Consider the following 72,089-nt stretch of genomic DNA (forward strand, 5'->3'; position numbering starts at 1 on the left):
ACAAAAGAATGTGAACTGAAAGTTCAAAAGATAGTCAATTTACAAAGTTTAGCTAATCAATTACCAGATGTATTTATTGACCCGAAGAGAGAAACAAAATCACATGTTCCAGCGGTTAATGCTCCTATTAAAATTGATGTCCCTGATGGATAACCAATTGTGAATGATTCTAAAGTACATAGGAAGCGTGGCAGGCCCATCGGTTCCAAAGATAAAAATATTCGAAAGAAAAAAGGAGCTAAAAGTATAGATGGCCTAGTTGAGAATAATTTAGAAAAGTTAACAACTCCAAAAGAGTCATTAGACAACGCTAACGTCCAAATTCCTAGTAAAAGTCAGGTACCTAAAATATGTGAAAATGATGAAATCTCAATTAATTATGTTATGAATGGGATACGATTGGACCAAACTGAAGTTGACGTTGATGATATTTTCTTTTATAATATGTAGCGCTTAATGTGATGAATAATAATGAGGATCATGAACCAAAGTCAATTAGTGAATGTAAACAAAGAAAGGATTGGCCAAAATGGAAAGATGCAATTGAGGCAAAATTAAAATCGCTAGAAGAGCAAAACATTTTTGGACTAGTAATCCTCACACCTGAAGATGTAAAACCAGTTGAGTATAAATGGGTTTTTATGTGAAGGAGAAATGAAAAGGATGAAATCATAAGATACAAGGCATGATTTGTTGCCAAGGGTTTACACAAAGACCTAGTATCGATTTTGAAGAAACTTATTCACCTGTAGTGGATGTAACTACTTTTTGATACTTGATTAGCCTCGCAGTAAATAAAAGGCTCAATTTACATCTATGTTGTTACAACCTATCTGTATGGCTTACTTGACAATGACATTTATATGAGACCCCCTGAAGGGCTGAAATTGGCAGAAGCATACAATTCAAACTCTCAAGAACGATAGTCAATTAAGTTAAACAAATCCCTATATGGATTAAAGCAATCAGGGCGAATGTGGTATAACAGACTTAGTAAGTATCTATTGAGGGAAGGATATAAAAATGATGCAATATGCCCATGCATTTTTATGAAAAGATCAGGAAATGAGTTTATTATAATCGCTGTGTATGTTGATGATATAAATATCATTGGAACTCCTGAAGAGCTTGAAAAGATAGTGACTTGCCTAAAGAAAGAATTTGAAATGAAGGATCTAGGAAGAAATTTTTTTACCTTGGATTACAAATTGAGTATTTGAATAATGAAATTTTTGTATATCAAGAAACTTATACAAAAAAAATCCTAGAACGTTTTTATATGGATAAATTACAGCCATTATATACTCTAATGGTTGTAAAATCTTTGGAGGTGGATAAGGACCTTTTTAGACCTCGAGAAATTGGGAAAAAAGGTGATGAAGAGCTACTTGGTCCAGAAGTACCATATCTTAGTGCAATTAGAGCACTAATGTATCTTGCTAATCATACGTGACTTGATATATCATTTGCAGTCAACTTACTAGCAAGATATAATTCTTCACCAACATGAAGGCATTGGAATAGAGTTAAACACATCCTTCGTTATCCTAAGAGTACAATGGACATGGGATTATTTTATTCGAATGCATCCAAGACCGATCTTGTTGGCTATGCAGATGCTGGATTTCAGTCTGACCCATATGTTAGTAAATCACAGACTGGCTATCTATTTACATGTGGTGGTACAGCCATTTCATGGAGATTTATGAAACAAACTATATCAGCCACATCATCTAACCATGCAGAGATTCTAGCAATGCATGAAGCAAGTTGGGAATGTGTATGGCTAAGGTCCTTAATACATCACATACGAACTGCTTGTGGCTTGTCTTCTGGTAAAATGATCCCAACAATACTATATAAAGATAATACTACATGTATTACCCAACTAAAAGAAGGGTACATCAAAGGAGATAGAACAAAGCATATCTCCCTCAAATTCTTCTTCACTCATAACCGTCAAAAGGATGGTGAAATCAATATCCAACAAATTCGTTCCAGTGAAAATTTAGCAGACTTATTCACCAAATCACTTCTAGCCACCACATTTAAGAAACTTATTCATGACATTGGACTTCACAGACTCAAAGATATCAATTGACATTGTCAAGAGGGGGAGTAAATGCATGATGTACTCTTTTTTCCTTGTCTATGGTTTTTCCCATTAGGTTTTCCTGGCAAGGTTTTTAACGAGGCAGCACTATGAAATATATATCAATAAATGTTGCGCTCTTTTTCTTCTACTAGGTTTTGTCCCACAAGGTTTTCTTAGTAGAAGTTTTTTAATGAAGCATATATTTAGTTATGGACATTTAAAGGGGAGTGTTATGAATATAATATCTTGATGGATATCTATATATCTATTATTATCTCCCTTATCTCCCAGTATCTTCAATATCTCCCATTATCCCCATTATCTGCAATTATCTTTTATATCTGTAGATTCTATCAAAGATGTAAAGCTATGCCTATAAATAGAGGCCATGTATAATGTATTCAGTACCCTTGAATGGAATGAGAAATACTCTCTCTTATTGATATTATTTTCTTTTCTATTCTTTTTCTTTATTTATAACAACCGTAGTACTTTTTACATTATTCCTCCAACAAACACTTGTCGAGATCCCATTGTAAAAGTGCTATTTTATACTTTTTATTTTTTTTAATATTATTAAAAGTTTATGAGTTGGATCTCGGAACTTGCCAGAATTAAGGCACGTTTCTACTTTTTAAGCTCAAAGAGCATATAGAGAGGTATTTACAGATTGTTTATTAACAAATTTCTTTTGTTAGTAACAAAAATTTTCTTGATCATGTGTTAGTAACAAAATTTGAACTTATAACTTTATAAATTATGAGTTAACTCTTTATCAAATAAATTAACCTTTATATGCAAATAAGTGCTAGTTTGTATTGTGAGCACATGTATCAAGAATGAAGCCATATATCATTCTCTAACTACTTTTCTAATGAACTTGCGATTACATTAATCATTAATGTGATAGCCACATATCACTCTCTAACTACTTTTCTAATGAATTTGGGATTACAGTAAATTAATATGATAGCTAGGGGTGTTCAATTTGTCCCGTCCCGGTCGTCCCGTCCTGGTTCCGGTGAGTTCGGGACGGGACGGGACGGGACAAAAAAAATTTCGGGACGGGACAAGTATGGGACGGGACGGGACAGTGACCGGGACGGGACGGGACGCGGGACGGGGTTGTCCTGTCCCGGGATATTTTTTTTAAAAAAATTATTTATTAATAATTATTATTATATTATTCAATTTATTTATTAATAATAATAATTATTTTTATAGTGATTTTTAACTCTTAAGTTGTAATATTATCTGAACAATATCTCCTTCCTCAATAAAATAATTCATAAAGCCATTATATAGTGTTTCTTTTATCTGTTTTTTTTTGTTACAGTATTGTTTTTACACCTTTTTTTATACTATATAATTAAGCTTTCTACATAATATTTTTTATAATGTTTTTATCTTTAAAAGCCTAACAAAAAATAAGCATTTTAACATAAAAAAATTTCATATAAAAAATTATAGTTTTTTTTTAAAAAAAAAAGGGAGGGGAACGGGACGGGACGGGACACGGGACTAAAACCCTGTCCCGTCCCTGTTCACCGGGACGGGACCGGGACGGGCCCGTCCCAGTCCCGTCCCGTGAACACCCCTAATGATAGCCATATACTCTTCTGGTCCTTAATTTATAGGACCTAATTATTTAATTAATTTTGATCATAAATATAAGACATATTTTTCATATTTATCAATTTTTCCTAGCTAAATTATTCCTATGGATACTCCCTCAACTATAATCAAGTAAGTGACGGAGAAATGATATTAAGAAAGTGAGTATGATGTTTTAGAAAAAACATATCATATTTCTTATAATTAACTAACTTATCTAACTTTTTAAATCTAATCAAATTAGTTAAAAATGTATTATATTAAGGACCGGAGGAGTATCATTCTCTAACTACTTTTCTAATGAACTTGAGATTACGGTAAATTAATGTGATATTGTGATTGAAATTAAATTCAAATGAGCGTGGAATTTATGCGACTAATGAATTAATTTAAGCTAGAACATGTACGATTAGATGAGGGGGAAATAAAAATATGATAGATAAGCATGAAAAGCAGTTTGGAAAAAAAACGTAAGAGACTATGATTGGACACTAATTAAGCACAAAAGTTATACTGTCTATTGAGTAATTAAATCATCGATTAATTTATTTCTACACTAATCAATTATTATTCCAATCCCTTCAATCAAGCAAACTATATCTTTTTTAATTTCAAAGCTCTGTTTTCTATTACGATTCCCCCTTTGCTTCATTTCATTCTTTTTCTCTCCACTCACAATCACAATCACAATCACAATCACATGATCATGTGATGACCCAAAAACGTTAATTTCATTACGGTCCACTTCTTTATTTTATTTACCTCTATGGGTCGTTACTTACTCATAAATGGTTTTTAAAGTTTTAGGTTATTTTGATTTGCTTAATTACCCATTTTATTACTGTTTTAATTTTTAAAGAAATAAAAGTTCAAATATTTAGCAAGTTTATGTAAAATTAACTTATATTACCCACAAGGATTGGGTCTAGTGGAAAGAGCAAATCCTCCACAAAGTGGTAAACCAACCTTTCACTTTCCTCTGGGAGAAGTGCCTACATTTAGTGCTGGCCGCTGCTTTAAATAGGATTGTCTTTAATAGGAAGATATATGTTCTTACCAAAAAAAAACTTATACTCCTTTCAGTTCCTGTTATGAGGATCTCTAATATGTTATATAATATAATAATATGTTTTGTCTAAAATATTAATTTTTTTCATTTAGCTCATATCTCTAACTAATTATAGTATTTCCTATCTAATTAAAATTTCTCTAACTAATAATTTTTATTGAGGATAGTTTTAATATTTTAGAAGAAATAACTAATTTTATTAATTTGTGTAAAAATTGTTATTTGGCGCCTATAGTGACGACAAAATAGAGTACCACAAATTGTAATGTTGAATTTCCTCAACTTGAATACATTATTTGATGGGTAAAAATCATCGTTAATTTTCATTTTGTTTTCGAATTCTACACATTCTTCTTAATAACTTGAAATGGCTCTAGGCGGCTTTTGTAAGTTTGATTTGGAAAATTCCAGAATCAATTAAAAAAAAACTCTTATGATTTACAAGACAAAACACTTCTTATATATTTATATTATACAATGTGATATCACTCAGAAAAAGCTAATTTAAACATCCTATATAAAATATGTAAAAAGAAAGACTATAAAAAATTTTATATTAAAAATTTTATTAGTGAAAATCATCTAATAAATTTTTATACGTTGAAGTAATGCTACTTTACAAAGTTTACGAAGAAAATTTTTAATAGAGACTTCTCTCCAATTTTTCTCAAGTAGAGTACGATAGTTTTAAAATGTTAGGCTATAAGATTGAATATTCCTATATTTTTATTTGCATAATTATTTATTATTTATATGTATAATCAACAAGCAAACTCATTGAAGATAAATAGAAGTATAAATAATGACAGGACTTTCTTTCTTGTGCGGTTATGCCCATGCCCCCATCCTATCTTAAAAATACTACCTCTATTTTTAATTATAAAATCTTATTTATAAATTATAGACAATGCTTTATGATTAGGACCGAAAATACTAATATATATATATATATATATGTGTGTGTGTGTGTGTGCATGCAAAGGTTTATAATATTCTTTGTTTTTGGGCGGCATGGCGTGGACTCTGATGAGTGAGAAAGGGAGTACAATCTTCCCATGCAGGCAGGGGCAGGGGTCACGAGAAGAGCGAGCCAGGCAGGAAAGGAGGGGGTGGGTCCCACACCGAAATTATTATAAATAATTGAGGTGGGCCCCTCACCTTTTGTCAAACTCCAACATAACGTGGATGTTGGGCCTTGAGAGGACGTGAACACCGTACCATGAGTGTCTGCAAACCAAGAACTCATGGCATCTTCATTTCATAATTCTTAATTACAAATTTGAAAATCTTTATTTAAGACTATTGAATATCTGAAATTTTTCTTTAAGTTTAATGTTACTTAAAAATTTTAAAATTGTAGTAATTTCTCCCTAATCATTGAGAAAACTAATGCTAACTACTAAAATATTGATATTCACTGTCAATATTTTTAACAGTAGGACAAAATTATTACAATTTTAAACTTTGACATTAATTGATCCCAAAAAAACTTCAACTGCTAAATGAAAATTTTTGTGATAAATTTGTATCTTAACCTTCAAACAAATTAGTTTTAAAATGATTAATATAAAAATAAAATAAATTAAAAATATTGTATTTAAAACTAAATTTAAGTTTTAGTATGTAATTTACCTTTTTTTTTTTAATTTTGCCGGTTCATGTATGACTTTATTAGATGTATACACATATCAAATTAAACATAATTTTCTTGGGCCAGAATTCCACAACCCCAAAAGTCAAAGTTTCAGGCGATGAAAGAACAAGAAGCTATCAAATGGACATTCTGGGCCTTTTGGGCAACAGCAAATCCGAGAAATCAAATCATCATTAAGAATGAATCAGCTCATAACCTATAAAAGCATAAGTTTAAATCTTACTATTAATATGAGAATTTTATTGATAGATGATTTGTAAGTATCTTTACAAGTATTCTATGAGTTAGAAGACATGTTTTGATTTTAGTGAGCCGATGACCCAACTCACCTAAACCTTTTCTTATAAAAAAAAAAAAAGACGAAAACATGTGGTAATGAGTGACTGATGACCCCATTCTAGATTTAACTCATTATTTGTTACAGCGATTAGTTCTCAATGTTGGCCATCCAAAGTTTAATGAAGAACCATAAAGTACTTGCTTCCGCTTTGTAGTTAGATGGAAAGGGAAAAGTGGTTCATGAGCTAAATGTAATGTAGTGACCTATGCAAGGCAAGTCTCAATAATAATGGGGTTCATATTTTCATCATGAAGAACACACTAAGGGGGTGTTTGGCAATTTGGAGAAAAGTGATTATGGGCCTCAAACCATGGTTTGAGTCAGCTGACATCCAAACACCCACATTTTTCTTAAAACCTTGGTTTGGGTCAAAACCAAGGTTTTGCTTGCTGAAACCTTGGTTTGCAAAGAAGCCAGAATTTTTTGCTTTTGAGAGTAAGAAATTAACCGTTGGAGTGATATTTGACCAAAACACCCATGAGAATTGTCACAAGCTTCGCCTGTTCTCCCATTCCTTCACCGTCCTCCATCGTCCCCAACCTCAATCGCAGCTCCCTTCCTTCATGACTGTCACCATTTTACTGTTTCTCCTCCATCAAGCTTCATTGCAGCACACAACACCATCAAATCTGAACCTCGTTTCCTCCATGATTGTCCTGTTCTGCTTCTTCTCCTCCATCAAGCTTTGCTGCAGCACACAAAACATCTAAATCCGAGCCTCGTCTCATCTATAGCCATTACCATTTGAACCTCGTCTCCCACATCGTCATTGATTGAATTGGGGTTTTGTGGTGTGCGATTTTCAGATATGAAATTAGATCAGTAACTGCTTCACAGTCGAAGAGAAAGGAGGAGGACACGATGGAAGAGGCATTTGGGTTAGAGAAAATGGCGAAAGGCCAAGCCGAAGAAACGAGCTTCGCTGGCGTACTGGTTGAAGAGGAATGAGGGGTCACGATGGAAGAGGCATTTGGGTTAGAGAAAATGGCGAAAGGCCAAGCCGAAGAAACGAGCTTCGCTGGCGTACTGGTTGAAGAGGAATGAGGGGTCACGATGGAGAAGAGGAAATGGGAATTATTGATGAGTTTTTTTTTTTGTTGGAGAACAAAATAATCATTCTTTTATAAACATATTAAATTTTATATTTTATAAATATATCTATACATATTAATTATTTATTAATTACTTTTTGTCATATATTATTTATTATGTTAGAAAAAAATATTATTAACAAATTTATTATTCAAATTAAAATATATTATAAAATCTATTCTTTATGTAATTATCATATTAACTTATATCCTTTTTGGTAATTTGTACATATAAAAAGTGCTTCTGATAACAATTATCCAAACACTCTCATTTTATCATAATCACTTTTTCAGAAAATCTATTCTTTCAAAATCTATTTTCTTCAGAATCTATTCTCCAGAAGCTATTCTCCAAACCATGGTTTGGCCTTATCCAAACACCCCCTAAATCTGCTTTCCTGTCTACATAGGAGGCAGTCTAATATTATGTGCATCTATAACTATGTTATTCCCTCATATCCTTAGTATAGGAGCTAGTTAAGGGATTGGATTTAATCATAAGTATAAGATATCAATTCACTTTATTTCTTATATTTATCTTTTTTACTCAAACTAGTTTATTTAACTTAAAAACTGATATATAATCTAATGTTACATTATGTTATTTTAAAAAAAAAAATCAGGTTACATTTGTTATAGCTAACTAATTTATTTAGCTTTTGTAATTTAATCAAATTAGTTGAATAGTTCTTATGTTAAGGATGTATTATGTTTTGACAAGATAGAAAGACACCCTTCTAAATCATCAACATTTATATGTCTATTGAATTTAGCCTTTAATTTGTTCAGAACCAAAACAATATCAGTCACACCCATCAAACCAAATCAACTGCTTTTTGCTTTTAACTGAAATCAAATGGTGAGTTGCTTATTTAGTGCCCACAGAAGGATTGGATTCTTATAATAGTGAGTTGCTTGATGAGATTTGAACATTATGCATAAATGTTTAGCAGAGCAATTTGAAGATTTGTCAAATGACAAAACGAGAAAGAAGGGTAGGTAGGAAAAATGATTGTCTAACTACAGAGTATGAACAGAGCATGGTGTAGGTTGGTGAAAGACACAAGATACATACCTAAACATAACAAGCAACATAATCCTGTCATTGAGGATGAGATTTATTCAGAATTATGAAAGTTTCTTACATTTCTTGTTGCAATATAACGATTGTAAATCTCCATTTGGTCATTTTGTTGTCTCCAATCTATCTTAATTAATTTAAGGTGCTAAACTTGAGCAATGTTATATTTTATTTGTAACCAAAACCTTAGTAGAAATTTTGTTGATAGATAAAGCTGCAGTTGTGTAAAGTTAATTCTAATACTGGGAAGTAAAACGGCAATATAGTTGCTGTAGCAGTGACTTCCCTTTAAAGAAATCATCTTTTTCTCTAGCTTTTGGATATGAAATTGGATGAAACCAATGTTGCTTAACAAATTGAGTTATGTAATAAATCCACTCTGGTTTTCAAACAGAGACTTCATTCAATCATCACTGCACTAGGATGAACACATTCTTCTGCTCTACGATACAAGAAATGGACTCGAAGATGGTCTCCCCAGTATTTGTGGGGAAGTGCAAGGACTCAGGAACAAGCATCATCAGTAGATCATCTCTTTTACTGGTCAAATCTGTGGGGCCGCATTGTGTGGGGCCACTCAATATCAGATGATCTTGTGAACTGGACCCCGCTGGATTCTGCGATCTTCCCATCTGAGCCGTCCGATGCTAATGGCTACTGGTCAGGATCAAGCACGGTGCTTTCTGTTTCTAGGGGCGAACCAGTTATTCTGTACACAGGAATCGACTCATCCTCTCGTCAAAGTTCAAAACTTTACCCACCCCACCAACTTGTCCGATCCATTTCTCAGGGAATGGATTCAGCTTCAAATGATTTGGCAATCAATGATAAACCAAACCTCTTTGCTTTTAATAATAGATCTGTGGATGTGAACATAACGAAGTTGAGTGCTCGGAGTATGAAGAAAGCACATGTTAATAGAAACTAACAAGAATAGTATGCGGAAGTTTTTTTTGGTATAACTCATAGTATCCTTAAGCCACTCTAGCCTTAAGACTAATTTCTGTCGAATTGAGAGTGTTAAAATTAAAACCCTTTCAATAGGTGTGCTTCCTGAAATTTGAATTTATTTTCTGTTCTCTACGGAGGAGGTAAGACCATTTACCATTTCAATGAATGATACAAAGAATTCGATCGCGTGCAACGTAAGAGAAAATGTTACTGACAAATCAATGATTCTATGTAAATTTTTGTTTGATGGATAGACAGACTCTCGAGCTCTATCCTATGATGAGTGCTACAAAGGAGTGGGTGAATCTTGCAATGAAATCTTTTTGATTCATCTTTACTCATTTATTACTATTTATAAGTCATTTTTAACATATTTCACACAGATTAATAGAAACTTTAAACTTCATTAACTATCATTTAAAATTCAATAAGTTTCTAACTTAATCCCTATTTAATGTACATTATATTTTATGTAAACAAAGTCAACACAATAATAAATACTCCCCTGCTCCTTAATATAAAATCCATTTAACTAATTTGATTAGATTAAGAAAGTTAGGTAAGTTAGTTAATTATAAGACGTGACATGTTTTTTCTAAAATACCACAATCATCTTTTTTAATATCTCCTCTTCTTCTCCTACTTGATTATAGTTGAGGGAGTATCCATAGGAGTAATTTAGAGAAAATTGATAAATATGAAAAATGGGTCTTATATTTAGGATCAAAACCAACTTAACAATTGGATCTCATATTAAAGATTGGAGGAGTATAAGGTAAAATTATATATCCATACAAAAAATTTCTTTCACTACCCTATAAATAGGATTAAAAAATATCTTCTCTCTATCCTATAAATTGGACTAGAGGAGTATCTTGTTAGGAGTCTTCTTTTTTTTTTTTTTGGAGTCAATATTGAATACCATTAGCTCTCCATGAAAGTAGCAAAATATAATTAGTTCCCTTAAATTAGAAAAATAAGAGGGTTACTGACTTACTTCACAGAATAATAAAATACTATTATGTTATCTATAAAAAATTTTGTTGTCTATTTTAGAAAATCATGTTCAAAGAACTATCTATCGCTTTGCCATATTAGAAAATACAACTGTGTAATACTGATAATATCAACTGAGAGCAAAGTTGTAACCCGGTCAAACAAACGTAAAAGAAAAGATTATAGTACCCAAAAAATATATATAGAAAAGCTAATAGTTCTACCTTCAATTTTTTTTTTTTTTTCAATTCCCTCTCTACCTCATGACATGCAAATTTCATATCCTTTATTGAAGATTGTTAATCACAATAAAACGAGAAGTTTAAGTACACATAATAATTTTATAGAAGTAGTGTCTTCTATGTCATCACATGAAAAATACAAAAATAGAATAATTATGATTAAATTAATAATGTCACAAAAATATTCAATATATTTTGAGGTTAAAGAAATTTTTGTAGTGAAATGCCTCTCATAATTTACTTCGCTTCAAACAAAACGCATTTTACCACCCCGAAAATTTGATGAAAGAAACATCATTGCAAGTAAATTTATCCACAAAAGAAACAAATACTCTCTTCCTCGTACTTATAAGGTCCTACAAAATATGAAATATTTATAGCTAATATTTAAAAAATGGCCAAGTCTCTTTTTAATAGCTTTTTCATCACATGTCAGTATATCCCCTGTAAAATATACTAATCAAAGGGTAATTTTGAAAAGTTCTAAAATTTCTTTTAACATTTAGCTAATTTCCTCAATTTCAGGAAAGTAAATAATAGGGCCGTGTGTCATGTGGCTGCTATTTCACCTGTTGCCTGATTCCTCATTCAAGTACCCTGATCCAAGGGTATGACTTTTATTGTTCTTTCTTATACAGACAAGTTGACAGAATTTGAACTTTTGTAGAATAAGCAGAGTAAAGTAAGAATATCTGTACAATGTCGTATAATACACAACGCATATGGACAAAGCACACATTAATAGTTCTAACTTCAAAGAAGATGGAAATAAAATCCACATCACAACGAAACCGAAGGGAACCAAGAAAACCTCATCACGTGCCCAAGAAATCAACTTAAAAAAGACCACACAATAAAAATTTCGATTGTAGCTTGTAAGTTCTGACCGAAGTAAACTAGAACTTTCCACAGTATATATTTACTCCATTGACAGTGGACCTATCTATGTCTGCAACAGCAACCCCGACCCTATTGCTGCTTGCATTCAGGAGGCTGTTCACCTCGCTGACCTTTTCCAGGCCTAGCCCGGCCACTTTTCTGCGGTAAAAAGCACGAAACATTGATCATAACTTAATCAAACATAAATGATTTTGATGAGGACTTGATAGTCTAAGATGCCAAATCCCATGTAGAGTAGAATGGGATGTTCAATGAGGTATTTAAATGGATTGGTTCTCCCATCTCAACAACTAGCTTTTTGGGTAGGATTATCCATCCCATTTAGGTACTCATTATATTGAAACATAAGAAGCATTTAGTGCCCTATTGTCTTGACATTGATATCTTAACTATTAATATGGTTAAGGACAAAAAAAGAACATCTTGAAAGGCAGTGTCCAAGATGTTTAGGTTCCGTAAATGAGATTCAAAATGATGTATGTCATCCTAGATACTAAAGGGTCGTACGAGGACACTATTTTCAGTGGTATCCCATACCAATAAAAAACTATGAGATCACACATCATACCAGTTTTTACCTTTTTAACCTTTATAAGACACCAGTTATATCCCTTCCATTCAAACTTTCTAACGTCGTATCAAACATGAGCTTAAGTATCAAGTAACACCTTGGTTATCCCACACCACGGCATTCAAGATGTCAAATAATGTGAGATAACAACATACCAAACGCTTCCATGGACAAATAAGTAACAAGCAGTACCTTCTTCCGGTTTTTGCCTTCCTGTTCCTGGTCTTCATCTTCTTCCTCTTCCTCCTCTTCATCATCATCATCTTCATCTTCTTCATAATCATCTTCATCAGCTTCTATATCCTCATATTCATCATGTACGGCCTCCCCAGTAAACCATGACACAGCATGGGGAATAATTTTATCCCGAATTGTAGAACTGCATATTACGCCAAGGTAATCAAAACTCAAGACAAGAAAATAATACAACACCATGAAGATTCTTTTGGATACATCTATTATCACGAGATTCTGTAAAGCCAACAATGCCTTCCACTGGTCAAATCATGATTTATACATTCTAATATTTTTAACTCCCTTATCAGATCAACAAAATGAAGCAGAGGCTTTTATTTTCCAGTGTCGTGAATTTGAAAAGCGATGCAGTAAACACATTCTGCTCCCATGACACCCAGCAAATACAATTGGAATGAAACAATTTACAAATGATGCAAAAGCATGTAAGACGTAACTATGATCATTACATCAGTAAATTCTGATGCCAACGAGACCAATAGATAAGTCAAAAGGCTGCACATTCATATCAGAGGAATAGGGCATCTCTCATGCAGGTACTAGTCACTTACCCAATGTCATAATCATGTTCCATCAACTTCTGAAGCTCTTCAACCTATCATTGCACACATAAAAGGCAATTATTATTAAAAATAATTCTGCAACATCCAATAAAATAAACACAGCAACTTACATCATCATCATCAATATCCTCCTCCTCAGGGATCTGGGGTGGGTGGAAAAAGTTGAAAAAACTTTCACATTTTTCTGTTTTCGTGATAGGTTTAGCATTTTTTGACCCTTTCTTTGGCTTCTTCTTTAAAATCTTTTGTGTCAAGTTCTTTCCAGGATACCATTCAATATCGGTTCTGCAAAGTAAAACAACATAAGACATGAATAGAATGTCAACGTAAAAAAAATGAGAATATTAAGTGATATTACTTACCCTATTGCTTTTTCTAATATAGGATCATCATCATCATCGATCATGTGATATGTTTTTGTCAGAACCGGATTATTAAAATACGGATTTGTAGAAAAAAAGAACTCCAGCTTGAAACCCTTGGGATCGTCAAGTTTACTCCACTTGATATCCTTAAGATACTTGAGAGCTCCTTCATCACGTTCAGTGATCTACTCCAGAAAAGAAATCAATCAATTATAATTCGATGATGCTTCAGTTGATGAAAACCATACCAACAAAAAAACAAAAACAACAAATTCCACTACCTCATCGGTAAATGTCTCATTGGTCTTCATTGCAGTTAGCCAGAAGCCTGGAACTCCTTTCTCTGATTACACAGAAAATCCAGAATAGTATTAAACATCAATGCCAGTGACCGAATGAGTAAAACAAAAGCATAAGAGTTACCTTCCGTAACTTTCTCTTCATCTGTCCCTGCTTCATCCGTAATTCCCTCAACCTCGACTATGCCATTGACAATTTCATACCTCTATATCAACAGTCAAAAAATTCAAAGAGAACAAAAATTATTTTCTATAACTGTAATTCAAGAGCATACATAATTCTGCCGATAAATAGATTGTAGAACGTAAGCCAGGAATTACAAAATCCAGAAAGCCATCAGACAGATAAACAAGACCACAAACTCATTAACAATTAATAGTGCACACGCACCTTTGTATAAAGTGGTTCATAAAGCTTCTGGTATTTAGCTTCCAATGTAGCTCGCTCCTCCAAAAACTTTGCTTCCAGCTCATCATGTTGGCTCTGCGAAGTAAAAAAGGAACAAACTTTCGTTCGAGCACTTAACTAATGGAAAAATGACACTTCTTTAAAAGAAGCCAGAGGAAATAGACTCTATTCAGGAGCATAAACAAAAATAGCCCCCATTACAACAAAACCAGATGCTACATGCTGATTCACTGCAATTGCCACTGAGGCAATAAACCCACAAGGATAGAGACAAGACAAGAGACTGAAATAATTTAAAAGCAGGGCATGTCAAATGTTACTGAGGCTTAACGCATCTGTTTAAGAGTAAAGAACGCTGGATTCCATTATCACCATCTTCATAAGACACTAAAAACAGAAAGCACTTCCTTCACTAAAGAATGCAAACTTCATAGTCATATAGACACACACTTGAAGCTACAAATACCACAGCAATTAGAAAGACTTAAACAAGGTTTAAGAATTAGCTTCAGCCAAAGTTATGTAAAGGTTATTAGATACAGCGAACACTATAAAGAAAAGCAAGAGTTCGCAGAATTGAGATTTGATACCCTCTAAAGTATTTCATCTTGGTGCATGGACATAGATAGTAAGAATAGCGGGTCCCACCTCTACACATGGACTCAGCGTAGTGGGACCCACCACCTTCTTCCTATTTCTCCACTTCACCCGGGATCTTTTCTTTTTTTTTTTTTGGGGGGGGGGGGGGGGAGACACCATACCTGCAGGCCTCTGAGAAACTCCACGCGTTCCCTGACTTTGGGTGACAGTGTGTCAAGGATATCCACATGCTGCCCAGCCAAGAGCTGAAGTTTATCCTGCAAAAACAGTACATATAGCACAAATTAGTGAAAAATGCACTATAAAAACTCCTGATAAGTATATCTTGATACAAAACTTTGGTTTTGAAAATATCATTATGAGAAAGTTAGCTTGCGTAGATATTTATTTTCATTCCAAAAATCTACAGACTCCACTTTTCTTTCTTCCCAATAACGAGGACAGGGAAAAGAGTACCGAATAAAACATTCGAGATAAAATTTGCCAACAGTATCAGCATCCCACAACCAGAAAGTAAAAGTTACAGTGTATTAGTTCTACCAACCAAGAAAGCGGCCCTCAGTAAAACTTCATCTTTTTTAATAGAAAAGGACTGGGATATCGATATAAACTTACCTTGAGCGCATTAACCAGATCGGCACGATCCTCGGGACTCAGAGCTACAGACAAAAAACAAACGTTTTTGAATTTACGGCATATTCTTCTATCAGTAGCAGTACTGATGACGTTATATTCTCGGTTTTTAATAGAACGCAGACTATACGGAAGGTGATAAGTAAACGAACAGCAGGGAAAAAGAAGAAGAAGAAGAAATTAACTTCCAGCAGGCAGAAGATGAAGAATTCATCCTAATATCATATGAAAGATTCATATAACAACAAATTACGAACACGAAAGATACGAGTAGTGATAAAAACATGACGGCACAAAGAATTAAGGGTTCCGATTGAAATTACCGGCTGCGGCAGCGGGAAGATCGGCCTCAGCTTCGGGGACGCCTACAGTATCGTTTTTGGAAGCCTCATCACTCATTGTTAATGAGATTGTTTGGAAGATGAAAAAAATCAGATGGAGGAGGAAAAGCGAAAAGAGAGAGGAAAAGGAAAAAGCTAGAGAAAAAGTAAGAGAGGAGGGAAATCTGATTCAAGAGAGAATATATAAGCGAGAAAGTGACGACACGAGGAGGGTGTAACTTGTGCGGCAGTGTGGCAGGCTGTGCGTCTGTGTTTAATCTGCTGCACGTGCGAATAAAGCGCGTGTGAACACGGACCAATAGAACACCGAGGAAGTGGTTGTGTCAGTTGTACTAAGTAACGGTGATGTGGCCACCTTGGAAAGTTGATTGATTCTAACTATTTTTCTTGTTTCAGAAAAGCACGTTTAATTAACCTAATTCTGGCCGAAATTAAAAAACCTAATTTCTCTGTAATTTGGTGAATATCCGTATGATTACATTTTTTCAATTAAAACTAGAAATTTCTCCGTGATGCACGGACTAAAATATTTAATTTAATTTTAAATTTTAATAAATTGTATTATTTAAAATAGTTTAAGATTTTTTTTTTATAGAAGTGTGTTTTTTTTATTCCTTCAAATTGTATTTGAATTAAAAATGTGGAATTTAGGGGAAACATATGAAAATTTAAAATTAATTATTTATATCTCCATTTAAACCCCAATTGACATATTATTTATGATACTTCTTATTTAATTTAATATATTCAAATCCCAATTAAGATATTATTAAAATTCAAAATTAATTATTAATTTCTTCATTTGAACCTCCATTAAAATCCCATTTAATAATGATACTCTTCATTTAATTCAATATACCCAAATCTCAATTAAAATATTATTCAAATCTTATTATTAATTGAATATATTCAGATCTTATAATATCATACCCGACCCGTTTTAAGCGAATCGGGTATTACAAGTTTTCAAGAATATAATTGATGATTGATTGATTAAAATACCCCATTATGGTAAGTTTGTGTGCAATGAGTCAAATGGTAAAGTACAAGTGAGAATAAAAACAATACTAACTCTAGTCCTAATTATAATATCCCATTTGTAACGGGATCTTATAGTTAGGACTAAAGATAATATTATTTACTATATGAAAAATTAATCTGTAATTTTGACTAATGTAGCTTAATTTTTGTAGTTTTGATTAAGTTAAAACTTCATTTTTGAATTTTGATTCACCACAACTTAATCTTTATAATTTTTATATTGTTATCCGTATTCATGATATTTCAAACTGGAAAAATATATAATTTTTAGTTTTAACTTGGATGTCAAATTCATTTTAGTCTTTTAATTTTATTTTGTTTCATGTTCATTATTTTAACTTCTAAAATCTTGTAGTAAACTTCATTAAACCATTAGGTCCCGTTTGATACGAAATATTGAGAATAAAGGATAGAAAGTGTAATTAGGATTAAGAAAATCTATTATAAAAGTATTTAGTAGGAGACATTACTTATTACATATGATTAGACAAACCCATAAAAGTAGAATTAAGGAATATAATCTCCTCCCATGATATTGCCCAATTCTACATATATAGGTTTGTCCAATCCCATATAACAAACAATTATTTATACTAAATACTTTTTTCATGATTTTTCTCAATAATAATCTCAGTTCCTGTCCCTCATTTGTAATGTTTCGCACCAAATGATACCTTAAGTTAATTAAAAATGGCACAAACTTACAGTCAGAAAAACCATTAATTAATCAGGGCTCTTTTTATTGATATTTGATACGAAGTACATTAAATATAAATATAAATTTGCATGAATGTGTGAAATAAACAATGTAGTTCTTTAGTTTGGACGTCGTTTCAATTTAGTCCCTCCAGTTTAAAATTTTCAAGAGAGTCCTTTGTTGTTTCACATGTTATTTAAGTTAGCCTGATTCATAATCAAATCCCTTCAATGAAAAATGGCAATTCGAGTAGATTTTCTACTATATAAGAGAAGGTTAAGATCTGAGAAGAAGAAGAAGAAGAATAGAGGGGATTCATCATTTATGCTCATCAACTCTACAATGAAACAGAAAACTTCATGGCACCAACGTCATCCTCAGTCTCAGTGTAGATTAGCTGTAACAAGAAGAAAGGTCGGCCTCAGAAAAGCCACAAGGAAATTTCAAAGCTCAAATATCAATTCAGCCATTTTTTTCTGAAACAGAAAGGAGCGGAAAACAGAGAAGGTTCATTGTTGGAGCTGCATTACTAGTAAACCTGTGTCATTAAAAGAAGCAGTGATCACTCATTGGATGAATTCTGCAGTTTGGCTTTTAATGCTTCAATGACTGCAGAGAAGTCCTGATCCCCAAGGCCATGGGATTTTGCCACTTTATATAACTCATTAGCAGCCGCAGCAATTGGAGTAGATTGTGACACAGATTCTGCTAAACCTAGGGCAAGCCTGATATCCTGCCACCATTAATTTAGTTTTAGAGAATAACTCCAGTAGTTCTCAGCAAGTTGGCAAAACTAGGAGTTTCTATTAGTTTTTCAAAAATCAAACTAGGAAAATGAAGACTAGGGGTTCTTTGGATTTGTGGTACATAGTCCAGATTGCAATATTTTAATCTTTGATTATCTTTCTTTTAATTTATTTTGAACTCTTATTGGTTAACCTTGAAGACCGAGCCTGTAAGCTTGCTGGTTTTTATCAGTTAAATTGACTGGTCCAGTGTAATTTCAAAATTACAGCTTGTGGATACCTTCTGCTGATGCTTTAGGGGGAAAGCAGTTGGATAAAGTGACTGAATCATGGATGGGCCCTTGGTTGAGTACATTGGTGCACTAATGGCACCCTGTGAAACAACCTGCAATATCACCATTCGTAAAGCTGCTACAGAATGTTTACCTTTTAGTGCGAACAAAATACGTACTTTTTTTATCAATGACAAACAGAGAAGAATCATGAGATTAGAAAAGAAGGAAGAAAGAAAGACAGGTCAAGCTATGGGCAAGCAGTCCTTCTAGAACATGAATACAGAGAGTAAAAAACATACCATGTGCAAAGAACATAAAGGTTTTATAGAATTGTTACTATCTAACATGGTTCCTCTAACCAATCACAGAGAATATGAAGAAGCACACCAAAGTTACCGAATATCTCTAACAATATTATCAAGGCACGCCCTAACAGATGCAATACGACTTCACCCCACAATAGAACAGCAAAATAATCGCAGAAAAGGAGAGGGAAGCCACAGACAGAGAGAAAACTCAAGAGTTATCAGAAGGAAAAGGTTCTCAATATTCTTCACACACTCCGGGAAGCTCTTTTCTCCATCTATATACCCTCCTTTCCCTTGCCTTCGGAGATGGCTATCTTAGCCACCCACTTCTCCTAAGCCCGTTTGATAAAAGAGCTGGCCCACTTACCTCAGAGTCCGTTTACATTAAGATTAGGCCCATTCATTAAATTATCCCACGGAAAATATAAAGGACAAGAATAAATGTAATCAATTTGGAATTCGTCAAAGCTTTTCATAGACTACGGTTTTGAAATTTCATGTAGTAAATACCTCCACTAGTATTTTAGGATCCAGCCCAACTTTCTCTGAGAGAAGTAATCCTTCAGAAAAGGATGCCATCATACTGTGATCAGTGGAAAAACATAGATAGAAATATCATTTCCTCAGTCATTTATGTAAGGATAAATCACATCAGATAGTAAGCAACCAACTGTTACAAGACCTGCCCATAATCATATTGACAACAAGTTTCATTGCAGCTCCATTTCCAACATCTCCTAGGTAAAATCTTGACTGCGTAGAGGCATAAAACATAATTAGATAGGAATCAATGAACCATCTTACTCAGCATGAAGCGAGGAAAAATGAAAAGTAAAAGGACTACATACTTTCCCCATTATGTCCAAGAAAGAAGAAACTGTTTCATAAAGATCTTTATCACCTGAAACATCATATATATTGTGGAGCTGGTTAGGTCACATTGGCTAGTTAACAAAACACAATCTGAATGCCGTCAGGATGTTATGTTTTCTCTTAATTGCACCAATAAGGATGGTGATATGAAAAGAAAATTCAGCCAGTGGATGATATTATAACTTGCTAAAGGAAATTTCAAGCATCTGCAGTTGCCAGTTATTGATTTAATTTTGTATTGCACATCCCAGTGAACTTCCTTTCTGGTAAAAGTTGAAAAACTTCTGGAAAATTTTCTCCCATGAAAATTTATTTAACTGATTGATGAAGATACAGAACTTTACCTGCTGTCAGAAATATCAATTGTCCATCTTCCGCAGGCTTCTTGGAACCTGAAACTGGAGCCTGCAGATACCAGGAAATGACTTAGTAGGTAACGTCATTTGCCTTACAAAATTGCGAAATGATGCATATCCTAATCCCACCAATTAAGTATCATGGAGTATTTGTAGGGAAATTATAACGCACTGCACCTCCAAAAATAATGCTCCAGTAGACTTGACATTCCCGCTAATCAATTTAGACGTTGTCCCATCAACTGTTGAAACATCTACATATCTGAAATATAAACACATGGTACCAAGCAGTTTGTCAGACTACAGAAGAAAAATGCAGCAAACCCCATTAGTTGGTACATAATGCATCTTCAACACTTTTTTGAAAAATAAATAAGCAGTTAAGCATATGGATTGCATATGTAGCATGCCATCTCCAAACAAGAAAAGAATTGCTCTGTTTGATATGCAAAAGGGTCAATAATCTTTTCAAATGATACTATGTGTCAAATTGTAGAAAAATACTGAAAAAAGTTTGAATTTGCACATTGCACCCTTTTCCTGGACCCAATCCATTGGCAGCCCCGTGTTTTCCACAAGCAACATCCACCTGGAATGGGGTAAAGATAAGAGTTGAGAGCTGACATACAAATGGATATCAAGTAAGCAAAGCTGGAATATACGTACAGCACTCTGAGGATCAGCAAGCATAGCAAACGTGACATCACAAGATGCAGCTACTTCCTCAGGAGATGATTTATATCTGCAGAAAAACCTCATGTGAAACATAGTTGAGATATCCAGTTGAGTCATATTTATTCTCAAGTAAAAGAATCATGAGCATTAAAGACACATCCTTCCTGCCAGATAAGTTCAGAAAGCTGAACAAGTTTATCTACTACTACCCCTAACAGTATGTCAGTTAAACGAGGATACTTTCAGAACTTCTGGTGACAGAAAGTGAAAACGGATGAATACTTTCTGTTCTCTATGTCAACAGCAGAGATACAGTTATTGTCATGCACAAACAAGCGTGTATGCGCACTATATAAGCCATGTCTATGTTCCAAACTAATACCAGAGCCTTAGAAAAAGAACCTCAATGCCTCATCCAATCCATGATACGCATAGAAAAAGAACCTCAATGCCTCATCCAATCCATGATACGCATTTGCTAATTGTAATGGTTTGGAAATTTTATCATAATGTCATATGGAAAAGAAGCATTTATATGGGAACCTATGTATCAAAAACTTACTTTGCTCCCAAGCTAATTAACGGATCACATTTACTCTTGGTCCTATTCCAAACAGTCAGGTCACATCTGCAGCGCAAAATCAAGTGAATCAATAAAACACTGAGGAAATGCACGACTGCTTAAGCTTGTGATTGACTTGTCACTGTCACCTCTATTCAATCTAAATAGTTTTAAGAGAAATTAATGTCAACACAAACGATTAGCCAGAACAGTGACATATACCAAACAAGAATTTGGATAAGTACCCCACTATTAATTCAACAACGTAAACACACACTTCTACAGCAACCCGGAAAAAGTTGCATGATGCAGACTAACTTTACTCTTTCAGTAATATTTCAACTTTATCTTTTGTTGCATGATAACTATTCCTGCAGACACAATCAAGAAGTTATGTTGATCCATACCCAGCTTTTATCAGATTTTGTGCCATTGGAGAGCCCATAATTCCGATGCCTAAAAAGCCAACACGTGGTGCCTCATTTACTGAAAGCAGAAAATAATAGTTTGGTTGAGTGGATAGGAAAGCATATCGGCAGAGTGCGTACTGGTATTTTAGCTGTATATATCTGCTTCAGTATTGCTAGAATACGATGTGGATCTGATACACCATTTTCAGTTCCTCATGTCACAATTAGGAAATTCGTGCATATAGAATGAACACAAATCTTTAAACGGTTTCTTTTTGCCAACAAGTTGAGGAGTTGCTCTTCCTTGAAAGGGAGAGATGGTCCTGAGAAGTCAAAATTTCTGCTTCGAAGTTCATAAATTACATGATGACTTTAAGTCAGAGTCGAAGTTAACTTGAAAATGCCACTACATGAAGTAAAAATAAGCCAGCAGCCATAGCACATTCAGTTCTATAGCTTCAGAGTTCAGACAATTACTGCAATTTTTGATCTTGTCATAACTGTTATCTAAACCCTGTTATTTACAAAACTGAAAATAAGGTTTACAAGTTCAGCACATTATCAATGTGGGTTAATTTTATCATTTTAAACTTTAAAAAAGAAAGCAGAAGGCATGGCCATCATGAAATTGCAGGGGCAGCATGAATTGAGTACCTTGTGCTGAAGCATTGGATATCTGAGAAGAAAAAGCTCTGAAAGATACAGAATTTGGTGATGAAATGGAGAAGGGACAGATGACTCTTCCCCTGAAGTAGTGTGAAATTTGAGGACAGAAGCTCGAGCACATTGCCATGGTGTTTGAGATGCAGGGAAAGTAATTTGAGTTGACCAATGGATTATTCCCTCTTGGGCTTGTTGGCCTTGAGTTCAACGAAATCAGCAGGATCGCATTTCTAGGCAACCTGCGTCTCAGTGTGGATAAAATGTTAAAGATAAACGGGGCAAAAAAATCAGGGTCATCATTATCTATGTCGGTGTATAAAGCAGGGCTCTGTATATTTATTTCTTCCATGTATAATATAAATATTTTAATTTAATAAAAGAATTAAGAATAATCCATAACCAGGAGTAATATAATTCATTTTCCATTCTAGTGCTACATATGTACTAAACAAAACTCGTGCTAAGTTAAGTCTAGAGGTAATAATTTTAAGAACTTTAAAAGTAAAAATTTTTAAATGTTAAATTATTTATTAAACTTTAATATATATAATATGAAATTTTAGAAGAATTTGGCCATTTTTAAAAAGTATGGTAAAATTACTTCAAAAATATTTTTAAATTGATTATATATATTCAAGATTTCAAAATAACTATATTTTCAAATTAAAATTTTAACCACTTTTTTTTTATGAGGAAATTTTAACAACTTGAGGTATGGAATAACTTCTTTGGGAGAAAAAGATTATTGCGCCTTTGCGTCCCGCACAGTACTGACAAGACAACTAAATTATAATAATTCAGTAGACTTTACTTTTTACTACTTTGCTCCTAATAATAAAAATTAGTTGACTAATTTGAAGAGATAAAAAAAATAAATTAAATTAGTTATTTATAATAAATATATGTTATGTTTCTTAAAATATTTTTGTTAATCAAGTGTATTGATAATATCTACCATTATTAGAAGGACTATCTTGAAAAAAATTACATAAATATGAGAGACAAAGTGGATTAGGGTCTTATATTTAGGACCAAAATAAAAGTCAAACAAAGTCTTATATTAAAGACCAGAGGTAGTAGTTTTTATTTCAATCTATATATTCATTTTCTACCATTTTAATTTCAAGATATAAAAAGATTTTGAACTTCATTTTGAATTTTTTTAATTTTTTTATTAAAAATATATTAATAACATAAATCTTTAAAAGGTTGACTCCTTTTTTCTTAATCATCATATTTTTTTTTCTTAAAACCTTATAGTAATTTTTTCATATTTATTTATAGCACACCATTCAGCCTAAAAAACAACCCAATCTATAAAGTATTCAAAACAACCTAAATATACCTCTAAACTCAGCAGCATATAATAATAAGTTCTATTTTTAATGTGAAAAATATCAAGTTCATACTTTCTACTTATTCTTAGACTTTTTTAGTAATTATATTTTGTTCTTGAGACTTCGTAATAATAAGTCTTCCAATCAGCATTGGTTCAAGTTATTTTTCAATCTTTCTTTGACTCTTTTGGATTTTGCCACCCCTTTTATTCAAATTAACAAAAAAATAAAAGGAAAAAAAAAACCAAAGATAAGTGAAAATGAAGCAATATGCAGTCCACAATATTTAGACTCGTCCCATTGTCATGTTCACCCCTTCATTTTCTATATTAAGATTTTATATAACCATATACGCTGATGTAAGAGCTACCAACTTAAGGCCTCATTTGGCAGAGCAATAAAAATCCCCTATAAACTAGTTTCACGTAAACCGAGACAAAATTTCTCTCACATGCTTACTTCGTATTCTGTAAATCATTATTGAAAAACAGTTTATAAGCTACTTATAAACTATTCTAAATGGACTCTTAAACGAGAACCAAGATTGAAACATACCTGTATTAATTATTCCTATCCTTTACAGATTGTACCTTCCAGAAGCAGTCCTAATACGTTACTGTCAAAACATTCTTTTCCGTAAAATTCTATACAAAATCTTAGATTCTTTACAAAGTAAACTATTATCATCTTCTGGTAAAAAAAAAACTATTATCATCATTCGGCTAACGAGGAAGGCAGTTCTCATGCAAGTGAGTTGAAGCTGCGTTGTGATACTGTGTTGATGCAGTATGGAACAGAGGCACCATACTGTGAAACTGCATAGGCATGACATTATGCTGCCTCATATCTGTCAATTCCTGTTACAACACATACGTACAGTCATTCCAAATTCATGCTTCATCGTATCCAACGAAATGTCAAGATAATAAATTAACGTAATCATGAATAGAGATACGTTGAATGTAGTCAGAAGATGAATAGAGAATGGAGATTGCATATAAGATGATAATCACAACTGCACAATTACCTAGTAACAACATATCACGATCAAAAGCTCTAAAATATCAACCTTAGCAAGATAATATGCTAATACTGACTTGCCAGCCGCTCAATATCACAAATCACACGCACAAACACACATCTCGTGAAATTTGACGCACATATTTTTGCACCATACACCATCGAAGCCAAAAGTAAAGGCAAGGGCACATTTCTTTGTTTGTATTTTTTTTTTTTTTGGGGGAAAAAAATAAAAGGACGTAAGGAAATGGCATACCATTTGGTGAAAACCACCTTGGCTGCCCACTGCTTCTAGTTGAGATACCTATTAGATAAAGAAGGATAACTCATAAATAATTTAAAATAAAAAAAAGAACAAAGATCAATCACGTATCCATAAACTCACTGACCTTCCCTTTATTTCCTTCGGTATTTTCTGTACTTCCTACTTCCCTAGCAGCCCCACCAGTCCTTGCAGCCTTATTACCAGTAGCCATCCCAGGAACTTTCTTGTTATAAGCATTACCAGATTGATGCTCCTCTTCAATATTGCAAACTTGAGTAACTAGGGCATCAAGCCTCGCATCATTCTCAACAGAGTTCATGTTTGTGCATTGCTTTAAGGCTTCCTTTATGGCACCTAAAGCAATGTAGTAACTTTCTTGGGACAAAGAACCTTCTTCACCAAATATTATGGCTCGCCTGCATAAATCATTGAGCCGTCGGACCTTAGATTGCACCTCCTCTAATCTTTCACTGATAGGATGCTTGCTCTTAGCAGCATTTGTCAATCGTTGCAACACATACTTGGGTGGTATACTGAAAACCCCTGACATTTGTAGAACGACAATAGCATGTCTACAAACGTAACCTTTATATTCAAATGAGCGGCATGAGCAACATATATCTGAATTAGATTTGTTCCACTCTACCACATAACTTTGATCATCTTCAAAGTCCTTCACAGTATATGTTGCAGTGACACCATCATTTTCCATTTTAAGATGGCAAGCAGCTGCGCCCAGAACTTCAACTTGGAACTTCTTAAAAATCTCGTGCGTGTAAACAAATAACATTTGTTTCTCGAAAGGAGAAGGAGACTTTAATTCAGGTGTCTCATGCCAGGCATCAAAATTTGCTTTGGCTTCTTCTTCATACCTTTCTTCAAGAACCATTCTGTACCGCTCTATAAATTCTCCCAATGAAGTATCACACTGGACATAGTTGTCAAACAAAGCACTCAAACTTTCTGCACGAGAACTAGCGGACAGTCCAACAAAAGAGATCTCTTTCATAAAAGTTGGCACCCAACGCGTCCGATCATTGTACAAGGATTGGACCCATTCAACATCTCTCAAATTAAACTTATCAACCAACTTCCACCATCTCCTTTCAAATTGTTCCTCTGTCCATGATTTATATATACATTTGTTTAATTTTTCCATAAAATTATGATGCCATGCACCTAAAAATTCAAGCTGCCTCGGTATCTTTTCCAAAATATGCCACAAACAAAAACAATGACGTGTACCTGGAAGAACTGCAGCAACAGCTGTTTTCATGGCCTCATTTTGATCAGTAAGAATCACTTGTGGAGCTCGTCCCCCCATTGCAATTAACCATGTTTGCAATAACCAAGCAAAAGTGTAATTGGTTTCATCAGCAATCAATGCACAACCAAGCAATGTGGGTTGAATATGATGGTTTACTCCAATAAAAAGCACCAACGGTATTTTATACTTGCTGGTGAAATATGTTGTGTCAAAAGAAACCACATCACCAAAGTAAGTATAATCTTCCACACCTTTGGCATCAACCCAGAACACATTTCTCAGTCTATGCTCTTCATTCAAATCAACGGCGTAGAAGAATTTTGGATTTTCTTCCTGCATGTGCATAAAGAGTTCAAGAAGCAATTGGGCTTGCCCAGTTTCTAGAACCAAACTCCGTCCCTTATCCTGTAGAGTTCTCAAAAAGTGCTCTAAACAATCGACACTTTGATATGCATTAAATAATTTGGAAACTGCAGTTAAATTCTTCCGCCTTCGCATCCGGACATCATTACCAAGCGGATCACTACTCCTATGACTCCTGAAAAAATGAGCCTGAGCAGGTAAAAGCTCATGATTATGCTCTTTCACAAAGCTATAGACATACCACTTGCCATCTTGTTTTCTTTTCACATGCATACTTGCTTTACAACCAATTTTTGGAGATGGGCGTGGATTGATAGCATCATCAGATTGCTGTTTATTTCCATATCTTATACATGAAAACTTGGCATCAATAAATTCTTTTGATGCTCTAGACCGACGACTGCTCAACTTGGCAGTGCCAAACCCCACAGACTTAGCATATTCCTTATAAAATGCATAGGCAGCTTCATGTGATTCAAATTCCATATCATCACGAGGCTCTGGAATTGTACTACCCATGAGAAAGGAAGAGTCCATAATTATAGTGGCAAAAGTCAGATCCTCTTCACTCACAAAACTCCCGTGTCACACGTCCACATGTGCTGCGCCAGCCACAAAAGAGGCATAAAGTTTGTTCGCAATAATCTCACTACCACAGTACCTGAGTGGACATAGAAAACTTCACTAAGATATACAAAATACAAATGGCAACAGCAATGAAATTTTCAATCTCTCAGATATATATCTAGTTCTGTCACACCCCAAAATTTTAGGAGTGACTGGCACAGAATATGAGAGAACTCATATTCCTAAAGCCTTAAAACATATGAATAAACACTTGCCATAATAATTACAATACCATTCATATAGAATAGATCTCTTGTAATCAAAATATAAGGCCATTAGTAGAACTTTGCAAATAACTTGCAGGCACAACCCAAAATAAGGAGCCCCCCTCAACAACAATACGATCATATATTCATATATTTATAATAATAAATACAATCAAAAGTTTGCCTATCGATTATGTGAAGGATCTAAAACCCATAAATAAATAATTACATAAATGAAACTTAGTTTTACATCAATTAGCAGTTGTTTTAAGCTTTGATCAGTAATGAGAGTTTTTTTTTTTTTTTTTCCTTCCCTATTCAGTTGAAGGTGTAAGGTTAGCGGTGCTATCTAAGAATGAAATAAATTTTACTAGTGAAACACATCCCATTAATAAGAATAAGATAAAACGAAGCCACGAATAACAAGCGTAGCCGAAGCCATGAATAACAAGCGAGCTCGATATTACCATGGCATGCCAAGGGCTAATAGTACTACTGCTAACAACCAGCGTTCTGTATTCAGTCCTCACAAAAATCATTTTCAAGCATGCATGGAGCCAATTTATCATCAGTAAACAGGAATCTTTTCTATCATTGAACACGTGTAAAAAGGATATTTCATAACAAAAGACCCTAGCATGAAAGTTCATAAAATCACAAATATTTTCCTCAAATTCCATCAACAAACAAAAATCTTTTTTTTTTTTTGGAGGAATAATAACTCAAGCAAGAGCATTTCAAGATGAAAAGAAAAGAAATTTACAATATCGAACAAATAAAAACGAATAATGGTACAAATGAAATGAAGTTGCTTTGATGAACCAATACTTGGAAAATAAGGGGGTAACTAGATAACAATAAAACAATTAAGAAAATATCATTTATAAAAACCTATTTATGGGATGCTATTCACACTTTCATTATACTTCAAGATAATCCTCATTCTTTACTCTTACAATCGTGAACAATAACAAGCCGCATAAGCCATTTAACACAATGATTTTGGCAGCCAAGATACACCATCTTAATCCTCAATTTGCAACAATTTAATATAGTAAGAGAACTTGAATCTTAACCCCCCACCTTTTTTTTCTACAAATACTAAAGTTACAAATTCGAATAACGATTGATTTTCATCACTCTTAAATATTAGCTAGGTAACCGAATGCCATGAGTTTGAAATATAACATCTTCTACTTTCCCTTTTTGGCGAAGCATTTTGTCAGCCATGAGTGTCCCATCATCCCTTTCATGAACTCAAACTTTAATCAAACTTTAAACCGATTCAATTCATACATTCCTTTATCAACCAAAGCGCTTTATTATTATAGAGAATACTTGCCTCTGGTTCAATTTAGTACACACTCTTCACCGTTATACCTCACAATAAATCATTTCTATCCATCATACAATTCGTCAAACACCTTGGGTGCATGCATTCAGTACAAAATTAAATAAAAATCATGGCAGTCCATAGACCACCAATCGCACAAATCTCCACTAACCCATCAACCCCACAAAATTTTCTGCCTCAATTCGTTAACCAGACCCAACTTGCAACGGAGAGAAATCATAATTTGAAAAGAAACCAAAACATGCAAAGAATATTTACCTACTCCAATCGGACACCCCCACCACCAACTTCCATTAAACCGTATTCCCAATTTCTTGCTTAAACCACGGGATAGCATGCACCACCATGATATACAAAACAGAAAATGAAGGAGACGAGTTGATGATGCAGAAAGGAGGAAGAGGCAGCAATCAAGGGAGATGAGGGATGAGTGAAAGAAGGGCGAGGAGGGCAGAGCAACGGATGGCCCCCTTGTATATCGCCGGTGAATTTTTATATCCCGCAAGCCCCCCTTGTTCCAGAAATTTCTTTTCCCTTTCTCTCTTTCTTCTCTTAATTTTTTTTTCCTAATCCTCTGCTAGCTAAAAGCCTAAAACCAAAGCCCAGTAAGAATAATAATAATAACATCCTCCCAAGCTGGTCACAAAAGTGGCGCCACTTTCCTTCAAATTGGGCCCAAAATGGGCTCCTATCACTCTTTTATCTGAGACAATATTTTGGTGTTCTCCTTGACCAAATTAGAAAGAAATTCGATAATTAATTGATTGGGAAATTCCTAATCAAGAAAATTGTCATATTTCTTTTTTTTAACAAAAAACTCCCTTTCATATTATAATTCTTCTTACATTTATTGGATTCAATATGGCCCCGTATAATTTCACTTTGTTTTTTTGGGAAAATAATAATAATAATCTTTTCTAAGCCCAAAAATTAATTTGAACTTAGAACTTCCATTTCTCAAAAGTAACTATTCCCGTTAATTCACTCCAATCCTCAAATAATTATTCTCCACATTTTTTTAAGGCCTTTAAATAATTTAAATTATGAAATTTTGGTTAAAAAAAGCTCAAATATAGGCTCCTCCTATTGTTGGGCTACAATAATTCAAAAATTACTAACCAACCTTTCATACGTATACATCAGGGCTATGACAAGTTCGGTGCATAAAAACCACCAGCTAAAGAGTCAAAGGCACATCAATAAAGAAAGCATATTCATAACACCAAATTATATCTGTGATTGTCTTCATCATTCTACTTTAATGGAACCTTAATTAAGATGTATAAAAGTCCACTAGACCAGAATAACAACGAAAGCATTTTTCTTTTAAATTTTTTATTTGGTTTTTCTCTCCTTATCCTTTATTTCTTAACAGTTCTCTCTTTTACTTTTCACACTGCAACAGTTACATTTTTTTATTATTGATTTTGTTTTCTCCTCTAACATTTTTCAATCTTTTTCTTTCAAATAAGTCATATTCCCACAAATTATTATCTATCCTGCACATCACACAGAGGAAAAAAATCCAGTTTATATTTGTAAATCATTCGAATCACTTGCCCCTCTTGCAACACCAATGCAATAGAACAGACAAGATTTTAAGTGCCTATGCTGATAGCTAAGTTAAGCTCAATTTTTCTTTTCTATTTAAGCTTTTGAGCTTATTTCAGCTGTGAAATTACAAATGTATTTCAGCGCAGATTTCATGATTGTTCGTCAAAACATCTAAGAGCATCCTAGAAGCTATTCATATGCATCTCAATAACTCATAAAGTAAAATTCATCCCTAATCAAAATAATGCTTTGAATAGTACCTCTGCTTTTGTCAAAAGCTATCTTGGCTGGCTTCCCCCTTTCCAAGACTCTAAAGTAGAACAGAAAATACTAAATTCAATTTTAAATCAGATCCACTAATCTAAAGCACCCGAAATTCAAACAATTTCCAAGTGCAAAATTATCACTCTTAATAGTTCAATTCAAATCCAAAAATCTACAGAGCGAATATGAAGTTTAGAAAGCCTCCAATGTGAACTAATCATTACCGGATTGAACATTCAGAGTAGTGCCACTTTAAGCAGAGGTATCAGTCAGCTCCCCAGTCTTATAACTGGAGGGTAAATAACCAACTTCAAATGTCGTCTCCACATAATGCTTTAAAACAGAATAGTGTATTGGATCACCAATCAATCTAGGGCTCGTTGGAGCAAGACCGTAAACAGTAACAGCAGAGAAAGATAAAATCAAATTATTAGAACCCTAGCATTTCAGGGGAAGAAAAACCAAATATTTGAGAAGACTGGAGAGATTGGCATTAGAAGGAGAGGGAAATTGAAAATCAGGGAGTGTTAAGACGAAGAAAAGACAGATTAAAACGATTGAGCGCGCTAGAGAGGGCTAGAGAGAAATTACGTTGTACAATCGGCCTTAAGTGGGTAGAATACGGAAAAACAGGCGTCTGGCTTGTTTCATGCTGAGAAATGATGCCATACAACATTTGTCGTAGATCTGAGCCCTTTGTTTATTATACGGTCAAGATTAGTTTAGCAAAACTGAAATTTCAGGTTCATCCTACCGCAACCAGAGCCACAGTTGCACCACACAGTCAGCTTTTTGGTTGGACTCAGGACCCAATATGGTATCAGAGCCTTGGTTGCAAGGGAGGGTGAAGAGCGGTGGGATGAAGAGTCCCACATCACCTGAAGTCCTGACGCTTTGTGAGTCCTGTAAAACACCACCAACACCATATCTGCCGCTTGTTCCTGCCTTTATTTTTGTTCTGTTCCAGGTGATGCTGGCATCAATGTTCATTTTGAACAAACCGGCCGGAGGGGCTACCCAAATAACATTTGTGGTTAATTTTTTTAACAAAACTCACATAACAGCAACTCAATTGATTCTTTTTCTCCTGTGGAGCCTGCCTTCACCCTCGCTTCTTGAGCTTGGAAAAAGTGTCTTTGAGAAATGTAAGCTCTTCGCTTGTTGCATATCCTCTAAATTTAAAAAGCTCGAGCACACAGTCGTATTGTTTTTTTCCTGAGCAAGCTTTGGCCAATTCATAGATCGTTTTGGCCACGGATGGCATTTTTAACTAGGAGAAGAAAACAAAGCAGGATAAAAAAACAAAAGGTAAGGAACGACATGACAAATAACATGACTTTTCCCTGCGATAGGTGAAGGTTGAACTTTTAAAACTAAGGTCCTTACAATTTAGACCAATGTAAATTACTTTCATATATCTTTAGATCTGAGCCGTTTGTTTATTATACGGTCAAGATTAGTTCAGTAAACTGAAATTTCAGGTTCATCCTACCGCAACCAGAGCCACAGTTGCACCACACAGTCAGCTTTTGGGTTGGACTCAGGACCTAATATGGTATCAGAGCCTTGGTTGCAGGGGAGGGTGAAGAGCGGTGGGATGAAGAGTCCCACATCACCTGAAGTCCTGACGCCTTGTGAGTCCTGTAAAACACCACCAACACCATATCTGCCGCTTGTTCCTGCCTTTATTTTTGTTCTGTTCCAGGTGATGCTGGCATCGGTGTTCATTTTGAACAAACCGGCCGGATGGGCTACCCAAATAACATTTGTGGTTAATTTTTTTAACAAAACTCACATAATAGCAATTTAATTGATTCTTTTTCTCCTGTGAAGCCTGCCTTCACCTTCGCTTCTTGAGCTTGGAAAAAGTGTCTTTGAGAAATGTAAGCTCTTCGCTTTTTGTTTATGTCCAGCAAAGGCTGCTTTTGCTGCTACTTCCCAAATTGGACAAGAAAAATATGATGTTTTTATTAGTTTTAGAGGTTCAGACATTAGACATGGATTTCTTAGCCATTTGACAGGGCAATTGTGACAAAAGGGGATAGGTGTGTGTGTTGATGAAAGGTTGATGAAATATCATCCGCACTATTGGAAGCAATAGAAAGATAAAGAATTGTGCCAATGATATTCTCAAAAGACTATGCTTCTTCAAAGTGGTGCTTAGAAGAGCTAGTGAAAATCATAGAATGCAAGCGAGTCAACAATCAGATTGTAATTCTAGCTTTTTATAACATAGATCCATCACATGTTAGGCATCAAAAAGGATCATATGCAGATGCATTTGCTCAACATGAGCAAAAGTTCAATGATGACTTGTTGCAAGTTTGGAGATGTGTTTTGAAGGATACTGCAAACTTTTCTGGCTGTCATCATTCCTCAAATTTTCAGTAACTAAATATTGTCTATACATGTATTGTATCCATTGAGCTCCGTGATGTAGTTAAAATTCGTGATGTTTTGAATTGAATGTGATGCAACTAGCATCTATCATCTTTCACAGCCTTCATTACTATCTTTTAAAGGAATAGAATGGTTACATTTTGATATATGTGATTTTATTCTCTCCTTTTCCTTTTTTAAAATAGATTCTGATTGTCTTTTAGTTTGTTGTTATATAAAGATTTCTTTTCAAAGGACTTAGTCGATAGTATAATTCTGGATGTAAATGTACAATTAATTTTATAACAGTAAGTATTTTGGTTTTCTTCATAGCTAGTCAATTTCTATGTGTTTCATGTGAATTTTTCCTCTGCTCCTTGGCAGTGTTAAAGAATTCAAATAAATCTGGGTTGTATTCAAATAAATCTGGGTTGTATTCATGCACATTTTGGAATTATAGGCAAACCTTGTACAGAATAAAATTTAGAACGTAAAGAAATATACTACCTCCGGTCCTAATTATAAGACCCAGTTGACTAATTTGAGGAGACTAAAGAAGTAAGTTAAGTTAGTTATTTGTAACAAATAAGTGTTGTCATTCCTAAAATATCCTTGCTAATTAAGTGTGTTGGTTAGAACTATTATTATTAGAAGGACTATCTTGGGAAAAAATGCATAAATATGAGAGACAAAATGGATTGGGGTCTTATAATTAAGACCAAACTAAAAGTCAAACGGGGTCTTATATTAAGGACCGGAGGTAGTATATAGGTGCCATCTATTTCACCTGTTTAACTTACATATTACATGATATTGGCTAATTAGGTAGGCCAATCCAATTATGAACACAAGCACGTCAAGATATGGAGGCTTCGATGTGTCACCCTAAACTCAAACTTCAGCAAAAGCACTTGCCATCAATGTCCGAGATGAAGATAATACTCAACTATTCTAGTCCTTGTCATTCACGGCTACTCAAATTTTAATTTCAAATTGATGGTAAATGTAGTGCTGCACTTTCTTTTCCCCCTCCATGTTCCATTTATTCCGCTTTAGCCCCTTATTCTATTTTTAACCTCTGAAAATTGTGAAAACTGTGAGTATAGACAATATTTCCCCCTGCATGATGATGATGATGATGATAAAAGCAATCTTGCGTGTTCCTCCTACTCTTCACTAATCACTACTGATTACATGTATGTAGGGAGAGAAAGATGCGTGAACACGTGAGATAAAACATGGATTGTGTTTTTGTATCCACTGAAAAAATGCACACTTAATGCTCATAACAACAAAATGATATGCATTAAATGGCAAAAAGAAGCTTCAGCTCAAAAAAAAAAACATGACAAAAAGAAACTCGCAATGACTATGAGTTGAGAACTTAGGCCCGGGTGAGGGGTTACGGCCGTGGCTGGAATGTGGGCTTCGGGCCCAAGAGTGATGGAGGCACTATTGTTTGTTCAATTTCTTGGTTCTGCAACCAACGTGATTGAATCACCAATGAGATTGGATCTTGCAAAAGGGTTACTTCAATTTGAATCCTCTATGGAAGAGGTGTCCACATTTAATACCCAACAGTACCTCGAATAAGATTTATGCTTTAGCAAAAAAAAAAAAACCATGAGATTGAACACAATAGCAAATCAAGGTTTGAATTTTTATCAGGAGAGGTGTTCGTATTTAATACCTAGCAATATTTTAAATGGAATTGCTTCCACTAGGAAGATATCTGTAGAGAAAAAAAAATTCTTGATACTGCGCTGGTAATTTTCATTGTCCGAATCCTCACTTACCAAACCTTTACTTGTAAAATTCCAAAGTTTCATACTACCTCCGATCCTTAATATAAGACCATGTTTGATTTTTATTTTGATCCTAAATATAAAACCTCAATCCACTTTGTCTCTCATATTTATACTTTTTTTCTAAAGTAACCCTTCTAATAATAAGAGTTCTAGTTAATACACTTGATTAGTAAGGATATTTTAGGAAAAACAACACCTATTTAGGACAAATAACTAACTCAACTTACCTTCTTAATCTCCTTAAATTAGTCAACTGACTCTTATAATTAAAACCGGAGGTAGTATAATGTTTGACAGCGGCATGAATTTGAGTTGTGAAACTTGCCCCGAGAACATGATAAGTAGCAAAAATTCAAGAAAAGAATTCAGATTTTGAATGCAGTTAATTTTACCGTCAGGTAATTTGAATGTGAATCAGAAGAAAGCACGAGTTAATGATTCACTGTAATGAACTTGAAGACCCGATTTAAAATCACACCTGTAAGTGTTAATTTGGAGAGCCGATCTTCACGCTCAGAACTCTACATGCATCATAAAGTCATATCAGGGACGCGCGTACGATCATGATCCCCATCACTCGCTGCCACCTAGTTCTACATTGTAGGCTCCATCCATCTTAACTCTCATCCATTCTTCACCCAGGATGTTCGTGATATATCAACCATTTCTCTGGAAACCCTAGTTCTTGGAGAAAACAGAGACTAAAACCATAATGATTTGGGAAAACACTGTGATGGGTGTGAAAGCATCTTTGATGTGCCCAAATCGTCAAAAGCAACATCCTCCTCCAACACAAATATCATAAATTTGAACTATTTAATTTTAATTATATTTTAATAGCAAGTGTGAAACGGGCAAAGCATTTTCATGTACTCAAATTGTCAAAAGAAGCAGGCCATCCTCTCAAAAGTTATTTTTTTAATTAATATTACCTCTGGTTCTTAATACAAGATGTGGTTGAGCAAATTAAAAAATTAGATAAATTAGTTATTTATAATAAATAAATATTATTTTTTTAAAATATTCTTACCAATAAAGTATATTAGTTAGAATTATTATTATTATAATAATACCAGTGTCATACCCGTCAATCTTAACATTCCATTCAGCCACGTGTTGTGGAGACTTGAAAAGCTAGCATTAAGAAAGTTAATTAATATGTCTCATTTTATCACTGAAATGCCCCTAACCTCGTTATTTATTTTTGTTTAGCATTAAAGAGGATATGGAGGAATTGATTGTATGAGAGAACATTTTATGTGGTGATTTTTTTGGGTCTAAGTTAAAGCATTAATAAGTTCGAGGCATTTATTATAGTACTCTCATATTATCTTTAATTTAAAGTTAGACTTTGATTTTTTCCAAAAATATATAAATTTTAAGCCTTTTCTTAATTTCAATATTGACAACGAAAATGGCTCTAAAAAATAAAGAACAATTATCAGAAAGAATTTGACAAAATAAAGTTTAAAATTACTAAATCTCAAATCATATTTAATTCAATTAATTCATACTTCATAATTGATTTGACCCCAAAATATACTGGAGCTAGGTGAAGTGGTTAAGAAAATTAAATAAATTAATTTAAAATATTATAATTTTTGTTTTTTAAAAATTAATTTGTCTAACTTATAAATTGATATATAATCTAATGATACATATAAATATTTTTAAAAATTATGTAACATACTCCTCTGGTCCTATTTATAGGACAGAGAAAGAAGGTATTTTTTGGTTCTATTGAGAAATTTTTTGTATGGATATACAAATTTACCCCTCATTTATTATTGTCTTGACTTTATTTATATGAAGTATAATGTATATTAAATAAGGATAAAGTTAAAAAATTATTAAAATTTAAATAAGAGTTAATAAAATTTAATGTTTTTTTTCTTCTGTTTGAAAGCTAACGAACGGCATTAGCTGGTGAAGGCTGCAGAGAAGTAACAGAGGATTGAATTTTTCAAATCTTCCATTGACATAGGCCGCATGTCATGTCCTGTCACTGGCCTTGGCATGTGCTATAAAAGCAGAAGAGTGAAACTGTACGCGAGAAAGTTATTTATTTTGAAAAACAAAAGTATTATTATTATTATTATTATTATTATTATATGTAAATATACATGTATTTAATAAATAAACACATATATAATAGATACTAGTGTTTTCATCTTTTATTTTATTTCTGATAATTATTAATATGTTCATATTTTAAATTATATTATTTTAATATAACTAGTATAATTCTGAATTACCTTTTGAGGTTTTTGTCCAGTGGCTTGATTTTCAAGATGTTGATAATTTTTTTCTTCCTTCTATGCGCACAGCTGTTACCTTGAAGATGTGCACCATTACACTATGGAAGCCAAAAACCTGCAGGGAAATAACAGTAGAATTGAATTTTGATTCAAAATTCCCACCGAAGTGATTGGACGAGGCATGTCGTAATTTTTTAATAAATTAAAGCATTAATTAAGCTTAAGGCACTCCAACTGTTTTTATAAGATAAGAAGTTTTTAAGCTTTTTTATAAGACACATACAACATTATTTGTTATTTTTTCTCATATAATCATATTATCTTTATTTAATATCAGTTCTTTTGTTTCTAAAGTTACATTAAATGTGTTTAAATAATGATAAAATTGAATACTTTAATTTTTAAGAATAATTATGAATTTTAATCCCTTCTTAATTCTAATAATAATGATTAAATGCCTTGTGAAAAGTCAAAAGGAGTAACTATTATTCCACCTACCTCATTAATTAGACCAATAAGACCATTCAAATACCAAAAAGTAAAAATCATTCAGACACAATGGACCCTACAATTGAAGATACCGCCTTTGGCTTTTTGACCGATAGGCTATGTTTACACTTTACAGTATAAAATTCGCATGCCGAAAATCATCACTAAATCACTACGTTCATTTTATGTATTTAGTCTTAAACATAAAATTTTATTTTATTTTTTAAATCTATAATTTTTTAAAATATTTTTATTGATGGAAAAAATTTATTAAAGATATTCTCAATATATTATTTCTAGTCTTAATTATATGAACGTTTGTAAATAGGATAATTTACAAAAAGTGGGACGTATTTACTGTAAATAAACAAATGCAACTAATTTGCTTTTCAGCGTAGGCCACACTTTTGTGGGACCTTCGTTACGTGCAAGATTTCACATGCAAATGTTATTCTCCCAAAGGCTTGACTTAATAATTACCTTGACTTAAAAAATAACATATACTTCCTCCAATTTTAAATGTAAGAGTTATGTAATTAATTTGATTTATCTAGATACTTGTTTGATAATTATATCGAAATCTACCACGTTAATAGAAATCCCGTTCAACGTGTACTATAATAGTGATAGTATAAAAAGAAAATTATAAATTTCAAAAAAAAATAGATTGAATTCATACATTTAGGATTAAAATACTCCTACCCTTCAACTTAGATCTGGGGGCGTCTGATAAATCATGAGTTCTTGATATTTATGAATCCCTTTAGCACCCAAACGGCCAAAACCATATCAGGTTAAATTGAACATACAAGAATGGGCAAAAACAAACAAATAAATTACACGGTAGGTCAATCTATATAAAAATCCAAAATAAGATTGCGAAAAGGCCAAAAATAAGAGGGTGTGATTTTTTTTTGTCCTGAATAAAAGGGTGTGATTGAGAAATTCACGGAAGTTTTCCTGGCTGTTTTACTTTTATATTTATCGTTTTAATACATGGATTTTTCCCCCCGCTAATAATAGACATGGACTATTAAACTGGACGTCATCATCGATTCGATTTCACAGAGGGGTTCCTTTACGAATGAAACTGCATTTTTCACATCTTCAACATTGTATATATCGATTATGAGCTTCAAGTTCATGGTAGTATTTGTAATCTAATCATTTTTGTGAGATAAGAATTTTTCAGCTTCTTTTATGTGAGGCACAAGGCAACTTGTCGCATTACATTAATTTTGGTAATTATTCTTGTAGATGATGGGTTTAGGCTTTTGCATTATTGCTCTGTGTATTATTTCTCAAACCTTGTGCATTTTAATCTGGCAACTGAGTCTCTTACATATTCCAATTTATTTTGTTACGATACTAAGTAGCATCGAAATATACTTCAAGGCAAAAAATGAGTTTACATATTAAACTTGCTATACATAGCATTTATGTAAATTTAAGAGTTTTAAAAAAAATCTGTGTCTTGTTTTCAAGATTGCTGATGATTAGAAGAACACTTTAATTTTTTAATTAGAAGAACGCTTTAATTTTCTACTTAGAGTAAACCCAAAATGGTTCCAAGGAGTTTTCAACTTCCTACAAGTTCCTTCATCCTTGTATAGTGAATGTTATTTGGTCTTATATAACACAAGCTTGGTTTGGATAGGGGAAAAAAGGGTTAAAAATAAAATAAGGGCAGAAAATACTATGAAAAAAGCTTCCTTCGTAATATTCTTTTCTTTTTATTTTCCTTCACATCCAAACTAAGCTAAAGTTTTAAGGGTCGTTTAATATGAAGGCCAATGCATGCAAATCTGACAAAGACTTGAGTTCTAAATAATATATATTAATTGGGTCCAAAAAATAACAAATATTAGAACCCATCAATTAACTTACTTTCAAACAAAATTGAGCCTATTATCACTAGCAATTATTTGATTCCATTTTTTATATAAGACCTAGTTGAGGGTTTTTGACCAAAAAAAATAATTGAGGATTAGATTGGGTTTTAAATATAATATCTTATTCTGTTCATTATTGTTTTTCTCAAACTAATTTATTTATACTATAAATTAATATATAATCTACCTTATAAAAATATCTTAGAAAGATTATGTCATATTTATTGTGATTAAGTAATTTATTTAATTTTTTTAATATATTCAAATTAATTAAGTATGAGTATATTAAAGAATGTAAGTTACTAAAAACAACGATCCTACCATCCGCGGATGGAAGTTGAGACCAATTGAATTTTGATGAAACGTTCCACTTAGCTACGTTAGGTAGCGGGAGCAGGAGGTTGCCGAGAGAAGCAGCAGAGCAATTGCCACGAAGCATCAGCATCAACTTTTAAGGAGTACAAACCGTTCACGAGCAAAAAACTAAGAGAGAATTACATTCAAATATCATAGAAGAAAAATAATTACTAAAAAGTCTCAATAACAACCTGAGCAGTCTGTAATAACAAGTTTTACAGTGAGAATAACAACCTATAAGACTTGTTTTTCAATTATTTGTCTTATTTGGGACCTCATTGTAATTCTCTCAAAAACTATCCTGCATTTTTACACAATGGACCCTACAACAGAAGGTACAACCTTCGGCTTTTTGACCAATATGCTATGTGTGCAGCATAAAATAGGAAAACTTTCAGGTAAAAACCTTAAAATTAGTTTTTTTTTCAGTTACACACATAACACTTCAAAATAACAAAAGTAAGAAAAACTAAAGAATAATTTCAATATATATGATTAAATATGATAATTTAGTAAAGCTTCTACTTTCTAATGTTTTTTTTGTGAACATACACTCAAAAGGGGAGCCCAATCCTCTTAATTGCTTAATCTATTTTGTCTTTTAATTTTATAATTTTTTAAAAATATTTCTACTTATTATAAAGGGTTTCCATTAAAGGTAGCTCTAATACATGATTAAATAGGATAGTTTAAGAAAATTAATATATATTTATCACAAATAATTAATATAGCTAATTTTTTAAATATCTTTAAATTAGTAATCTAATTGTACTATTTTACACAATTTTCTAGCTAATTTTTTAAATATCTTTAAATTAGTAATCTAATTGTACTATTTTACACAATTTTCTCTTTTAACTCCAAGTCAATGCAGTGAAATATAGCGTGCAAGGGCGAGAAAAGCCTCTTCCGACTTCCGTATTCACAATCATAACGGCTGCGTGGGGCGAGAGGTGGGGAGAGAAGGGCATCGTTGGTCTGCCACGTGAAGCAGTACAGTTGGCCGTTTCGGTTGGCCGGCTGTTGTGGTAATTAAAACCTTCAATGAAAAAATTACTAACACCTGATTTTTAAGTTAGTTGTTTTTTTTGAAGCTGTGATAGTTGTTCCCCTGCTCTTAAGTACTCCTTCCGTTTCTTATTATAAAAGATAAATAACCGAAGTACGTTGATAAAAAAAACAGTTAAAATTAGTTAAGAACAATTAATGTATAAAAAGTATAATTTTTTTCCAAAAATACCCTCATTAATAAGGAGAGAGAGCATGAGAGAGAACAATTAAATTATTAAAAGAAAGAGAAGTGGGAGGGAGAGAGAGTGTGAGTTGGAGATAATAAATATAGGTAAAATAGTAAATCAACACAAAAAAATAAAGACAACTTGTAAGTATCTCTTATATATAGGAACATGCCATAAGCATCAAATGTCTCTTATAATAAGGAAGGGAGGGAATACTTATTAACATGTTCAAGTAAGTTGGGATAAAATTTCCTTATATATTTATCTCTTATTTTTTAAATCAAGATTGAAAATCTGTTTTTAAAAATCCTATCCCATTCCAAATCCAAACAAGATATGAATTGAGAGAAATCCTTGCATATTCTGAGAGTATCAGATCATTTGTACACAGCTCATCAAATTTTTATCCTAGTTGTTAACTTATGTGTTATGTACATAATTTATATTATTTTATTTTTAAAAAATAAAACCAATTTGAATAAACTACTTTAATTATCAGTTTATTCCTCACATCTGTCCTCCCTCTTCGGCAAAACCCTTGTTTTTCTTCTGCTATGGATCACCGCCGCTAACGGGAGTTTTGTGTGGCCACCCATTTTGGGTCCGGCTTCCCTTCGCTGACACTACCATCCGCTGCCCATCTTCTGCTGCTTCGAAACGACTGTGTTTTAATTTGGATGAGTGAGGAATGAGACACAAACTCAAGAAAAAAGGAAAAACGCAAGTGAGCAGTGGCCACGTATGCTTAGTCATAAGATTCAACCAGCTCCGTAAATTATAGAGTAAACCCATTTTTGGCGCGAAATAAAAAAAAAAAAACTGTCTTTAATCTTTATAGGCAACATGTCACGTCCTGTCACTGGCCCTGGCATGTGCTATAAAAGCGGAAGAGTCAAACTGTGCGCGAGAAGGTTATTTATTTTCAAAAACAAAAGTATTAAGGAAAAAAAAAGGGAAGAGTCAAACTGTGCGCGAGAAGGTTATTTATTTTCAAAAACAAAAGTATTAAGGAAAAAAAAGGGAAAAAGACAGAAAAATGCACTCCAACTCCAAAAGCCCAAAAACATTCGCCCAATTCCACAAATCCCATTTTGGTACCATGAGACCAAATTGGGATTATTATGTGAAAGGAAAAGACCACATTGCCCTTCATTTTAAATATTATTTTTAAAATATCACAGCCCCTACTAGCTGGCCGGTCACTGGACCTCCTGCAGCGGCGGTCACCGGAGCTCCGGCGACCAGCCGACAATTGGTCACCGGAGCTCCGACGGTCGGAATTTTTTTTTTTGAAAATTTTTACAACTTCAATATAACGATTAACAACTTTTGTAATGCTATTAACAACTTCAGTATAGCAATTAACAACAGCTTTTCTGGGAAATTCAACAAACTCCGGCGACTGGAAACAATTATTTTGAAAATTTTTACAACTTCAATATAACCGTTAACAACTTTTGTAATGCCATTCACAACTTCAATATAGCAATTAACAACAGCTTTTCTGGGAAATTCAACAAATTCCGGCGACCGGAAACAATTTTTTTGAAAATTTTTACAACTTCAGTATAGCGGTTAACAACTTTTGTAACCCTATTAACAACTTCAGTATAGCGGTTAACAACAACAAACTCAGGCGATCGGAAACAATTTTTTTGAAAATTTTTACAACTTCAATATAACGGTTAACAACTTTTGTAAGCCTATTAACAACTTCAGTATAGTGGTTAACAACAGGTTTTTGAGTTTGTTAAAGGCATTACTGAAGTTATAAAAAAGCCACTTTTTGAATTTTTCGAAAAACTTGTTGTTAATTGCTATATCAAAATTGTTAACCGTTATATTGGAGTTGTAAAAATTTTCAAAAAAACGTAATTGTGAACGTTATACTGAAGTTGAAAATTTTTACAACTCCAATATAACGGTTAACAACTTTTATAATGCTATTAACAACTTCAATATAGCAATTAACAATAAGTTTTCTGGGAAATTCAACAAACTCCGGCGACCGGAAACAATTTTTTTGAAAATTTTTACAACTTCAGTATAGCAGTTAACAACTTTTGTAACCCTATTAACAACTTCAGTATAGCGGTTAACAACAGGTTTTTGAGTTTGTTAAAGACATTACTGAAGTTATAAAAATGTCACTTTTTGAATTTAAAAACTTGTTGTTAACTGCTATATCAAAGTTGTTAACCGTTATATTGGAGTTGTAAAAATTTTCAAAAAAACGTAATTGTGAACGTTATACTGAAGTTGAAAATTTTTACAACTCCAATATAACGGTTAACAACTTTTATAATGCCATTCACAACTTCAATATAGCAATTAACAACAGCTTTTCTGGGAAATTCAACAAACTCCGGCGACCGGAAACAATTTTTTTGAAAATTTTTACAACTTCAGTATAGCAGTTAACAACTTTTGTAACCCTCTTAACAACTTCAGTATAGCGGTTAACAACAGGTTTTTGAGTTTGTTAAAGGCATCACTGAAGTTATAAAAATGTCACTTTTTGAATTTAAAAACTTGTTGTTAACTGCTATATCAAAGTTGTTAACCGTTATATTGAAGTTGTAAAAATTTTCAAAAAAACGTAATTGTGAACGTTATACTGAAGTTGTAAAAATTTTCAAAAAAATTGTTTCCGGTCGCCAGAGTTTGTTGAATTTCCCAGAAAAACTGTTGTTAATTGCTATATTGAAGTTGTGAATGGCATTACAAAAGTTGTTAACGGTTATATTGAAGTTGTAAAAATTTTCAAAATAATTGTTTCCGGTCGTCGGAGTTTGTTGAATTTCTCAGAAAAGCTGTTGTTAATTGCTATACTGAAGTTGTTAATAGCATTATAAAAGTTGTTAACCGTTATATTGAAGTTGTAAAAATTTTCAAAAAAAAAATTCCGACCGCCGGAGCTCCGGTGACCAATTGTCGGCTAGTCGCCAGAGCTCCGATGACCGCGGCTGCTGGAGGTCCGGTGAACGGCCGGCCAGTAGGGGCTGTGATATTTTAAAAATAATATTTAAAATGAAGGGCAATGTGGTCTTTTCCTTTCACATAATAATCCCAATTTGGTCTCATGGTACCAAAATGGGATTTGTAGAATTGGGCAGACGTTTTTGGGCTTTTGGAGTTGGAGGTGCATTTTTCTGTCTTTTTCCCAAAAAAAAATAGAAAAATGACATTTGAATTTCAAATAATCTGCTGAATTTAAAAAATTCCAATTTGGTCTTGGGATTATCATATTAAAAGAAAAAACTAAATTACCTTTTATTTTATTTATTGTTTTTAAAATATCAAAACTCCCACAGGCCGGCAGTTGGTCGCCGAAGCTCCGGCAGCGGCAGTCACCAGAGCTCTGGTGACCAGCTGACAATTAGTCATTCGAGTTCTGAAGGTCCGAAACAACTTTTTTGAAAATTTTTACAACTTCAGTATAACGGTTAACAACTTTTGTAACGCTATTAACAATTTCAGTATAGCAGTTAACAATTTCTGAGAAATTCAACAAGCTCTAGCGGTAGAAAACAATTTTTTTTTTTGAAAATTTTAACAATTTCAATATAATCGTTAACAACTTTTGTAACGCTATTAACAATTTCAGTATATCAGTTAAAAACAGGTTTTTTAGGAAATTTAACAATTGGTCGTTGGAGTTCTGGCGGGGGAAAACAATTTTTTTGAAAATTTTTACAACTTCAGTATAACAGTTGACAACTTTTGTAACTCTATTAACAACTTCAGTATAACAGTTAACAACAGGTTTTCTGAGAAATTCAACAAGTTCCGGTGGTCGGAAATAATTTTTTTGAAAATTTTTACAATTTCAGTATAATAGTTAACAATTTTTGTGACGCTATTAACAATTTCAATATAGCAGTTAATAACAGCTTTTTCAGGAAATTCAACACTTGAAAACAATTTTTTTGAAAATTTTTACGGTGTCAATATAACAGTTAACAAGTTTTATAACACTATTAACAACAGGTTTTTCGAGAAATTCAAAAAGTAGCATGTTTACAATTTCAATAATATAGTTAACAAGTTTCGTAACTTTATTAACAATTTTGATATAGCATTTAACAACATGTTTTCTTAAAATTTCAAAAAAAATGACAGTTTTACAACTTTAGCAACTATTTTTTTTTTGAAAAATTTTTACAATTTCAGTATAACGGTTAACAACTTTTGTAATATTATTAACAACCTAACTATAGTAGTGATTTGAACCTTTTTAGTCGTCTTGGGTTAAATCAAAAATAAAACCAAATTATGCAACAAAGCACAACTCGGGTCGTGTCTCTTGAGGAGCCTTTTATTAATTCCTAAGTTAACTAAGTGACAAAGAATAAAAGGGGGGTTGAAAAAGGATTTTTCAATTAATAAAACTAATTATGAAAATAAGAAATAAATCTAAACTATTTTTTTTGGGTATTTTTAATAAAGAAAGAATGAAAAATGCAAATTTGAATTTTAGAAAATCAGTAATGAGAATGCTTCTTGAAAACGGAATGTAGCTATCCTTGCTGAATGAAGATATGGGAGTAAAATAATGCACCAAGTTAAGAAAAACAACTCCAAACACGGTTTGGATCAAGTAAACTCAACACTTAACTACCATAAACGCTAGATAGTAATCAAATTATTAAGCTACTTTTAAAAACCACTTGATGTGCAATTTAAATTGAGTTAATAAAACTTTTTTTCCTCTCAAAGAATGCTCACAGAGACACTCAATTGCAATACATCTCAATCATAAAATCTAACAACATGCCAGATAAGATAATTTTAATGAATGCAAAGGAAATATTTATAAATTCAAATCCCAAGTAATACAACTCAAATTAAACGCAAAAATCCAATTAACAGAAATTATAACGCATAATCTCAGTTTCCAAATCAAATAAAATATCTCTAACACAGAAAAAATCTAATGAAGTCCAAGAGAAAATTAATTAGAAAACTAAATACTCCTTTAGTTGAAGCTCTAAGCTCAAGCTACTCCTCCATCTTCAAGAAGCACGAGAAAATTAGCCTCTCATAGTTCTAGAAGAATCCATAATATATTTGAAACAATGAGAATCTATAGAGGTTTTGGTGAGAAAGTGGGTGTGAAGATTATTTGTAGAAGAATACAAGCAATAGGAGTCTACGGTGATGATGGTGATTGGTTGAAGGAAGAAAAGACGAAAACTGGGGGTGAGAAAGATATTGAGTTCTCGCGGCGTGGGGGTATGCGGCGTGTGTATATGGATATGAATAGGGTGTGAATATGGCCGAAAGGGAAAAGGACGAAAACTAGTGGAGAAAGAAATTGAATTGTGTGGCGGCGGAGGTGTGTATGCGTGAGAGGATCTGAAGGCTTTGATGACTACGAGTCGGTGGTGTGAGGTGTGTCAATACGAGTGTGTGTACGGTGCTATATATAGGAATGGAATGGGGGGCGGCCGTGATACCTGCGTAAAGGAGGAGATATAATATATATCCAAATCAAATGTGAAGGATATGCGTGTGGATAATTTCTGTATCCTCTTTTTGAATCTATAAAAATACAGATAATATCATAATCTGCATCCAAGCTGTGTCTCCAATTTTCCTTTCTTGTATTTTTTTATTTCCTTCCTTTCAGTTTTCTCATTATCTTTAATTCCTTTTTTTTAAGGCCTGTAAAAGATAAATTGAGATACTATCACCAATTTCAAAATCAATTATTATTTAAAAAGAGATAAAAATATGATAAGATCTCCTATTAAATCTCTAATTTCATGCAATCAGTATTTGATTCAAAATATCTACAATCAATGCAATTTATCCCACTTTAATTGATAAATATCTCTAAAAAGATATCAAACAATATATTAAAATCAGGATTTATCAAGTAGTTAACAACAAGTTTTCTAAAAAATTAAAAGGTAGCATTTTTATAATTTCAGTAATGTCGTTAACAAGTTCCCTAACTTTATTAATAATTTCGATATAACACTTAACAACAGGCTTTCTTAAAAATTCAAAAAAATGGCATTTTTATAACTTGAACAACTTTTTTGTTTTTAAAATTTTTACAACTTTAATATAATTGTTAACAACGTTTGTAACTCTATTGATAATTTCGATATAGTAGTTAACAATAGGTTTTTTGAAAAATTCAAAAAGTAGCATTTTACAACTTCAGTAACGCCGTTAACAAACTCAAAAACTTATTGTTAATCGCTATACTGAAGTTGTTAATAGAGTTACAAAAGTTGTTAACCGTTATACTGAAGTTGTAAAAATTTTCTAAAATATTGTTTTCCGCTGCCGGAGCTCTGACAATCAATTGTTGAATTTTTTGAAAAATCTGTTGTTAACTGATATACTGAAGTTGTTAATAGCGTTACAAAAGTTGTTAACGGTTATATTGAAGTTGTAAATTTTTTTTTAAAAATTGTTTCCGGCCACTGGATCTTGTTGAATTTGCTAGAAAATCTATTGTTAACTGTTATATTGAAGTTGTTAATAACGTTACAAAAGTTGTTAACCATTATATTGAAGCTATAAAAATTCTTAAAAAAAATTGTTTCCAACCGCCGGAACTCCGATGACTGTCGCGGGAGCTCTGGTGACTGCTGCCGCTGAAGCTCCGATGATTGACCAGGGGATCAGTGGGGGTTTTGATATTTTAAAAACAATAAATAGAATGAAAGGCAACTTGGTCTTTTTTTTTTAACATGATAATTTTAATTTGATCTCTAAATTGAGCAAACTATTTGGGTATTATAAAATTCAAGTGTCATTTTTCTATCTTTTTCCTTAATACATAAAACTAGCCATTTTAACTTATTGAAATTCAGTATAACATTTGACAATAAAACAATCAAGTCAACAAATCAACTATTTATTTGACTTTGATTTTCTTTTTGGAGCATGACGGATGGAGGAAACGAGCGCGCGAGCTGGCCATTTTGAATTATAAAAGTTGCTTTCTAATAACGAAGACTCCTCGAATTGATGAGGAAGTTTCCCAGAAACATTCTTCAATTCTTCGCTTAGAAACGGCATTGCTGTTTACTCAGACATTACTTTTGCTCTTAATTTGCCAGAAATAAGGTTTGACCGATCCAGGTGTGATGATCTTCTTCCTCATTCATTACTATTCATCACGTCGGGAAAAGCCATAATGTTCCTGATGAGTTCCATACTTGCATACATATGATTGTGTTCTTGCTCTGTTTCACCATCTTTCGTTTCCGCTTGTTTGAATGTTATAATGAAGCGGCGTCAATATGCTAATATTTAAATAAAATTTTCTGTGAGATAGCACTGCTTACTTGAAGGGAGTGGAGCATGGAGTTCTTCGGGGCGCAGGGAAATGAATTGCTTGTGGGTGTGGCCCTCTTCGCTTAAAAACACAGAAGGTTTGATCCATCCAGGTATGATAAGGAAGTTTCCTAAACCACCTTCTTCGCTTAAAAACTGCATTGCTGTCTACCCAGACATCACTTTTGCTCTTAGTTTGCCAGAAATATGGTTAGATCTATCCAGGTATGATGGTCTTCTTCCTGATCTGTAAAATGTATATATTCGAACTACTCATGCATATGTACATACGTATCAGGAAGAGCCATAATGTTCCTAATGAGTTCCTTATGATTGTGTTCTTGGTTCTTGCTCTGTTTCACCATCGTCCATTTCCATTTCCACTTGTTCGAATTTTATGATGAAGTAGGATCTACATCATATTAAATTTTAAAAAAAATGTTTCTGTGGGATAGTCAATCTTAGTCATATATTCTGAATTTCTCTCTTATCCAATGATAAAATAGTCTCAATGACAACGGGACGCTCATATCTGGATTTTAGATCTTGTTCCTTGGAATCTGATCCACTTGTTTTAGGTTTAGCTACTAAGTCCTTCAACCCATTTCAGATTGTAATTCGTCTTGTTACTTCTGAGATGCTCAACTATTGTTTTTCAGAGGAAAACTTTGAACTTTTCTCCCCCTAGTTACTTCCCTTTATTTCATTTATTTCCTGTTTATTGTTCTGAATTATAATTGTTAATGAGCTATCCTGTTCTTCTCGCGTTGACATCGCCATGCTAGATAGAAATTAAATTCACATGGGAGTAGACATGTAATATTTGAGCAGTTATATGTTTATTAGAATGTTATAAACGGGAGCTTGAGGGGAGAGATTAGCATCAAATTTATTAGGAATAATTAACACCCTATGGTTTTTGTCTCTATCCAGTAATGGCAACTTTTACGACTTCTCCCAGCGTTCGGCAGGAAAAATATGATGTTTTTGTCAGTTTTAGAGGTCCAGACACCAGACGTAGATTTGTTGGCCATTTGAGAAAGCAGTTTCGACAAAAGGGCATAGAGGTTTATGTTGATGAGACGGCAGAGAGAGGAGATACAATATCACCTGCACTTTCAGAAGCAATAGAAAGATCAAGAATTGCGCTGGTGATATTCTCTGAAAACTATGCTTCTTCAAGGTGGTGCTTAGAAGAGCTAGTGAAAATCATGCAATGCAGGCAAGACCATAGTCAGATTGTAATTCCAGTTTTCTATGATATAGACCCATCAAATGTTAGGCGTCAAAAAGGATCGTATGAAGGTGCATTTGTTCAGCATCGTAACTGCAGAGTTGATTCAAGGAAGTTGCAAGATTGGAGATCGGTCTTAAAAGAAACTGCAGACATATTTGGTTATCATAATTCCTCAAATTTTCGGTAAGATGTTTTCCTCTTTCTATTAATTATTAGACAAATCTTGTCACAATTTATGTATTGTAAATTTTTCCCATGAACAGTTAAAAATAATTATATCTATGCTTATATTATTGATAACTAAATCTATGCATTTATGATTTTTAACAATGTACCGTGTGATTTTTTTTTTTTTTGAAAAAACAACTTCTTTCTTTTAACATGTCAGGGATGAAGCTGACCTTATTGATGAAATAATCAAAGATGTATGCAAAAAGCTAGAAGGTAAAGGTAAAGACACAGTGGAGCCAAAGGACCATATTGGAATTGAGAAAAATTTGACTCCTATTGAATTATTTATGGAAGATGAATCACATGAAGTTAGAGTTTTAGGAATTTGGGGTAAAGGAGGAATAGGCAAAACCACCTTAGCTCATGCCACATTTGATAACTTTTACCACCAATTTGATAGGTCTTACTTTGCTGAAAATGTGAGAGAGAAATCAAAAAGATTGGAATGGATTGTTTGCTTGAAGAAATTCTCTCTGTTCTACTAGATGAAGAAAAGCCCCGAATGGTTGGAAAGCCTAATATTCAAAGGAGGCTACGTAGAACAAGAGTTCTTCTAGTTCTTGATGATGTAGACACCTCCAGTCAATTACAATATCTTATTGATGAAAATCTTTCATTGGGACCAAGTAGCAAAGTCATCATAACAAGTAGAGACAGGCATGTTCTTATTAGTGGAGGAGCTCATGAAGTACATGAGGTGAAAGAATTAGGCAAGGAAGAATCGCTTCAACTTTTTTGCTGGCATGCTTTCAAGCAAGGCCATCCCGAACAAGGATATGAAAAGTTATCAATGCAGGTAATTGAATATGCAAAAGGTCTTCCTCTGGCATTAAAAGTTTTGGGTTCATATTTGAACTCTAGAAATACAGAAGCATGGGAGAGTGCCCTTAAAAAATTGAGAAAGAATCCAAATAGGAAAATTCATGATGCATTAAGGGTGAGCTATGATGGACTTGATACCCTAGAAAAGGAGATATTTTTAAATATTGCATTCTTCCTCGGGGGAGAAAAGAAAGAAGATATTATGAGGGTGCTAGACGCTTGTGATGATGACCTCTACGTGGACATTGGAATAGATACGCTTCTGGATAAAGCACTCATAACCATTTCAAGTCACAATGGAGTAGAAATTCATGATATGCTACAAGAAATGGCTGAAGAAATAGTTCGTGAAGAATCTAGAGAGCACCCTGAAAGTCGAAGTCGATTAAATGATGCAAAAGAAGTTCAAGATATACTGGAAAATAACAAGGTAAAATGAAGGATGCTTTAACTTTCTTTTTTATTCATTAAATTATTTCAGTAAAAGAATTTTTACACGCCACTTGTTTAATATATTATTTGAATTTTGTTATTTTCTAGGGAACTAATATAATTGAAGGCATCGCATTGAACACATGTGAGTTAAAAAGCAACATACGCCTGAGTGCTGACGGCTTTAGTAGAATGAGTAATTTAAAATTTCTCAAGATTAATTCTTATTTTCGAGACAAATATCAAGTGCTTTGTCCCTTTGGTCTAGAGTCACTTCCTGATAAACTAAGATATTTTTGTTGGGAAAGTTATCCATTGGAGACTCTACCGCTTGGTTTTTGTGCAAAGAATCTTGTTGAAATCCAACTGCCTTCTAGCAAACTTGTAAAACTATGGGATGGTGCGCAGGTATGGCTATATATTAATGCACATTTCATTTCTTTAGCCTAATTGAATTGTGAGGGCTTTTCTGGTAACTTTTCTCTTTTAATTGTCACAGGATCTTATGAATTTGAAGAAAATAAATCTTGCCTGCTCAAAGTTAAAGGAGTTGCCTGATTTCTCCACGGCACAAAATCTTGAAATAATGAGCCTCAGATTTTGTGTAAATTTATGCAGTATTCATCCATCAATCTTGTCTCTTCCTAAACTTGTTTCTTTGGATCTAGAGGGGTGCATCACACTAAAGAATCTTCATGGGAATAACCATTTGAAATCTCTCAAGAAACTCAACCTAAATTATTGCTCTGCTCTCAAGGAATTTTTGTTGTCATCAGAAGAAATGAGAAGTTTAAGTTTATTTGGTACTGGTATCGAAACCTTGAACTTGCCATTTGGACGGTACAATAAACTTGAAGAGCTATATCTCGGTGGGGCTCTCAGGAACTTTCAAGTAAATGAGCTAAGTAGCTTGACATCTCTTAAAATATTCTCTCTTGATCGTTTTGAAGGAAGAATAGTCAAATCAAAATTATTCATTCTGTTTGATGCGTGGTGTTCGTTAGAAGAATTGAGGTTGACAGACTGTGAGGTTTCTGAGATCCCTGATAATATCAGTGCCATGTCATTGTTGAAGATTCTATCACTACGAGGAAGCAGCGTTAAGAGTTTGCCAGATAGCATCAAGCATCTTTCAGAGCTCAGAGAAATTGATTTGGGTAATTGCAAGAGCCTTAGGTCCTTACCAGAACTTCCATCCTCCCTTACTCATTGTCATCTCCACGAATGCCAATCACTGAAGACCTTCAGTTTCCCACTAATGCGAGCAATACATAACTCTAGTGAGGTTAGAGTTTGTTATCTCGGAAGCACAATCCCAGAGGGCTTCAAATATTCCCAGACCGCTAAGAGCTCTATTAGTATTGAGCTTGCACCAGCTTCTTCTGACCATTTATTGGGTTTCGCTTCTTGTTGCATTGTTTCCCCATCGACGCTGCTACGAGTTGACAGAAAATTCCACTTTGAAGATGAAAAGATCTATTACGAGAGTGACAAGATCATATTCCTTATGAATCCGAGTACAGATCATGTTTTTTTATGGTATGATCCAGTGGATCGCATGTTGAAGGAAAACCAAAGAAGGCGATTTGATGAGGGCGGCACTTACAAGTTTGCATGTGAATTCTTCTACGGAGTTTGCTCCGATCGTTCTGCGGATGAATTTAATGACGGGATAAAAAGGTGTGGAATTTGGCCAATATATGCATCAGAATTACAGGAAAAAGTGGAATTCAGGCTAGAGACAGATGCTGTTATAGGCAGTACCAGCCAGCACCCTAATGTTGAAGTGTCCCAACATCAGCCGGCACGTTATTTCGTTAGGAGAAGCGCTCGTGTGCGCCAGAGGACAGGGAACTTGACCATGATGCCGTACTCTTTGAGAACGAGGAGAGGCCGAAATGAGCGCACGGCCCCAAAGGATAACAAAAGAATCACTCGATGATGCAATTCCAGGTCCAATAATTTTTTTAGTTCTTTATGGCCTCCATCCATGTATGAAAAGAATTATTTATTCTCATTGTGATTGGCCTTTGGGTCTCATGCCCAGCATCCATTAAAATAATAAATAAACATTAGAAAAATCTCCAAACTAAGCTACTACATGTATATGCAACCATCTCTAATTTCTATCCACAGGCATGTGCAACCAAAAATTGTAGAGATAATGGATTCATTGATTTTTAATTCTTTTAGGGTGTGTTTGGTATGAGGGATTTGGGTGGGGGGAGGGGAGGGAAGGGGAGGGATTTTAATCATTTCCCCTTGTTTGGCAACACACAAATTTTAGGAGGGGAAGGAAAATTTTTTAAAATTTCCCCTCCCCTCCAAAATTGGGAGGATTTGGAGAAAAATGGTAATATTTTGTCATATTATGACCATTATGCCTATATTTTGTCATGTTGTGACCATTATGCCCACGCCTTAAATAAAATAAGAGTAAAATTGTCCATATTAAAATATTTTCCCCTCCCCTCCCCTCTTTTTTTATAAATCCAAACAAGATGATATTAAAATCCTTCCACTCCCCTTCCCTTCCCTCCATTAAAATCCCTCCCCTCTCCTTCTTCTCATTGAGCCAAACATACCCTTAGTATGCCTTAGTCCCCTGCTCTCCAAGTTCTGGTTTCTCACCAAGAAGTTGATGCTATGGGTCGACTGTTAGTAAATATTATGTATACATGTAGATATTAACAATGTATAACAGTAAGTATTTTGGTCTTCTTCATAGCTGGTCAATTTCCAAGGTCCATGTGATTTTTTGCTCTGCTCTTCACTAATGTTAACGATATCATATAAGTCTGAATTGCATTCGTGCACATCTTGGAATTAGAGACAACCCTTGTGCAGAATAAAACTTAGAATGAAAAGAAATATAGATGCCATATATATTATGTACTACGCCGGTCTTAAATAACATTACAAAAAGAGTCTTATATTTAGAATTAGAAGAGTATTTCACCTGTTTAACTTTGCATATCACATAATATTGGTTCGGTGGACCAATCCAATTATGAACAGAGCATGTGAAGCCTGTTTTTCATCACCGACAGGTCCAGGAGGATCGAGGCGTGCGACATGAATGTAACAATCATCAGCTTCATTTTACCAGTTGGCCAACAAGTGAAGAGCTCTGAACCATTTGAGTTGTTAATTGAGGTGTTGTTTCTTGTCTTTTTCCTGGTAATTTGGTTCTGCTTCGTCTGCAGTATCACAGGTGGAAACTATTACAGTGTGGGAATGACAAGAATGATATGCGATTGTGAGCCATTTGGATAATATGCCAAACTTGGTGGTTCTGTTTGTCTTTGGCTTTTATGCTTTCGTTTGTTGACTTCAGAAAGTGAACTGATTTTTTCTACTCAAAATTTTTTTGTCAAATCAGATATTATATTTGTCCAGAAGTAGTCTTCATTTTGTCTTTCTCACCACTAACAGGTGATAAAATCATCAAATCTGTTTGCTGTATCTCAGAGCAGCGTAATGAATTCCTTGTTGTCTGATGATCGAATAAAGTCTCTGTTTTTCCTTTCAACAGAACCAACCAGTGTCACTGATTGTTTCTGGTAACATGGGTTTTGTCCCATTTCATATCCGAAAACTAGAGATAAAAAAAAATGATGTATTTATATATAAATATCAAGGAAAGCCTATGAAGCTAGTACTGTATCGCCATTATACTTCCAAAAAATTGTTTTCATGAGTTTATTGATCGTCAATTTCACCTATTTCTTTGTTTATTGGCTTCGTTTAAGTGAACATTATTTTTAAATAAATTTTATGGATATTTATTAGTTGTCAATTTCTCAAGTCCTTTTGATTTTTGACTCTCGAGTCTTTGAGAAAGCCAAAATGAAAACATGACAGTATGCAATAAAAAAAACTGTATTATTCTTCTTGTTTTCTTACCCCTTGTCACTACAATCGAAAGTAAACTGAGTACTTTGCTGCAATTTATAGCAAAATATTTCTCCGATCCTAAATATAAAACCTTTTTTATAATGTAATTTATACTATAAAAAGGATTTTATATTTAGGACCGGAGGAGTAATTAAGAAATTAAATTAATTGTACGATAATTTTTGAAGGATTCATAGACACATTATGGGAAAGAAATCCTTGAAAAGGGAATATCAAATTTTGACAAAGCAACATTGGAAATTGAAATTTCCATCAAGTCAATCATAAACCAAGTTTATTTTTCATTTGTCATTGTGAATGTGAAATGTAATTAATAAACGATTCAGTATTAAAACTTTTTGTGTGGGTAGCAAGTGTGTGGAACAGGGAAAGTGATTTCATTTAAAATTGCCGAGTATAATTATATCATAGGAAGCCGATTATTGGCCAAAACTATATTATCCTACTAAACCATTGCGGGAAACAGAGACTAAAGGGGTGTTTGGATGGCATGAGAAGTGCTTCTAAAAGATATTTTTTCACAAATCGAGATAAACTCCTCCATATATTTACTTTGTATATCGTAAAATCACTTCTTAAATCATAATTTGGTTTGTATCCAAATACTTCATAAAAACATAGTGATTATGGAAAACTGCTATCAGCCGAACCTCTGATGGCCCAATATCAACAGAACGAACTACTTAGGATTCGACCCAAGTCCAGCCAAGGCGGAGCAGAGCACACGGGGTGAGAAAGAGCATAGGAAATTAATATTATCAACTTTTGAAAATCAAAGGCACTTCCCTAATTTATGTAAGGTAGGTCCTGTTTCTGGTGAACAAATATTATTCTTGATGTTATGATTTTTTACCTTAAGCCGCCTATATTTAATAATTCTCAGATAGAAACCGGAATGTTGGATTAATGAGGATGATGTGGCATCCTACATAAAATCAAAAATAGCATCCGTATGGGTTAATAATTTTATATAATTATATATATTTTTCATAGAAGGGTTAGAATGCCATTTGTGTTTAAGAATAACAAACCCTAATCTCTTTTATCTCCTTACTGCGGGCTAACTCAACTTTCAATTCGTAAAAAGAACCTCTCGTTGGGCAGATTAACATTTTGATTTTCAAAGTGTTTGTGTTTTCTTTAGTTGCCTGTACTGGGTTCTGCATTGGATCAATGTTCATGTCCTCATGGAATCATCTATTTGCAATTGTCTAGTCTTTGTGCTTTTTTCGATCCCGATTTCAGTCAATCACCCATCGATTTTACCACAGCAACATTTATAGCTGTGTGATTCTGTTTTTGGTTTTATGATTTTAATTTCTATTTTTCTGGTTTAGAGAACAAGCGATCCAGATGGGACTCTAATTTTGTGGAAAAGGCTGTATTTTCTTTGCCAGGATGGTGGCGTTGTGGTTGATGGCGGCCTGCGGCACGGAGCTGCAAAGAAATTAGGGATTTTTTTTTAATGACAAAATGACAATTTAAACCTTCTTTAAAAATATATATGTATATAATTATCATAAAATTATAACTCATGCAAATGGCAAGAAGTTGGATGTTACGTAGGATGTCACATCCTTACTAATTTGACCCGGAACTCAGGAGAGTTTTTATATTTTAGCCCAATTTTTAATATCTAAAATTTGAATTCATTTTAGTTTTGATCCTTGAGATTTAAAATAAGTAGTTTTGGTCCTAAATTTCACCTAATTTTTGTTTGGGTATCTAAAATTTGAAACCAGAGGATTTGTTTCCTGAAATTTGATGTCATTTTGGTTCACTTAAATACTTTTAATCCTTGAAACAGTTTTTTTTTAAGGATAAAAATTAAAGTGAGATCAAATTCTGAAGATTAGAACAATTGCCGGCTTCAAATTTTAGAGAGAACTAAAACAATAATCAGCTCAAGAAAAACTAAAATAATGTTAAATTTCAAGAACCAAAATCATTGGTTTTAAATTTCAGAGATCAAAACCAAAATTAAATTAAATTTCGGTAACTAAGAATGATATTAAGCCTTGATATACATAACGGAAGAATAAATTCTTCTTGCAGGAATGACATTAATATGACTTAAGGATGGCGAAAATATTCGGGTAGCTTAAATAACTCAATGTAATATTAGTCTCAGCAAAATAATGCAATTTCATGTGTAAATTTCACCACGATCAAGTTAATAAAGGATGGAATAATTCAACGGATCGCATATTAAAGGAAACCCAAGGAACGCGATTTGGCGAGGGCGCTACTTGAAAGTTGGCGTGTGAATTCTTCATCAGAGATCGCTTTGATTCTCGTGTGGTTGGGTATCAGAATTACATGAGAAAATTCAGCAAATGGGACTAAAGCTGCAGAAGGGTGATTTCCTGCACTATACCATTATTTTATCCAAATGCATTTTTTTTGGTTGGGGGTTTGGTCCTTAATATAATATAAGAGTTTGTTTGACTTTCATTTTGGTCCTAAATATAAGGTTCCAATCAATTTTATCTCCCATATTCATCTTTTTTTTTTTCCAAAATAGTCTTTATAATAATACTGAACATTGGGTGAGGGTGCCGCGTACAAGTTTGCATGTGACTTCTCCGTTTTAAATCGCTTTATTTCTGGTATATATGGATTGGATCACTTGATAAAAGTGGGTGGACTTTGACCAATATATGCATCAGAATTGCAAGAGAAAATGGAACTAAGGCTGGAGAAGGATGCTGTCACGAGCAATACCAGCCAGCACCCTAATGCTGAAGTATCCCCACATCAATCAGCACGTGATTCCGTTAGGAGAAGCACTCGTGTGCCAGAGGACAGAGAACTTGAGCGCGATGCCGACTCTTTGAGAACCCAGAGAGGCCGAAATGATAACAAAAGAAACGCTTGAGAATTTTTTGTGTGGGTAATTTCCTGCGCTATACCATCATTTCATCCGCATGTCTTATTTTGATTACGGTGAAACCTCTCCTATAGTGTGTGTACAAATCCTATAGATATGCTTTAACCTCCTTTTTTTTTTTAATCCAAATCTGATATTTCCCTTGTTGTAGAATCTCAATTTAATCAGCCTTCGTAGCCAAAATTAGGAGAATCTCCAACTCTTTCTAGCATATATGCAACTATCTCTATTTACCATCCATGGGGCATGTGCAATCAAAAATTGAAGAGATAATGGACTAATTGATTTTTATTTCCATTAATATACCGTAGTCCCCTGCTCTGCAAATTCTGTTTTCTGACAAAGAAGTTGAGTGCTATGGTTCGTCTGGTAGTAAATATTGTCTATACATGTATTGTATCCATTGAGCTCCGTGATGTAGTTAAAGTTTGTGATGTTTTGAATTGAATGTGATGCAACTAGCATCTATCATCTTCCACAAGCCTTCATTACTATCCTTTAAAGGAATAGAATGGCCACATTTTGATATATGTGATTTTACTCTCTCCTTTTCCTTTTTTAAAATCGGCTCTGATTGTCTTTTAATTTGTTGTTATATGCAGATTCCTTTTCAGAGAACTTGAGTCGATAGTATCATTTTGGATATAAATGTATAATTACTTTATAACAGTAAGTATTTTGGTTTCTTCATAGCTAGTCAATTTCTATATGTTTCATGTGAATTTTCCTCTGCTCCTTAGCAGTGTTAAAGAATTCAAATAAATCTGAGTTGTATTCTTGCACATTTTGGAATTATAGGCAAACCTTATACAGAATAAAATTTAGAACGTAAAGAAATATATATAGGTGCCATCTATTTCACCTGTTTAACTTACATATTACATGATATTGGCTAATTAGGTAGGCCAATCCAATTATGAACACAAAGCACGTCAAGATATGGAGGCTTTGATGTGTCACCCTAAACTCAAACTTCAGCAAAAGCACTTGCCATCAATGTCCGAGATGAAGATAATACTCAACTATTCTAGTCCTTGTCCTTCACGGCTACTCACATCATGCCACATACTACCTCCGGTCTTTAATATAAGACTCAGTTTGACTTTTATTTTGATCTTAAATATAAGACCCCAATCTACTTTGTTTATCATATTTATACTTTTTTTTTCAAAGTAGCCTTTCTAACAATGATAGTTCTAAGCAATACACTTGATTAGCAATGATATTTTAGAAAAGACAATACCTATTCAGGACAAATAACTAACTCAACTTATTTATTTAATCTCTTCAACTTAGTCAACTAACTCTTATAATTAGGACCGGAGGTAGTATAATTTAGGTATCTGAGTATACATGTATACACACAGAGAGCAACTTTCATGAAAACCTCTGCTATATCATGATTACTACATAATAAGCAATTATTTACAAATGATGGTAGGATAAAAAAACTAGGACTGAATTCATTAGCGGGTAAAGCCAAGGCAAGAGGCATAATTATTTGTGCTGGAGGATCATTAATTATTAGCCTTTACACTAGAAAATTTTATATTGGTCACCATAGTCATCATTCCTCTCGCATTGCTTTAGTAGAACCATCCAAGATTCACATGCTTTGAGACACGCTCTTTCTAATTGCTAGCTACTTCTCATATACAAGATGGTTCATTATCTAATTAAGCTTGGAAATCTTAGTTCGTATAAGTTCAAAAATCTTGGATAATAAACCATCCTGTATATGAGAAGCAACTAGCAATTAAAAAGAACGTGCCTGAAATCATGTGAGTCTTGAGTGGTTCTTCTAAAGCAGTATGAGAAGAATGATGACTATGGTGACCCATGTAAAATTCCTTTATCAGACAAGGCTAGTGGTTAATGCTCCTCCAGCACAAATAAATGTGCCCATTGCCTTGGCTTTACCTCCCCATGTTTTTAGTCCTAGTTTCTCCATCCTATAATTATTTGTAAATAAATGCTTCTTAGAGTTTTTCATGAAAGTTACTCTTTTTTTGTATACATATATGCTCATATATCTGAATATGTGATGAAGATTAGGAAACTGGACATGGGAACCAACTTGAGAAAGTTGTTTATTGAAGTGTTTCGTAGATCATTCTGGAAGAACATTGTTACTATTGTCCTAAAATTAGCTACCGTAAATTTGTGAATTGGGACTTCAATTTGTTGCTTATGTTATAAGGGGCAGATAATCGGATTTCCATTATATTTGGATCTCGATGGCCCATCACTGTGCCTATGAGATCCTCTTTCACTCTAAACCAATTCACTAGCCCAAGAACACAAGTTAAGAAGTATTTATACCTTTGTACTTCCACTCTCTTGAGGAATGTGTGACTTATGTTTATTTTGACACACCAACACATATACCCCAGCTCCAACAAGGAACACAAACTTCATGGACGATGGTCACACTTTAACATCGCCTTACTAACTAAGCAATGAAAGAAAAACAGGTCAACCTCAAGTTCATGAGAAACAAAGGGGAAAAAAGAAGACAAGAAGCAGAAATAGCAAAGGCACTTTAATACGTCATTTTAAAAGATTACCCAAGAAGTTAAAACTAAATAATAAAATATTTTGTATAGTCACCAAACAATTAAAATAAATAAGTCATTATTCTTACAGGGGATATAAAACGATGTAACCGTCATTACCTTCATTTTTCTTGCTTAGGTTTTGGTTCTGCTTTATCTGCAATATCGCAGGTAGGAAACTATTACAGTGTGGGAATAACAAGAATGATATGTAATTGTCAGCCACTTGGATAATATATGCCAAACTTGCTGGTTATGTTTGTCTTTAATTGGCTTTCATGCTTTTGATTGCAGACTTTAAAAAGTCATTAAATCTGATTTTCTCAAGTAATAACATTGGTTTTGTCCCATTTCAAATTCAAAAACTAGAGATAAAAGTGATGTATTTATAGAGATCAAGGATGGAACTTCCGAAAAATTGTTTTCATATGCAACAAAAAGCATTTTTGCTGGAATTTGAAACGAAGTAATTGAGAAGTTAAATTAATTTACAATAATTTTTGAACAATTGATGGACGCATGGAAAGAATCCTTACAAAGAGCATCCCAACTTTCACAGGGATCAAAAGTAACAGTAAAAATTTAAAATTATCATCAAATCGATCAAAAACCAAGTTTACTTTTCATTTCTCAATGTGAATGCGAAATAGAACTAACAAACCATTCAATATCAAAACTGTATGTATGGACTTTGCATGGAAGCGTGTGAAACAGGAAAAATGATTTAATTTAAAATTGTTGGATATAATATAATTATATCCAAAACAATAAAGAAAAAAAAAAGTCCTGCTAAACCATTGCCCAAAACTAACACCGCGATGGGTGTGAAAGCATCTTTCATGTGCCCAAATCGTCAAAAGCAACACACTCCTCCAACACCAATACCATAAATTAATGAACGAATTTAATTTTAATTATTTTTTGATAGTGACTGTGAAACAGGGAAGCATTTTTATGTACTCAAATTGTCAAAAAAAGCAGACCATCTTCTCAAAAAGTTATTTTGATTTTTGCAACACAAATGTTATACCATCTAATCTTAATAATGGGGGCAATTTAGGAACATTGATTTAATTGTGTACAGAGAATGGTGATTTTGATTATAAAACAGCGCAAAAAATCTGTTAATTTGTCGTAATAATACAGGACGGATGGAGTACTTTTTATTATTTTACATAAACTAAAAGAATTTTTTTTAAATTAATAAAAAAAATGGTTAGTTATTTTTAATTTGTATCAAATCACAGGTACCGAGTAGCGACATTTTAATATGGCCTACATACTTAGGACACGAACATAAAATCTCTGGACTACCAGCCAGAGAAGATGACATTTGACTATAAAGCAATCAAGTCAACAAATCAAAACGCGCATAAGCCAATTTGTCACCTTAAATTATTGAACTTGCATTTTAATAACGAAGACTCCTCGTATTGATAAGGAAGTTTCCCAGAAACCACCTTCTTCGCTTAGAAACTGCATTGCTGTCTACTCAGACATCACTTTTGCTCCTAGTTTGCCAGAAATAAGGTTTGATCTATCCAGGTATGATGATCTTCTTCCTCATCTGTAAAATGTATATATTCGAACTATTCATGCATGTGTACATACGTATCAGGAAGAGCCATAATGTTCCTAATGAGTTCCTTATGATTGTGTTCTTGGTTCTTGCTCTGTTTCACCATCGTTCATTTCCACTTTTTTGAATTTCATGACGAAGTAGGATCTACATTATATTAAATTTTAAATAAAAGTTTCTGTGAGATAGTCAATCTTAATCATATATTCTGAATTTTCTCTCTTATCCAATTAATCTTGATAAAATAGTCTCAATGACAACGGGGACACTCACAACTGGATTTTAGATCTTGTTCCTTGAAATCTGATCCACTTGTTTTAGGTTTAGCTACCAAGTCCTTCAAGCCATTTCAGATTATAATTGGTATTGGTACTTCTGAGATGCTCAACTATTGTTTGTCAGAGGAGAACTTTGGACTTTTGTCCGCCTAATTACGTACCTTTATTTCATTTATTTCCTGTTTATTGGTCTGAACTATAATTGTTAATGACCTATCCTGTTCTTCTCGCGTTGGCATCGCCGTGCTAGATAGAAGTTGAATTCACTTGGGAGTCGATATATAATATTTGAGCAGTTATATGCTTATCAGAATGTTATAAACGGGAGCTTGAGGGGAGAGATTAGCATCAAATTTGTTAGGAATAATTAACACCAGATGGTTTTTGTCTATATCCAGTAATGGCAACTTTTACGACTTCTCCCAGCGTTCGGCAGGAAAAATATGATGTTTTTGTAAGTTTTAGAGGTCCAGACACCCGACGTAGATTTGTTAGCCATTTGAGAAAGCAGTTTCGACAAAAGGGGATAGAGGTTTATGTTGATGAGACGGCAGAGAGAGGAGATACAATATCACCTGCGCTTTCGGAAGCAATAGAAAGATCAAGAATTGCGCTGGTGATATTCTCAGAAACTATGCCTCTTCAAGGTGGTGCTTAGAAGAGCTAGTGAAAATCATGCAATGCAGGCGAGACCATAGTCAGACTGTAATTCCAGTTTTCTATGATATAGACCCATCACATGTTAGGCATCAAAGAGGGTCTTATGAAGATGCATTTGTTCAGCATCATAACTGCAAAGTTGATTCAAGGAAGTTGCAAGATTGGAGATCGGTTTTGAAAGAGACTGCAGACATATTTGGTTATCATAATTCCTCAGATTTTCAGTAAGATGTTTCCTCTTTCTATTTATTATTATATAAATCTTGCCACAGTTTATGAATTATATATTTTTCCCGTAGACATTTAAAAATAATTATATCTATGCTTGTATTATTGATAATTAAATCTATGCATGTATGATTTTTAACAATGTACCGTGTGATTATTTTAAAAACAATTTCTTTCTTTTAACATGTCAGGAATGAATCTGACCTTATTGATGCAATAATCGAAGATGTATCAAAAAAGCTAGAAGGTAAAGACACAATGGAGCCAAAGCACCTAATTGGAATTGAGAAAGATTTGACTGCTATTGAATTATTTATAAAAGATGAATCACACGAAGTTAGAGTTCTTGGAATTTGGGGCAAAGGAGGAATAGGCAAAACCAGCTTAGCTCGTGCCGCATTTGATAACTTTTACCACCAATTTGATAGGTCTTGCTTTGCCGAAAATGTGAGAGAGAAATCAAAAACGATTGGAACGAATTGTTTGCTTGAAAAAATTCTCTCTGTTCTACTAGATGAAGAAAAGCTCACAATGGTTGGAATGCCTAATGTTCAAAGGAGGCTACGTAGAACAAGAGTTCTTCTAGTTCTTGATGATGTAGACACGCTTGTTCAATTAAAATATCTTATTGAGGAAAATCTTTCATTGGGACCAGGTAGCAAAGTCATCATTACAAGTAGAGATAAGCATGTTCTTATTAGTGGAGGAGCTCATGAAGTACATGAGGTGAAAGAATTAAATAAGGAAGAATCGCTTCAACTTTTCTGCCGACATGCTTTCAAGCAAGGCCATCCCAAACAAGGATATGAAAAGTTATCAATGCAGGTAATTGAATATGCAAAAGGTCTTCCTCTGGCATCAAAAGTTTTGGGTTCATATTTGAACTCCAGAAATACAAAAGCATGGGAGAGTGCCCTTAAAAAATTGAGAAAGTATCCAAATAAGGAAATTCAAAATGTATTGAGGGTGAGCTATGATGGACTTGATACACCAGAAAAGAAAATATTTTTAAATATTGCATTCTTCTTCAGTGGAGAAAAGAAAGAAGATATTATGCAGGTGCTCGATGCTTGTGATGATGACCTCTACGTGGACATTGGAATAGATAGGCTTCTAGATAAAGCACTCATAACTATTTCAAGTCACAGTAGAGTAGAAATTCATGATATGCTACAAGAAATGGCCGAAGAAATAGTTCGTGAGGAATCTCGAGAGCATCCTGAAAGTCGAAGTCGATTAAATGATGCAAAAGAAATCCAAGATGTATCGGAAAATAACAAGGTAAATGAAGGATGCTTTAACTTCATTTTTTGTTCATTAAATTATTTCGTTGAAGAGTTTTTACATGCCACTTGTTTAATATATTATTTGAATTTTGTTATGTTCTAGGGAACTGATACAATTGAAGGCATTGCATTGAACCCAGATGAGTTAGAAAGCAACATACACTTGAGTGCTGACGCTTTCAAAAAAATGAGTAATTTAAGATTTCTCAAGATTGGTTTTGGTTTAGGTAAATCAGTGCAACTTCTTTTTGGTCTGGAGTCACTCCCTAATAAATTAAGATATTTTTGTTGGGAGCGTTATCCTTTGAAGACTCTACCACTGGGTTTTTGTACAGACAAACTTGTTGAAATTCAAATGCCTTGGAGCAAAGTTGTAAAACTATGGGATGGTGTGCAGGTATGGCTATATATTAATGAATGTTTCATTCTTCAGTCAAATTAATTGAATTATGAGGAATTTTTCAGTAACTCTTCCCTTTTAATTGTAACAGAATCTTATGAATTTGAAGATGATAAATCTTTCCTCTTCCTACGAGTTAGAGGAATTGCCTGATTTCTCCATGGCACAAGATCTTGAAATAATGGATCTCAGTTATTGTAAAGGATTATGTCGTATTCATCCATCAATCTTGTCTCTTCCTAAACTTGTTTCTTTGAATCTAGCGGGGTGCATCGAACTAAAGAATCCTCACGGTGATAACCATTTGAAATCTCTCAAGGAGCTCAAGTTGATGTTGTGCCCTGCTCTCAAGGAATTTTTGTTGTCAGCAGAAGAAATGAGAAGTTTACATGTGAAAAGTAAAGGTATCAAAAAGCCAATCTTGCCAGTTGACCGGTTATTAAGCTTTCCATTTGGACGGTTCAATAATCTTGAAGAGCTATGTCTCAATAGACTTCTCAGGAGCTTTCAAGTAAATGAGCTAGGTAGCTTGACATCTCTTAAAGTATTCTCTCTTGATGGTTTTAAAGGCAAACTAGACAAATCAAAATTAGTCATTCTATTTGATGCCTTGCCTTCTTTAGAAGAACTATATTTGACGTACTGCAGGATTCGTCAGATCCCTGACAATATCAGTGCCATGTCATTGTTGAAGATTCTATCACTACAAGGAAGTAGCGTTATGGGTTTGCCAGATAGCATCAAGCATCTTTCAGAGCTCAGAGAAATTGATTTGGGTAAATGCAAGATGCTTAGGTCCTTACCAGAACTTCCACCTTCCCTTGCTTATTGTTATCTCAACGAATGCCAATCATTGGAGACCTTCGGTTTCTCATTGATGCGAGCAATACATAACTCTAGTGAGCTTAGATTTTGTTATCCCGGAAGCACAATCCCAGGGGGCTTCAAATTTTCTCAGACCACTAAGGGCTCCATTAGTATTAAGCTTGCACCAGGTTCTTCTCACCATTTGTTGGGTTTCGCTTCTTGTTGTATTATTTCCCCATCGAGGCTCAAATCTTTGCCACTAGTTGGTAGAAAATTCCACTATGAAGATGAAGAGATCTATTACAAGGTTGACGACAAACTCTCTCGCCACGAGTTTCGGAGTACAAATCATGTTTTGCTATGGTATGATCCAGTGGATCGCATGTTGAAGGAAAACCAAAGAAGGCGATTTGATGAGGGCGCCAATTGCGAGTTTGCATGTGAATTCTTCCACAGAAGTTTCGTCGGTCCTCATGTGGCAAAATATAATAACAGGATAAAAGGGTGCGGAATTTGGCCAATACATGCATCAGAATTGCAGGGGAAAATGGAATTAAGGCTGGAGATGGATGCTGTTACAGACAGTGCCAGCCAGCACCCTAATGCTGAAGTGTCCCAACATCAGCCAGCACGTGATTCTGTTAGGAGAAGCACTTGTGTGCGCCAGAGGATAGGGAACTTGACCACTCTGCCTTACTCTGAGAGCCAAGAGATGCCGAAATGAGCGCACGGCCCTAAAGGATATCAAAAGAATCGCTTGAGGATGCAATTCCAGGTCCAACAAAGTTTTTAATTCTTTATGGCCTCCAACTATGTATGAAAAGAATTCTTTATTCTCAATGTGACCGGCCTTTGGGTCTCATGCCCAGCATCCATTAAAATAATAAATACATATTAGAAAACTCTCTGAACTAAGCTGCTACATATATATGCAACTATCTATAATTTTTATCCACAGGCACGTGCAACCAAAAATTGTAGAGATAATGGATTAATTGATTTTTAATTCCTTTAGTATGCCTTAGTCCCCTGCTCTCCAAATTCTGGTTTCTTACCACGAATGTGATGCTATGTGGTTTTGTAGGCCAATCCAACTATGAACAGAGCATGTGAACCCTGTTTTTCATCACCAACAGGTCTAGGAGGATCGAGGCAGTTGACGTGAATGTAACCATCATCACCCTCGTTTTACCAGTTGGTCATCAAGTGAAAAGCTCTGAATCATTTGAGATGTTAATTAAGGTGTTGTTTCTTGTCTTTTTCCCGGTGATTTGGTTCTGCTTCATCTGCAATATCACTGGCGGAAACTATTACAGCGTGGGAAGGACAAGAATGATTTAAGATTGTGAGCCGTTTGGATAATATGCCAAACTTGGTGATCGCGTTTGTCTTTGGCTTTCATGCTTTTGTTTGTTTGACTTCAGAAAGTGAACTGATTTTTTCTACTCAAAATTATTTTGTCAAATCGGATATTATATTTGTTCAGAAGTAGTCTTCATTTTATCTTTCTCACCACTAACAGGTGAGAAAATCATCAAATCTGTTTGTTGTATCTCAGAGCAGCGTAATGATTTTCGTGTTATATGATGATTGAATAAAGTCTCTGTTTTTCCTATCAACACTAGAGATAAAAAGGTGATGTATTTATACATAGAGATCAAGGAAAGCCAATGAAGCTAGTACTGTATCGCCATTATACTTCCAAAAATTGTTTTCATATGTTTACTGATCGTTAATTTCTCCTATTTCTTTGTTTATGGGCTTCGTTTAAGTGAACATTATTTTAAAATAAATTTCTTGGATATTTATTAGTTGTCAATTCCTCAAGTCCTTTTGAGTCTATGAGAAAGCCAAAATGAAAACATGACACTGCATTAAAAAAAAAAAACCGCATTATTCTTGTTGTTTTCTTACCCCTTGTCACTACAAGTGAAACTAAATTAAGTACTTTGCTGGAATTTATCACGAAAAAATTGAGAAATTAAACTAATTGGACGATAATTTTTGAAGAATTCATGGACACATTATGGGGAAAAAATCCTTGAAAAGAGCACATCAAATTTTGACAAAGTAACATTGAAAATTAAAATTATCATCATTTCAATCGTAAACCAAATTTATTTTTCATTTGTCATTGTGAATGTGAGATATAATTAATAAACGATTCAGTATTGGTCGTAAGTGAGTAAAGTGATTTCATTTAAAATTGTTGGGTGTAATTATATCATAGGAAGCCTATTATTGGCCAAAACTATAATAAATCCTGCTAAGAAATTGCCGGAAACAGACACTAGAACATAACGATTATGGAAAACTGCTATGAGCCCAACCTCTTATGGCCCAATATCCACAGAACCAAAACTCCCAAGGATTCGACCAAGTCCAGCCAAGGCGGAGCAGATCATGCGGGGTGAGAAAGAGAGGAGGAAATTAATATTATCAGCTTTTGAAAAATTAAAGGCACTTCCTTAATTATTCCCCGGAAATGAGCGCTCTTCTTCTTCCTTAGTCATCTTTATGCAAGGTAGGTCCTGTTTCTTGTCAACACATATAAAAGAATCCCCCCCCCCCCCAAAATCCCTACGGCAAATGTATTACTGTATCTAATTATTAATATAAGACCTGATTGATTAATTTAGAAAAATTAAGAAAGTTAGTTAAGTTTATTATTTTTAATAAATAGATGTTGTCTTTTCTAAAATATTCTTATTAACAATGTGTGTTTGAATTACAAATTAATAGTAAGTACTTAACATATACAACTACTATAAGAATTACTTGATAGCAAAAAAATAGATTGTGATCTTATATTTAAGATCAAATTAAAAGTTAAACTAGCCCTTATATTAAGAATTAGAATTAACGTGTGTGTCTATGTTTATATAAGGATAAGTTATACATAAAATGAAGAAAATTGTACAACTTCGGTTAATACAATTTTTAGGCTAAAATATATATTAAAAAACCACTGAATTTTGAGTACCTCCCTAATCTTTTAAAGTTTAAATTTAGCCTCCTTGATGTTATAATTTTTTACCTTAAGCCCCCTATCGTTAATAATTCTCAGATGGAAACTGTAAAGTTGGATTAATGAGGATGAGGTGGCATCCTACATAAAATCAAAAATAGCATCTGCAAGGGTTAATAATTTTATGATAATTATATATATATATTTTTATAGAAGGGTTAAAATGCCATTTCTGTGGCCTAACTCAACTTTCAATTCTTAAAAAGAACCCCTCTCGTTCAGCAGATTAACACTTTGACTTTCAAAGTGTTTGCGTTTTCTTTAGTCGCTTGTACCGGTTTCTGCATCGTATCAATGTTCATGTCCCCATTGAATTATCTGTTTGCAATTGTCTAGTCTTTGTGCTTTATTCCATCTGGATTTCAGTGAATCACCCATCGATTTATAGCTGTGTGATTTTATGATTTTAATTTCTAGTTGTCTGGCTTAGAGAACAAGCGATTCGGATGGGACTGTTATGCAATAATTTGTCTATTTTTTCCCCCTTCACTTCTCTAATTTTATGGATAAAGGCTGTATTTTCTTCGCTGGGATGGTGGCGTTGTGCTTGACGGCGACCTGCGGCGAGGAGCTGCAAAGAAATGAGGGTTTGTTTTACCCTTTTTAATGACAAAATGACAATTTAACCCTTCTTTGAAATAATATATAATTGTCATAAAATTATTAACTCATACAGATGGCAAGAAGTTGGATGTTATGTAGGATGTCACGTCCTTATTAATTTGACTCGAAACTTAGGGGAGTTTTATATTTTAGCCCAATTTTTAATATTTAAAATTTGAATTCATTGTAATTTTGGTCCCTAAAATTTAAAACAAGTAGTTTTGCTCCTAAATTTGATTTCATTTTGGTTTGGGTATCTAAAATTTGAGACCAGAGAATTTGGTTCCTGAAATTTGATGTCATTTTGGTTCACTTAAAGAATTTCAATCCATGAAACAGTATTTTTCAAGGATCAAAATTAAAATGAGGTCAAATTCTGGAGATCAAAACTGCTAGTGATTTCAAATTTTAGAGAGAACTAAAATAGTAATCAGCTCAAAAAAAATAAAATAATGTTAAATTTCAAGAATCAAAATGACTGGTTTCAAATTTCAGAGGCCAAAACCAAAATAAAATTAAATTTCAGTCACTAATAATGATATTAAGCCTTGATATGACAGTGGAAGAATAAATTCTTCTTGCAGCAAATGACATTAAATTGACTTAAGGATGGAGAAAATATTGAGGTAGCTTAAATAACTCAATGTAGTACTAGTCTCAGCAAAGGAATGCAATTTCATGTATAAATTTCATAACGACCAAGTTAATAAAAAATGGAATAATCCAATAGATGGCATATTAAAGGAAACCCAAAGAAGGCGATTTGGCGAGGGCGCGACTTGTAAGTTTGCATGTGAATTCTCCATCAGAGATCGCTTTGATTCTCGCGTGGTTCAATATCAGAATAACACGAGAAAATTCAACAAGTGGGATTAAAGCTGGAGAAGGGTGATTTCCTGTCCTATACCATTATTTTATCCAAATGTATCTTTTTCTAAGGGGGAAAAAGGATCCGCCATATACTATAAAATAATATTTATTCATTATTACCTCCAGTCCTAAATATAAGAATTAGTTGACTAATTTGAGTAGATTAAGAAAATAAGTTAAATTAGTTATTTATAATAAACATGTGTTGTTTTTTTCTTCTAAAATATCTTTACTAATCCAGTTTATTGGCTAAAACTACTATTATTAGAAGGACTATCTTGAAAAAAAAAGAATAATTATGAGAGACAAAATATATTAGAGTCTTATATTTAAAACTAAAATAAAAGTCAAACGATGTCTTATGTTAAGGACAAGAGGTGGTATTTTGAATAGAATGAATACTCTTCCTATAATATATCTAATCCTATTGATATGCCTTAACGTCTCTTGTCATCCAAATCTATGTATATGGCGGCTGATAATGATGGACATGTGGCGATGACGTGGCTGCATAGGAGAGAGGAGGAGTTGAGGTGGTGATGACGTGACAGCTCATAATGATGGATACGTGGCGATGACGTGGACAAGGCGATGACGTGGCTGCATAGGAGAGAGGAGGAGTTGTGGTGGCATCCAGTAATGGACACGTGGCGATGACGTGGACGAAGAGATGATGTGGCAACATGAGAGAGAGGAGTTGGTGAGGTGGCAGCCATTGATGACGTGGCAGCTCATAGTGATGGACACGTGGCGATGATGTGGTATTTTAAATTTACAAAATAAAAAAATTTAGCGACGGATTAGTGACAGAAATTTCCGTCACCAATTTGTGACGGAATGTTCCGTCACAAATCCATCATTATTTTGTGACGAAATTTTTGTGGGATATCCATTACTAATTAGCGACGGATTAGTGACGAAAAATTTCCATCACTAATTTCCGTCGCTGATCTGTTAGTAATCCGTTGCTAATTTTGAATTCCGTCACTAATTATTTAGTGATAGTGGAATTAGTGACCCAAAAAATTTCGTCACTAATTCCGTCGCTAACTGAATTCCGTCACTAATCCGTCGCTAATTTTGATTAGTGACAGAAATTCCTTCACTAAATTGATGTTTTTTTTGTAGTGGGAGAAAATCTTTGCTCAGAATCAGGCAGCAAAGTCATTATAACGAGTAGAGATAGGCATGTTCTTAAAAGTGGAGGAGTTCATGAATTGCATGAGGTCAAAGAATTAAACAACAAAGAATCACTTAAACTTTTCTGCATGCATGCTTTCAAGGAAGGCCATCCTAAAATGGGATATGAAAGGTTATCAACCCAAGCAGTTAAATATGCTAGAGGCCTTCCCTTAGCGTTAGAGGTTTTGTGTTCATATTTGAGGTCCAAAGATGATATTAATATACGGGAAAGTGCTCTAACAAAATTCCAGAAGTATTCTAATGTGGAAATTCAAACAGTTTTGAGGGTGAGTTATGATGCACTAGAAGAAACAGAAAAATGCATATTTTTAGACATTGCGTTCTTTTTCAGAGGAAAGAAAAAGGATGATATCATGAGGGTGCTAGATGCTTGTGGCTTTTATGCACACTGTGGAATACAAAATCTTGTA

At 33.7% G+C, this 72,089-nt stretch overlaps 5 protein-coding genes across 8 annotated transcripts; 2 read left to right on the forward strand and 3 right to left on the reverse strand.

Annotated features, from left to right (window-relative positions):
- Nucleotides 1-11,717: 11,717 nt before the first annotated feature.
- LOC114735243 (nucleosome assembly protein 1;4) lies at nt 11,718-16,216 on the reverse strand. Its single transcript, XM_028922923.1, has 11 exons — nt 16,052-16,216; nt 15,711-15,754; nt 15,257-15,352; nt 14,478-14,570; nt 14,211-14,292; nt 14,069-14,130; nt 13,785-13,972; nt 13,533-13,707; nt 13,411-13,454; nt 12,797-12,983; nt 11,718-12,171 (listed from the first exon to the last, which is right to left on the reverse strand). The coding sequence occupies exons 1-11, from the start codon at nt 16,125-16,127 to the stop codon at nt 12,103-12,105; spliced, it is 1,116 nt and encodes a 371-aa protein (XP_028778756.1). The 5' UTR covers nt 16,128-16,216; the 3' UTR covers nt 11,718-12,102.
- Nucleotides 16,217-18,021: 1,805 nt separating this feature from the next.
- On the reverse strand, nt 18,022-22,930 carry LOC114735244 (glyoxylate/succinic semialdehyde reductase 2, chloroplastic). Of its 4 annotated transcripts, none has more exons than XM_028922925.1 (13): nt 22,667-22,805; nt 22,010-22,088; nt 21,603-21,668; nt 21,032-21,107; nt 20,899-20,954; nt 20,543-20,627; nt 20,354-20,414; nt 19,985-20,037; nt 19,819-19,889; nt 19,647-19,719; nt 18,834-18,938; nt 18,346-18,540; nt 18,022-18,204 (listed from the first exon to the last, which is right to left on the reverse strand). In XM_028922925.1, exons 1-12 carry the CDS (start codon nt 22,803-22,805, stop codon nt 18,370-18,372), a joined length of 1,035 nt encoding a protein of 344 aa, XP_028778758.1. In that variant the 3' UTR covers nt 18,022-18,204; nt 18,346-18,369. The 4 variants fall into 4 exon arrangements, with proteins under 4 accessions (XP_028778758.1, XP_028778759.1, XP_028778757.1 ...); XM_028922926.1 differs by having other exon boundaries at nt 18,338-18,540; XM_028922924.1 differs by having other exon boundaries at nt 18,022-18,540; nt 22,667-22,930.
- Nucleotides 22,931-24,539: 1,609 nt separating this feature from the next.
- Nucleotides 24,540-29,647, reverse strand: LOC114735242 (protein FAR1-RELATED SEQUENCE 4). The gene is made up of 5 exons (XM_028922922.1): nt 29,373-29,647; nt 25,422-27,588; nt 25,289-25,336; nt 24,728-24,869; nt 24,540-24,699 (listed from the first exon to the last, which is right to left on the reverse strand). The coding sequence occupies exons 2-4, from the start codon at nt 27,462-27,464 to the stop codon at nt 24,735-24,737; spliced, it is 2,226 nt and encodes a 741-aa protein (XP_028778755.1). The 5' UTR covers nt 27,465-27,588; nt 29,373-29,647; the 3' UTR covers nt 24,540-24,699; nt 24,728-24,734.
- Nucleotides 29,648-49,587: 19,940 nt separating this feature from the next.
- LOC114735247 (disease resistance-like protein DSC1) lies at nt 49,588-53,316 on the forward strand. Its single transcript, XM_028922929.1, has 5 exons — nt 49,588-50,072; nt 50,278-50,539; nt 50,635-51,372; nt 51,483-51,782; nt 51,874-53,316. The coding sequence occupies exons 1-5, from the start codon at nt 49,588-49,590 to the stop codon at nt 53,314-53,316; spliced, it is 3,228 nt and encodes a 1,075-aa protein (XP_028778762.1).
- A 9,678-nt stretch (nt 53,317-62,994) lies between these two features.
- LOC114735248 (TMV resistance protein N-like) lies at nt 62,995-66,699 on the forward strand. The gene is made up of 7 exons (XM_028922930.1): nt 62,995-63,241; nt 63,325-63,478; nt 63,674-64,414; nt 64,514-64,763; nt 64,872-64,995; nt 65,104-65,165; nt 65,260-66,699. Exons 1-7 carry the CDS (start codon nt 62,995-62,997, stop codon nt 66,697-66,699), a joined length of 3,018 nt encoding a protein of 1,005 aa, XP_028778763.1.
- Nucleotides 66,700-72,089: the final 5,390 nt, after the last annotated feature.

This window comes from Neltuma alba, unplaced genomic scaffold (genome assembly GCF_004799145.2).
Source record: "Neltuma alba isolate B1F8T4 unplaced genomic scaffold, ASM479914v2 tig00013192_pilon, whole genome shotgun sequence".
Classification (NCBI taxonomy): Eukaryota; Viridiplantae; Streptophyta; class Magnoliopsida; order Fabales; family Fabaceae; genus Neltuma; species Neltuma alba.

Bases quoted from the DNA above. Each gene is read 5' to 3' on its own strand.
- LOC114735242 (XM_028922922.1), bottom strand. From the start codon at position 27,464: ATGGACTCTTCCTTTCTCATGGGTAGTACAATTCCAGAGCCTCGTGAT. The intron at 25,337-25,421 runs GTCAGTGAGTTT...TTTATCTAATAG, and splicing joins CCGAAGGAAATAAAGGGAAG to GTATCTCAACTAGAAGCAGT. The intron at 24,870-25,288 runs GTATGCCATTTC...GTGTTGTAACAG, and splicing joins AAGGTGGTTTTCACCAAATG to GAATTGACAGATATGAGGCA.
- LOC114735247 (XM_028922929.1), top strand. From the start codon at position 49,588: ATGGCAACTTTTACGACTTCTCCCAGCGTTCGGCAGGAAAAATATGAT. The intron at 50,073-50,277 runs GTAAGATGTTTT...TTAACATGTCAG, and splicing joins CATAATTCCTCAAATTTTCG to GGATGAAGCTGACCTTATTG. The intron at 51,373-51,482 runs GTAAAATGAAGG...GTTATTTTCTAG, and splicing joins ATATACTGGAAAATAACAAG to GGAACTAATATAATTGAAGG.
- LOC114735244 (XM_028922924.1), bottom strand. From the start codon at position 22,805: ATGGCAATGTGCTCGAGCTTCTGTCCTCAAATTTCACACTACTTCAGG. The intron at 20,628-20,898 runs GTGCAATGTGCA...TTTATATTTCAG, and splicing joins GGATTGGGTCCAGGAAAAGG to ATATGTAGATGTTTCAACAG. The intron at 20,038-20,353 runs GTAAAGTTCTGT...ATGATGTTTCAG, and splicing joins ATTGATATTTCTGACAGCAG to GTGATAAAGATCTTTATGAA.
- LOC114735243 (XM_028922923.1), bottom strand. From the start codon at position 16,127: ATGAGTGATGAGGCTTCCAAAAACGATACTGTAGGCGTCCCCGAAGCT. The intron at 14,571-15,256 runs GTATGGTGTCTC...TTTACTTCGCAG, and splicing joins AGTTTCTCAGAGGCCTGCAG to AGCCAACATGATGAGCTGGA. The intron at 14,293-14,477 runs GTGCGTGTGCAC...CTGTTGATATAG, and splicing joins ATGAACCACTTTATACAAAG to AGGTATGAAATTGTCAATGG.
- LOC114735248 (XM_028922930.1), top strand. From the start codon at position 62,995: ATGGCAACTTTTACGACTTCTCCCAGCGTTCGGCAGGAAAAATATGAT. The intron at 63,242-63,324 runs GTGGTGCTTAGA...TCTATGATATAG, and splicing joins AGAAACTATGCCTCTTCAAG to ACCCATCACATGTTAGGCAT. The intron at 64,764-64,871 runs GTAAATGAAGGA...GTTATGTTCTAG, and splicing joins ATGTATCGGAAAATAACAAG to GGAACTGATACAATTGAAGG.